Genomic DNA, 72,089 nt, shown 5'->3' on the forward strand with positions numbered 1-72,089 from the left:
CAGTATGTCACATAATTAGTTAGCAACTAAAGTCGATTAATTACTAAATTTTCATAATTTTCTAGATTCGCATGCAGTTGGTTTACGTCGTCTTAATTTTGGACCTTACAATTCCTCCTCCCCTTAAATAGAATTCGGTCCTCGAAATTTAGAACTTACCGAATAGTTCTGGATAGCGGCTCTTCAAGTCTCTCTCGGTTTCCCAAGTAGCTTCTTCTTCCGAGTGATTCAGCCACTTGACCTTGACCATTGGAATGACTTTGTTCCTCAATCGTCTTTCTTGTCTTGCTAATATCTGGACGGGTCTTTCTTCATATGTCATATTTGGAGTTAGTTGAAGAGGTTCATAATTAAGCACATGTGACGGATTCGACATGTACTTCCGCAGCATCGAAATGTGGAAGACATTGTGAACTCCTGCAAGCGCTGGTGGCAATGCCACTCTATATGCTAGTGTCCCAATCCTCTCCAAAATCTCGAACGGACCTATAAATCTTGGACTAAGCTTGCCCTTCTTGCCAAAGCGCATAACACCCTTCATGGGTGCTATTTTCACAAATACGTGATCGCCTACTGCAAACTCTAAGTCTCTTCGTCTTTTATCTGCATAACTCTTTTGTCAGATTTTTGCAGTCTTCATTCTATCACGAATTTTGACCACAAGCTCAGCTGTCTCTTCAATCACATCTGGACCAATATCTCTTTTTTCTCCAACCTCGTCCCAATGAATAGGAGATCTACACTTCCTTCCATAGAGTGCCTCAAAAAGAGCCGTCCCTATTGATGATTGAAAACAGTTATTGTAAGTGAACTCCACTAGAGGTAACTTTGATTCCCAACTGTCTTGGAAATCAATGACGCATGCTCGCAGTAGATCTTCCAAAATCTGTATAACCTTTTCTGACTGACCATCGGTTTGAGGATGAAATGCTGTACTGAATAATAACTTGGTCCCCATCGCCGCATGCAGTCTTTTCCAAAAAGAAGACGTGAATCTCGGATCTCTGTCAGAAATAATAGACACTGGAATCCCATGCAGACGAACTATCTCTCGAATGTATAACCCTGCATACTGAGTCATGGTGAATGTCGTCTTAATAGGTAGAAAATGCGCTGATTTCGTAAGACGATCAACTATCACCCAAATGGAATTCAGTCCCTTAACAGTCTTAGGCAATCCCACAACAAAGTCCATGGTGATATTTTCCCATTTCCACTCAGGGATAGGGAGTGGCTTCAATTTTCCTACTGGCCTTTGATGCTCTACTTTGACTTGCTGACAAGTCAAACACTCGGATACATACCTCAGAATGTCCCTCTTCATGCCTGGCCACCAATATATCAACTGTAAATCTCTATACATCTTCGTACTGCCCGGATGAATGGAATATGGCGTGTCATGGGCTTTCTTCATAATAAGATCTCTCAAAGAATCGTCACTAGGAACCCATAGACGGTCTCGATAACGGACTAAACCATCCATCACTGAATATAAATTCCGGCCCTTGGCTTCATCTCTTGCTCTCCACTTTTGCAACTGCTCGTCAGTAGACTGCCCATCACGAATTCTGTCCCTCAAAGTCGACTGCACTGATAATGTAGCAAGATTAGGGGCCTCGCCCCTAGCATACACTGTAAGCTCAAACCGCTGTATCTCGGACTGCAACGGTCTTTGGAGTGATAAATGAGTGATAACCGCTGCTTTTCTACTCAATGCGTCTGCCACTACATTAGCTTTCTCCGGATGGTAGCTAATGTCACAATCATAGTCCTTTACCAATTCAAGCCATCTGCGTTGTCTCATATTCAACTCCTTTTGGGTGAAGAAGTATTTCAAGCTTTTATGATCAGTGAATATTTTGCACTTCTCCCCATAAAGGTAGTGTCTCCAAATCTTTAGTGCAAAGACTACTGCTGCAAGCTCAAGATCATGAGTAGGGTAGTTCTTTTCATGAATTTTCAACTGTCTTGACGCATAGGCGATAACTCGGTCGTTTTGCATCAGAACTGCACCTAAACCAAGCTTAGAAGCGTCGGTATAAAGAACATTTTGTCTTGAACTGTGCCCAAGTGAGTGTAGCAAGGTCAACACCATGCTCGGCTCCTTCCCACCATAAAGAAGCGTCATCTCGAAACAGATAAATTGTACACCTCACACGGTCAGCATCCCCCATGTCTAGATAGCGAAAATGTACCTCGAGTGAACGAATCCAACTCTCAGCGGCAAAGGGATCAGTAGTTCCAGAAAATTTCTTCGGCCCTAGCCTTCGGAACTGGTCATAAATATCATGTTGTGGCCTAGGTGGCTGCTGTGGCTGCTGCTGCTGCATCTGCTGTAACTGCTGCTGCTGTAAATGTTGCTCGAAGAGACGAGCCATACCCTCTAATGCACGAGTAGCAGGATCCCCTGGAGGAGGGGGTGGTGGTGGTGGTGCATTTCTTTGACTATTCCCTCGGCGATTAACACTGTTCTCTCCCTGATTCTCGATAACGGGTACACGTCTAGGAGGCATTTTATCTGAATGTTTTCCCAAATTCTAACGTAAACAATATGCAATTAAATCTAAGTTTTCTAATCATGTAACACATCCTAACTTAATTAGCATTTTAAGCATGCAAGGCAATACTACTCAAAAAGCTAATACACATGTATCATAAACACATTATCCATAACGTCATGCAGGTTAAATCATATAGAATCACAAGAAGCAAGTAAAACTTACAACTTGAGGCTTGACGACTGATCTTCCCGGCGCTGATGGTGGCACAACCCTTTACAGGACCTTTGCTCTGATACCAACTGAAACGTCTCCTCTTTTTTGTTTTCTTAAAAAGTACTAGAAATTTTATTTTTTTTTCCTCGTAATTAAATATACTTATATACAAACGTTTTAAAATACCTTGTCACCATTTTTAAAATAAAACATCCTAATAGTGCTTGAAAATCCAAAGAGAGAAGTCAAACATGAAATCGTAAATCGTTTACCAAACCTAAAAAGCAATAATTATTTGAAAAGTGTAGCGCATACTACCTCTCAAAAATCTCTCAAAATCATAAAGTAAAATGTCGTAGAAATCTTTAACTTAAAGTGATAAACTTAAATGCGGAAATAGAAGCGTTGGTCCTCGGGTTATGTGCACCGACAGTCCAGCAAGTCACCCGTCAAGACCTCCAATATCATTGCCATTAATCCCACCTGCAGCAACACACCTAGTGAGTCTAAAGACTCAACACGTCCTATCTTTGTTAACAAGTAATACGTAATACAGTTAACATATAACAGTGAAAAATACTTGTGCTTAAAATATCATTTTCATGAGGATGCATAAACTTAAACTTAAATATTTTCGTAAATATTTTCATGATGCATAAAAACATTTTCAAAAGAAATAAACATATCACTTAAACATATTCTTATTCATGTCCATATTCGTATTCATACTCATGTTCGTGTTCATGTTCGTGTTTGTTGAATTCAGATCGTTGATTGTGACTTTCATATACGTGTTAGGCGATGGATCCATCTACATGTAACCATAGTACTGGGCGGCGGGGGACACCAGCAACACTCTCATCGGTCAACTGGGCCCTGGCCTTACGTATTATCATATCATCATATACATATACATATACATATCCGTATCCAAGGAAATACGATCGTCGGGCTCCCACTGAGACCATAACCCTCACGATATCTCCAACATATCATCGTGTTAGTCACAATCCTTCACATCCTTCAACATATTATCATCACTTAATAAAAATCATGCATATAACATTTTCATTTTAAACCAAGCATGCAACATGTCTTTTAATGTTATTGTTTCATCATGAAAATCCATAGGCATTTAAAATTAACATTTTAACATTTTAAATCATAAACATATAAAATAATCATTTTATCCTGTAAACATTCATAAACATTAAAAATAATCATATTAGCATATAAAATAGCAAATAGGGCACTGCCATGACGTTTACTAATTTCCCGGTGTAAAAAGACTGTTTTACCCCCGGACGTGACGTTTTACGTTTTTGATGTTTTCTTGATTTTCTTGACTCTAACATGTCCCAAATAATTATTTAAGCTTAAATTAAAATTTCCATAATTTTATGTAGCTTAAAAACGAGACTTTTTAATTAATTCGTATTTGGACGTGTTTGAAGGCGTTTTAATTCCGCAAAATCCCAAACTTTAATATAAAATTCCTAAATTCTAAGTTTAGCCTTTTTATATTATTTTAGTCCCCATGAACCACGAATCGACCCCCCATGAACCATTTTTCAATTTTAATGATTCCAAACCCTAAATTGACACAAAATCTTCGACCCCGAGCCAACTTTCGATTTCACGAGTTACCCCGAACCATGTCGATTCAAAACTTGAAAAACGTCCTAAAGTACCATACTGGACCCAAATATCCCAAGGAAAACGCCCCAAACATGAAAAACGAGCTCCTATTCCTCTACCCTAAGCTGGCCGAGAAGTGTTTCAATGGACAAGGACTCTTCATACTATCTTAGGACTTAGCCAACCAACCTAGGCTCTGAACCAGCCTCTCGTGTACTAACCTAGGACCCAACGGCATCACTCTAGCCCTGCCTCAAGCCCCCCGGCCGAGCTACATCCCGTGCACAAGCTGCGCATCTCCTGCGCGCTCTTGAAAGGGCTATCGGGTAGGAGTCCTTGCTGTCAAGGACTCCACCCAGCCCCTTAGTTCGAGTCCTAGCATGGCTAGGACTCTTCCATGGACTCCCTCGTGACCTTGGCTAGCCCTGGATAGGAGCCATGGCCAAGCCAAGTTGCGAAAATAAAAACCGAAGCCCTTTATCCCATATGACATCAACTCGTGTTCAGCTTGCTTCCAGGTTCGCGTGTGGTGTTTAGGTGATTATCTAGGACTTTAATACCGTGTAAAATCATGCCCAAACATAACCTATATCATGGTAGTCCTTATATACATGTAAACAACAAAAGTTTGACTCAAAATCATGCTTGAAATTTCATGAATAGCATAAAAACGAAAATAATTCAAAGTGTCAGTTGTTTTTCCAAACTTTTCATGCGTAAAAATATAATATGATGTGATGATGGTTTTGAAAGGAAGAATAGGCGTGCCTTTGCGTAATTAACGCACGATTTTACGTTGACGATTGCGAAGAACGGAGCAAGACCTTGGCTAGACTCTTCCTCGCAAAAATCTCGATTTTTCTCCTTCAAATTGGTGATGGTGTGTGCCGTGTGATTTGAGGTCTTTGGGAAAAAATATTTCAGAAAAGAGCGTGTACAAGTGTGATGGGGAGAAGGGTTTTAACATATTATATATTAAATCATTCTACTAATAGGGCTTAGGCCTATTAAGCCTCTAAATTAAGCACATTAATTTTAATTAGGATTAAATAAAATAATAACAAAGTTTTTCTTTAATTAAATATGTGAATTTATTAGCCGGGTTGCCAAAAAGCTTGTATTTTAGTTGAAAAACCAACACCTGATAAACTCTACGTCCCGGCGTATAAAATCACCTCAAAACCCTTATTTTCAAAAATACTAACAAGCATCGATCATATTTTAAATAATTAAAATAATCATAAAAATATTTTACATTTTTCAGCCCTCGGTCCCCGTTCCTCGATCGTCACTTGAATATTCCTAAAAATACAATTTTTATGCATGATGACAATAAAATCTCATTTAGCGTATAAACCAGTATGTCACATAATTAGTTAGCAACTTAAATTCGATTAATTACTAAATTTTCATAATTTCCTAGATTCGCATGCAGTTGGTTTACGTCGTCTTAATTTTGGACCTTACATAGACCATCCAGAAAGTGCCTAAGTTTCTCCGCAACATCTCTAGCAATGAAGGGCACAAAGTGACAGCCCTTATCAAACTTCCTCACAAACTCGGCCACAGATGTGTCCCCCTGACGAAGACTCATGAACCCTCTCTTCAAGCATCCTCGGACGTCATCAGTGCAGTATTTCTCATTTAATATCTCCTTGAATCGAACCCAAGTGAGTGTAGCCAAGTCAATCCCATGCTCCGCCCCTTCCCTCCAAAGGGAATCATCATCTCTAAACATATAAGTATCACACCTAACTCTGTCAGCGTCCTCCATATTCAAATAGCAAAAATGCACCTCAAGAGATCGTATCCAACCATCAACAGAAAAGAGATCGGTGGTACCAGAAAACTCTTTCGGACCGAGGCTCAGAAACTGATCATAAACGTCGTGATGAGGCCTCGGAGCATGCTGAAACTGCTGCTCAAATAAACGTGTCATGCCCTCTAGTGCACGAATAGCAGCATCCTCATTAGGAGGTGAGGATGCATTCCCTTGACGATCATAAACATTTTCGGCTTGCCTATGTGTACTAGGTGCGCGTCTAGGAGGCATTATATATGAACAATTTCAAAATTCTAAACGTAACAAATATTCATTTAAATCTAAGTTTCCTAATCATGAAGCATATAATAATCACCTTTTGAGCAACTTTAAGCATATATAACATTTAATCTCAAAAAAACTATTAAACATGTAACGTAAACATATAATCCATGAAATCATGCAGGTATCATCATAAAAAATCATGTAAGGAAATTAAGCTTTCAGATTGAGAATTGACGACTGAGCTTCCCGACACTGACGTTGGCACAACCCTTTGCAGGAACAATGGTCTGATACCAACTGAAACGTTCACTACTCGTTTTTCTTAAAAAGTACTAGGAAATTTTTCTTCTAATTAATCAGCCGAAAATGACCATGCATATATGTATACATTTTAAAATAAATTTTTCCCCATTTTAAAAATAAAACAACCAACTATATTTAAAATCCAAAGGAAAATAATTCGAAACATAAAATCACCAATCGTTTACCAAACCTAACTTAGAAATATTTTAAAATCAACCTAACTCTAAAATCTTCTCAAAACCTCTCAAAAGAAATTATAAAAGTCGTAAAAATCTTTAACGTAAACTTAAATCATAAACTTAATTTAAATGCGGAAAACTAGCACTAGTCCTCATGTTCTGTGCACCTTAAGTCTAACAAGATCAAGCATCAAGTCCAGTCCCTCAACAACGTCAATATCATGCTCACCTGCATCGATCACACCTAGTGAGTCTATTGACTCAGCAAACCATAACCATAATATAAGTAATACATATACATTCGCAAGCAACTATGAAATACTTTTACTTGAAATAACATATCATGAACATGCATAAACTTAAATATTTTTCCTTTCATCATAAACATTTTCCTTTTCATCATATACATATACGTTTATTTTTTCGTTTAATTCAGATCGTTAATTGTGACTTCGGTATTAGGTGAAGGTCGATGGATCCATCTACGTATTACTACAGTACTGAGCGGCGGGGACATCAGCGACACTCTTACCCGTCATATGAGCCTTGGCGTTACATACCATCGTATTAGTCACAATTACTTCACTTCCTTCAATTTTTCATATTTTCATCACTTTATAAAAATTAACACATGCATAAATCATTTTTTTAAAACCAATCATGAAACGTATCTTTTAGCATTAATGTTTCATCATAAAATTCCATAAATATTTAAAATAAACATATTAACATATTTTACAGCATTCATGGAACAACCAGGACGTTTACTATTTTTCAGCTGTAAAATGATCGTTTTACCCCTAGACATAAAATTTCTTGATTTTGACTTTTTCTTACTTTCGTTTACTCTAGACCATCCCAAATAATTATTTAAGCTTAAATAAATTTTTTATATTTTATTTAGCTTAAATTCAAGGATTTTCTATTTATTTCATAATTATTAATTCGTAGAGAGTTTAATTCCTGAATTAACTTCAACTTTATTTTTAAATTATCAAATTTTAAACATAGACTTTTTATTGCTTAAATTACCTTTTTGAGCCATGAGCCACCTCTATGGACCCACGGTTTAACCCTTTAACCAAATAAACTCAAAATTGAACCCTAACTTGACCCTTCGAGCCATCTCGCGGTTTCCATCGAGCCAAGCCCAAACCACCTTGAGCGAAACTCTACTTAGACCACCTATGGACCCTAGTGACCACCCGTGACCCCTAGAACCAGCCCCAAGCCCATGCCTTTAGTACCTGCATGAGTTGTGGCCGTAGCTTGCTTTCCTAGGACTCTAGTTCAACAAGGACTCTTTGCCCGAGCCACCACCAGAGCCCCAACCCTCTGAACCAACACTGGAAAATCCTCAGACCTAGACTAGACCACCCTGCCTATGCATGGATCCTCAATTCAATCGCCTCTCGGGGCCGCTCCCTATTCACGTGGGAAGAGTCCATGCAATCATGGGCTCTTCCCTAGCGACCAACCTGCTAGGACCCTTCCAGCCCCTTAACCATAACCCTCACCGAGCCCCATCCCAGACTTGGCCAAGCCCTCGGTGCAAAACCCCTTAACCGAACCCTTGTGAACCATACATTCAATAATTTTCGCTCATGCCCTCTCTTACGCGTGTGCAGTTTATGGTTGGGCACTTATGGACCCTTATTGTGTTGGAGAAACATCCCTCTATGTTACCTTACCATGGCAATCCCTTTATGCATCATTAGGAAGAATTTTAAATCAACAAAACAAAAGTTATATGCATGTATGATCAATAAAACGAATACACAACTTGTGCATCATATTTTTCATGCAAATTTGAACAAATATACATAATATGGTGTGAAAGTTGTTTGAAATAAATTTAAGGTGTGACTTTACGTAAATTACTCTCGAAACAAATTGACGATGCGAAGAACGGCGACGTAGAACTCCTAGGCTGAATTTCTATGAAAACCGATGCTTTCCCTCGAAGAATTTCGTGCGTGCTAGTGTTGAGGGGGAGGGGAGAGTCCTTGTAAATTTTGAGGGAAGGGGCCATGTGATGTATGGGGTTTTGGGGTAGGGTTTAGGCTTTTATTGTTAATTAAACCATGTGTACAAGCCTAGGCCTATTAACATGGTTTAATAGGACCATTAAGCCTATTAGTGAATATTTAAAATATTTCGTTTAAGAAAATTTGTGCAAATATTAGCCGAGTTCTCAAAAAGTTCATATTTTCGTTGAAAATTGAATACCGTTAAAAATTACGACTCGGTGTATAAAATCACATTAAAACACTTTATCTTCAAAAATATCATATAGCATAAACCTTGTTTTAAATAATTAAGAACAATTATTTAATAAAAATATTTTCCTTTATTCAGCCATCGGTCTTTGTTCCTTGATCGCGTCTCGAATAACTTTTAAAAATACATATTTATGAATTCTAACAATAAACCCTATTTTTAAATATATAATCATGCATATCATAATTATTTCATGCCATTGAAACCATTTAATTATTTATTTTCTATTTTTCCTAGATTTGCATGCAGTTGGATTACGTCATCTTATTTTTGAACGTTACATAATATCTCATATAATCATATTAGTCACAAACAACTCATATCCTTCAAAACGTGTCATCATATTTATCACTCAATAAAATCATGCATATATGTACATTTTCCTAAAAATCAAGCATTGAACGTATTTTCATAATTTCATAAAGATCATGTTTGTGATACAAACGTTTAAATATAACATGTCAAATTGTGCTAAGGACGCTGCCAGGACAAAAAACTCAACCCGGGTGCAAAATGATCATTTTTTTCTAGAAAACCCTAAATGATCATTTTACCCCTGGAGCATAAAATTCGACTCGAAACTTACGAAACTCCTTAAAACACCTCCAAACATATTTAAAAATATTTCTTAAACGTAAACTCGAGCATGTATCAAATTTAATATATTCATTTTAACACTTGGATTGGGGTCACGGTTTTAACCCGAATCAACCCAAAATTTAAACAAATTTTTCAAACTCAAACCATGACTTAACCCTACTTGACCAGCCCCTAAACCAATTATTTCAGACCCCTTATGACCCCCAAACAAAAACCGAAAGTTGCTGGAATTTAGTTGCACAAACAAGCCTTAACCCTAGTCGCGATTTTGGACCGAACCAACGACCCTACACCTAACCAGCTTGGACCAGCCCTGAACCAGCCCCTCCTAGACCATACTAGGACCTTTCTGGACTGAACCATCTCAAGGAATCAGCCTCATGCATGCCCCAAACGCACTCACACCCGAGGTTCAACGAAGGCGCTCAACCCGCGACCAATCTCCCCTCATCACGATCGACCGGCTTCATGGTTGGTTCCAGCAATGGTCGAGCCTTCCTATGCCGTGTCTCAGACTCATCAGGGACTGGTCCATAGCTTGGTTTAGCCCTTGCACCTCCAGCTCAGTCCATTGCCCGATCTACGACCGAGACGAGCTAATCTCTTCGATACAACACCCCTCGGCCCTTAGCTTAACACAACTAACCCTCGACTCCAGCCTCATGACCACAACTTACTACCTTTAATCCCCTTAGCATAAAAACTTGGCAGCCCCTTGCACCAATACATGAAAGCGTGAGTATGAGTCATGAAGAAATGCAATTTTCATGTCAAACTCGTATAAAAACGTGATCACAAGGTAGATCAAAATATTTCATGCATTTACACAAACTTCGGCATAATATTGGCATGAATGAAGAGAAGAAGAAGATATGTGCGTGACTTAATGTTTTTACACTTGAAAACTCGAAGAACTACGCGCGAGACGTGAACCAGAGAGGCGGGGAGGAAGCTTTTCTTGAAAAATTATATGGAGCCAAAGCTTGCTGCTGAAAGGAAGAGGAAAATTTGTTGTTTACGTGAGGGTGCTACTGGAAAAGTGAAGTGGGCGGCCAAACTAGGTTTAGGGTTTAGTTTAGATTGTAATTAGGTTAAATAATGTGTACTAATGGGCCCTAATTAAAAGTTAAGTGGGTAAAAAGGTTTTAAGCCCTTTAATAATTAAAATAAACCCATCAAGCCCAAAACCACTCTCGAAAAATATATCGTTTAGGTACGTTTTAGAAAATATTGCCCGAACCCTCAAAAAGTCCTCTGAATCGCCAAAATTTGCATACAGGTTAAAAATATACTCCGACGAGTAAAAATTCTCAACCAAAGCTCATATTCAAAAATCACACTTAAAAATACCTCATATTAAATAAATAAAATTAATTATTCAATAAAAATATTTTTCTTGATTATCCCCGGTCTCCGTTACCCGTTCGAGCGCGAAATGCAACTTAAAACCGTAATACATGAAACTTTAAAATACCCAAGCAACAACACCTAACCATGCAATATCCATGCATTAAATGCATAAAAATCATTAAAAAAATATTTTTATAAAATCCTAGATTGCATGCAGTCGAGTTATGTAGTTCGAATTTCCTAGACCTTATAAGGAGATTCACAACTGGTACTCAAACAACTGTCAAGGGAGTTCAAGTGCACGAGTTTATCATTGGCATCATACTATACCGTTTCATTAGTACATGTTCCAAGGCAAGAAATTGGGAGGCAGACGAGTTAGCACAAGTTGCATTGGGATTGAAGATGTCTCCTGAACTTACACACAGGATGGTGTTGACTCAAAAGAGAAACCACCTCTCAATTCAGCAAAGAGGGATTCAAGTAGACACTCTCAACTTGGATATAAACTTAGCTGGTGATTGGAGAGATGATATAAAACAAGTGCTAGAATCTCCCGGGAGAGATATTCCACAGGGTTCAAAAATGAAAGCTCTTAACTACGTCTTAGTGGAAGGAGATTTGTACAAGAAATGGTTAGATGGTTTGCTCCTCAGATGCATAGGTTCCCAGAATCATTGGAGATCATGAATCAAGTTCACGAGGGAGTGTGCGGAGCGCATCAATCGGGAGTGAAGATGATATGGTTGATAAGAAGGTATGGATATTATTGGCCATCTGTTGGAACATTTCATGTTCGCAATCTTGATTTTGATGTTAACAAAACTTATTAATGTGTTTATAACATATTTACTCAAGTGTGAAGTTATTAACACAAGAAGCAAACTGAAATTGAATTCTGCACAAACTGAATTTCTAGCAAGCTTTGGTATTTTAATGATATCTCTCAACTGGATGATTCAAATGACAATCCACAAACTTGAATAATCATAAAACTCAATTTGGAACATGTCGTATTTCACTTCAGTTGGGTAAATTCGGATGTTATCAAGGTCTAGCTGATCCGCTGAATTACCGAACTGATTGCATGAAAACAGCAATCAGTTGAGTAAGGGCAGATTGTGGTATTTTGGTCATATTTCACAACTCGTTTATTGGAATGAAGCGATTAAGTATGCGTTAAAAAGATAAGACGATGATCTACAAATAATCTTTCAGAAGTCAAAGTCTGAATTGAAGCTTAAGATGCTAATAAATGACTATGAAACTATTGGTTTTGTACAAACTGAAATCAGCTAGGCTGATTTCAGCACACCAACTGAACTGAATCGAACCAATATCCGACCAACTGAACCGAACTAGTTCAACTGAACAAACTGAACCTAGACCAGTTGAACTGAACCAACTGTAGCTGAACCTAGCTGAACTAAACTAGACCAGCTGGAACTGAGCCAGTTCAACTGGACCACACCAGTTGAACTGAATCAGCTGAAACTGAACCATACCTGCTGAACTGAACAAGACAAGTTGAACTGAACCAGTTGACCAGAGTTGACCACTCGGGAAAATTTTCAGCAAGACGAATTTGACTGTTGCAATTTCAGAAACAGTACAAAAACTTTCCAAACGGTCATATTATTGTATCTAACATATATATCATGGTTGGGACTTATAAATACAACAGCTTGAAGATCAAACAAGAGCTTTTGAAGAGGATTCAAAGCATTGGCAGTTAGCATGAAAAAATCAGCTAGTTGAGAGCACAAGCCCTTGTGTGAGGATACATTTGAGATGTACATTGTAAAAGATAAATTCCTCACACACAATCATTCACACATATACAAGAGAGTTGAACTTCAAATATTAGTTGAGTGAGTCTTCACACAAAGACGTAAAATAATGTGTTTGTAGCCTTGGCATATGAGACATTAAACAATATGTTGATTGTGAGATGCTGCCTGCAATCTTGAGTGCTAGGAGTTCTAGTTGGGTGATGTCCTTCCGGAGTGGGTTTGTACAAAGAGTTGTATAAATCAAAGACTTCTAGTGATTCCTTTCCCAAGGTGGAAGAAGGGGTGACGTAGGAGCATTTGAAGTTTTCGAACATCCATAAACAAATTCATGTCTATTTGTTTATTGCATTTACTTATCATTTCTATTGTTTTAAGGATGCATTGTTGAAGCATTTTACGTGTTCTTCAAATACAAAATTATTGTATACCAAGTGTTTGATAAAATGCTTCAATCAAAATATTTTTTACTCATTCAACTTGCATATATTTTAAATACTTTACAAAATGTTTGAACAGTATCTACGAAGGATTATTTCGATTGACTTCCGCTTGGTTTGAAAACCAAACTCAATTTAATTCATAGGTGTTCAATATTTCAAGAACCAAGCTATTTTAGCTCAACGATTTACTCCCTAACCGATCCTAACACCATCCATTTTGAAAGATTGCATAAAATATGCTAAGGGATGCCAACCATGTCAGAGACACGGAAACATCCAAAGAATTCCCGCGGATGAGCTCCACAGCGTTGTCAAACCATGGTCATTCAAAGGCTGGGCCATGGGCTTAATAGGAAAAATTTACCCAGCATCATCTAAAGGCCACTCGTTTATTATTGTGGCCACAGATTTTTTCACTAAATGGGTAGAAGCATTGCCTTTGAAGAAAGCGGAACAAGGGAATGTCATTAACTTTGTGAAAGAGAATATCATTAATAGATTTGGAATTCCAGAGATGTTAACTACAGATCAGGGAACTATGTTCACGGGTTCAGATATGAGGGAATTTGCGGAACACTATGGAATCAAATTGAGAAATTCATCCCGTGATTACTCACAATCCAACGGGCAGGCCGAAGAATCGAAAAAAAATTTATAAATATTTTACAAAAAATGATGGAAGAGAATCCCCTGGATTGGCCACGAATATTATCAGAAACTTTGTGGGCATATAAAACATCAAGGAGGACCAGCATTGGAGTGAACCCTTTTTTCCTTTACCTTTGGCCACGATGTAGTGCTCCAATTGGAAATTATGGTGCCATCAATATGAGTGGCAAGGCAAAATGAACTTTCCCTTGAACATTATAATGAAGCAATGATCATGTTGTTAGAAGAATTGGATGAGTTGAGAATCCAAGCATACAATGCTCTACTATTACAAAAACAGAGAGTTGCGAGAATCTACAACAAGAGAGTTAGCAACAAAAGTTTCCATGCAGGGGAAATGGTGTGGAAGGCTATACTGCCTTTAGGAACAAAGGATAGGAAGCTGGACAAATGGTCTCCCAATTGGGAGGGGCCATTTAAGGTGCACAAGATCCTAGACAGGAATCCATATTGGCTATCAAGTTTAGATGACCAACCACACAAAAGATTCACAAATGGCAAGTATCTTAAGCCGTATTTTCCAAGTATGAGGGAAGCAATATAAAAAATGAGTGAGTAAAGCAAATAGAAAGGCTGATATCCAGCGGGGAGTTGGCCTTAGGGGCAACTTTGGTATTGGTTTGAATAATGAAAATTCAAGTCTATAGTAGCTTTCGGGCTACTTGAAAGGAAACTACGTGGGATGGGATTTTAGGCCACCAAAACATGACTGGAAAGGGTTTTGGAGAATGGGAAGTTAAAGCTCACCAAACCAGACAACAACAAAGAATGAAGAAATAGCATAGCTGAATGAGAACACTGTGCAAAGAGCAGAAGGGCGTGGGAGTTTTGTTTTGATATAAGAGTAGGCTTACTGGTCACTTTTGTATTTGTTTAATTCTTTATTTTGAGACTTCATGTGATGTAGGCCTTAGGGCCACTGATATAAATATCTGTTGTTTATGATTCAGTAATGAGACTGAACAAATGAAGTGGGCCAATAGACCACTTTAATCATTTTGGCGGTATCTTGTTTCATTAGGGAGTGAGGTGAGGAAATAATCGCGAGCAGGAAGTTTTAAGCCAACTTATGGTTTTGCTTGAAACTATTGAAATGAGTTGGGTTAATTGGACTAAGAACAAATAGAAAACTCCTTCACAGCATCCAATACACAACATCATATACAAACCCATTTTCATTCCACATCCATCATCCAACAACCACAACACGAAACCAATAGTCAACAAATATAAAGCGGAGCAATCGCATGTAAGAACAACAAAGTAAACTTGTATGCGGGAAAGGAGTCCAACTGAAGTGCAAATGCATATACGTGTATGCGGGAAAGGGGTCTGAATGAAGTGCAAATGCATATACGTGTATGCAAAAAATGGGTCCCACTGAAGTGCAATGCATAAATACTAGGGACGAGGGAGTCGTCTTGAGTGGATGCAGCATGTAAGAGCACGTAAGAGTTGAGAGTTACCCGTGTCTCAAGAATCCCCAAATGACACCAAGGCTTAAGTGTCGAATGCACCGGAGAACTGAGACCAACCCATGGCCAATTCTCAATCCAATATTACCTATGAATAGCAAACATGCGAACCTCACATACAACAAGAGATAGTACATACCTATTCATTTCACCACCTATGGAAATGGCACCAGAGGTAAATGTAGAGTCAGTAGATGGGTCTGGATTAAAAACCACTGCACACATATATTATGCAAGACGTCGGTCTCCGCTGATGCACAAAATATAGCCAAGCAATGGTAACCTCAGCACATCCACAAGACAAAGGCTAGTGTATGGCCAAGCAGCCCCAAATTCGTAACTCCCACAAAAGTACAGCAGAAATGAGTATAGAGGGACAACTCAAATTGGCCGTACAAATAAGCACAATCATCTATCCTTACAACTCTCGGAGAACATTCAAGAAAAAACAAGACCCTTTGTACAAGAATTCATACTCATTCCTCGCACACCTCAAAACTTCACACATCTCAAGATTAATCATGCAAAGCGGGAAGAATGAAATGAAACTCCAACCAAGGCAATAATCAATTATCAGAATACTGAGATGGACACCAGTGTGGCTTTAGGAAGCGCAGACTGCATTTTAACGAGACTTTATACATGGGGAAAAGCTGCAGATAGACTTCTTGGATTCACATTGAAGCAATCTCAAAATGCATGCATAATGAACTTTCTTGGTCTCTTGGGGTCCCAAAAGTCATTCAGATCAATAAAAATAACCATGATAATTCTAAATCCGAGGAAGGTTGGAAGCAAAGCAGAGTAACCATCAAATCATGCTTGAGAAATGGATATACCAAGTATTTTGATTTTACGGTTATTGGAAGTGGACTGGCTGGCCTTAGTTATGCTCTTGAAGTTGCAAAACATGGAACCGTTGAAGTGATAACCAAGGCTGAGCCCCACAAAAGCAACACCAACTATGCATAGAGAGGTGTGAATGTTGTGATGTGTTGTGCCCATCAGATTCATTGAAAGTCACATGCAATATACAATTGTTGCAGGCACATATCTATGTGATGAGGAGACTGTTTGAGTGGTGTGTACTGAAGGACCTGAGAGAATCAGGGACTTGATTGCAATGGGTGCTTCATTCGATTACGGGGAGGATGGAAATTTGCACCTGGCAAGGGAAGGGGGCCATTCTCATTGTAGAATCGTACATGTTGCTGATATGACTGGTCGGGAGATAGAGAGTATAAGGTCTAGGAAATTCGAACTACGTAACTTAACTGCATGCAATCTATGGTTTTATTTAAAATATGTGTTTAATGATTGTTATGCATTTATTGTATGAGTATTGCAAGGAGAGGTGTTATTTCTTGGTTATATTAAAAGTTTCAAGCATTAGGGTTTAAAGTGCATTTCGCGCCCGCACGAGTAACGAAGATCGGGGATAAGAAGGAAAAAATGTTTTTATTAAATAATTATTTTTAATATATGGTGTATTTAAGGGATAATTTTGGAAATGGACCTTGGTTGAATATTTTTACTCGTCGGGTCGTATTTAAAACCAGTATGCACATTTTTTAATGATTCAGAAGACTTTTTGAGGATTCGGCCAATATTTTCAAAAAAATACAAAAACAAAATATTTTTTCGGGAGTGCTGAGCTTGATGAGTTTATTTTAGTGCTTAATGGGCCCAAAACTTCTTTTAACCATTTTAAATTATAATTAAGGGCCCATTAATGTATTAATTTTCTACTTAAACTCTACCCCATCAAACCCTAACCCTAAACCTACCACAGCCGCCCCCTCCCTCTCATTCAGCAGCTTTTCAAAAGAAAAACCAGCAGCCTCCTTCAAGTTCTCCATAGATTTTCAAGAAAGCTTCTTTCCTGCCTCTCCGGTGCAAGTCCTACGCGCATACCTTCGTGTTTTCTAGCACACAAACGTTAAGGCACGCCATGTATCTTTTTTTCTCATCATTTACACCATTTATAGGGTGATGTATATGTAATTGCATGGATAATGCTTTTATTTTCTTGTGGTATCGTTTTTGCAAAGGTTTGACACGAAATATGCTTTCTCTTGATTTATACTCACGTTTTTTGTTACCTTGGTGCAAGGGGATGCCAAGTAAGGACCCTAGGGGGCTGTTTATGTTGATAATGAAGGCGTCTAGGTGCTGGAGTCAAGATCTGGTTGAGATTTTGTGAGGGGAGATCTGTATTTGTGGTGGTTTGGCTCGGGGTTGGCGAGATCGAGGGTTTTGTGTGTGCAGCTGTGCATGGATCGATTCCAACCAAGAAGCTGACCCTCTTAGGCCCGTGACAGGGCTGGGAGAGGGCTGTGAACAGCTGGTCATGGCATTGGAGTAGGTCGAGTCGCAAGAAACAAGTGGGCGTAGGTTTTTGGCATTCACCGAGGGTGTCACATAGGGTTGAGTGCATGGGGCTGTAGGCGCAGGTTGAGGGGTCCAGGAGGGGAGTCCTTGGCTTGGTCTTAGCCTAGGGTATCGGGTTGAGGGCTGGACACATCGGAATTTATGCTAGGATCGATTTAACGCGGTTTGGTGCAACTATAGTTACGGTTTGTGCGCGCTGGAAATTTCCAGCAACTTTCAGGCATGGTTCATAGGTCCTAAGGGGTCTGGAATGAGTGTTTTAGAGGCTGGTTGTATAGGTTCAAGTCACGGTTTAAGTTGGGAAAATTTGGTTAAGTTTCAGGTTGATTCGGGTTAAAACCGGGACCCCGGTCCATGTTTTTAAACGAATCATATAATTTTTTGAATGGACTAAATTTTACGTCTAGGAAATAATTAATAATATGTTTTGAAGTGTTTTAAGATGTTTGGTTGGCTTCGGGTCGAAATTTTGAGGTTCAGGGGTAAAACAGTCAATTAGGGTTTCCATGGGCAAAATAGTCATTTTACACGCGAGTCGAGCTTTTAGTCCTGGCAGTACCCTAAACATGATTTTTTTACTTTTTAAATGTTTATTTTATCATGAATATGACTTTTTATGAAATTATAAAAAATACGTTGCATGCTTGATTTTAAGGAAAATTACGCATATGCGTGGTTTTTATAAGTGATGAAAATGACAACACGTTTTGAAGGAAGGGAGTATGTTGTGACTAATATGAATATGTATACGATGAGATATAAGGCCAAGGTTCAGTGGATGGGCAATACTGTCGCTATTGTCCCCTGCTTCGGGTACCACAGTTATACGTAGATGGATCCATCAAATAGAACTGATACGATAGAGCTTATATGAAAGTCACAACTAATGAACGGAATTCAGTTAAAGAAAATGAACACGTATATGATGAGATGTTGAGACATGTTTGAGATGTTTGCTTTATTATGTTTACATTTACACTTTAAAGATCATGCAATGTATTTTTATTACAGTACTTTTCACTGTTTCCTGCTATGTATATGTACTTGCTATAACATTACAGGTGTGTTTAGTTTTTAAACTCACTAGGTCTGAATGATGCAGGTAAGCATATTGATCAGGAGATTGGAGGTGCCGAAGACTGAGTAGGCATAGTTGGTTGTGCGCACACGAACCCGAGGACCGTATTTTCCGCACATCATGTTTTTTAGATGGAGTGATTTTTGGATATTTTCATACTATGTCTTTTTATTATGTTGATGCTTGATAGGATTTTCACACGTGTCGTATTTGCATTTTATTTTAAAACGTAAGACTAGGGTTGATGATTTGTCTATTTTTAACTGCAGCGTTTTTACTGATAGTTGAATACTTTGATTTTTAAAATATGAAATTTTCATCTTGTATCGCATGCAAGATTAAAGATGTATATTTTCGAAAATGTGTTTACAAAAAAAAATTTCTAGTAGTATTTTAAGTAGTAGACATTTCAGAGAGGATGCTGTTGGAGGCAGTCAGAAAAGATCCTAATATTTATGTTTTCAAACACCATTTTCCAACAGATTTGCTGACTTCTCAGTTGGCTTTCAGGATGGCTTTGATGCAGTTTGTCATGGTGTTGATACTTCGAATACTGAGACTTATGAGGAGGGGCTGGACATATCTATCCCAGCACTACTGTAAGGCCCGAGATGTTATCATTTTAATCCGAGATTATTTAATTTCTGAATTTCGGAATGATGAATTAGATTCCACGGTTTTTGTAATTAATTAGGATTGAAATTGAATTAAAAAGAGTTGTGAGGACCAAATTGCAAATAGTGAAGATTTCAGGGGCTAAAGTGCAATTAATGGGATTGAGTGGGACACTTAACTTCACCATGAATTTGATATATAAATAAGTTTCATTTCTTTGGGACTTTCAGAAGGAAAACCGAGAGTTGCCATTACAATTTCCCTCAAGCTTCACTTTACACTAGATTGTGATTTTATGCAATCCGGTTATCAGGATTTGAATCCGAACACAGTTCTGTGATCCTCTCTTCAAGAGCTACTCAAGGATGTAAGTTTCATCGAATTCTGACGTGTTTCAAAATTCATGTATTGGAGGAATTATTATTTGATCATTATATGGTGTTCTGGATATGTTAGACATCATAGAATCGAAGTCAGATCGAAGAACAGATTGATTATGGAATTGTTATGATTTTCTGATTATATTAATTGGAAATTGAACAGATTTGGATTATTGACTGATTCTGGATTGTATCAGATATTGGTTATGATTTGTAATTGATATCTGTTGATATTGTATTGACGGGGATATCGGGATTGTGCCGTTATGCTGTTAATTTTGAATTATATTCAGATTGATCGGATTTAGTGTGAAATTGGGAATGGAATGTTGATATTACTATTCTCAATATGTCATTTCAGATTGACAGAGACAGTCTTGAATTCAGAATTTCCAATTCTTCAGACCGAGACTACGAACGAAAGGTATAAGTCGATGTTAACCGGGAGATTAACTTGAGTCAGATTGGACTCTAGTTTCCCTAAAACCACATACTTTATTTTATTGCTATTGTTTGACATTGATATGATTAATCTATTGATTTATAGAAAGTAGAGAATAGCCGATAGCTATTGAGCGAGAATCATTGACAGAAGGGCCAGACAGTGATAGAGTGATCATTGGCCCATTGCACATTGTCATAGAATAGCTTTGGCAGATATGCCAAGTATGTGGCGGATATGCCAAGACACTGAATTATTGACTTATATCGATATTGCTTAGGGGCGGATCGACTCCTATCGCTGAGATTCGATATATATGTTAATGTCCAGGAATCGGGATCCCTAGATTAGAGATGAGTCGAGTCGAAGATGACGAGTTAGAGAGTTTTATCTATATTCACTAATGTGTCATAAATTATGATTCATGTTTTTAATACATAGTTTATGCTTTTGTATATGATTTTATGCATCACATGTATACATTGCTTATACTGGGATTTTATTCTCACCGGAGTTATCCGGCTGTAGTCGTGTTTGTATGTGTGCATGGCAACAGGTGGGACAGGATCAGGGTCGAGGAGATGATGAGAGATCGTGATTAGAGTGGAGACTACTGGACTTTGACGTTGCTGTAGATAGGATTCAGCACTTGACATTTAGTTGTTGAACCTTAGTTTGAGTTGAGTTTGATGTTTGTTGTACAAGACTTGTACTTTTATACTGATATGTATATTAGATTGAATTACATTACATTCCGTAATTTTTTTTAAAAAAAATTAGACCCAGATTAATTAATTGATCCATTTATCCCAATGACGATTAAGAAGATGATTAGCGTCCGGGTTCCCCACAACTACAAATCCCCCGGTTGCCACCGGCGATGGAATGGCAATGGCTTACCGAGCTGAGGCTATAATTTCCAATATGGAGTTTTTGCATTTCCATCCTGCTGCTCTGGCTGATGAAGGCCTTCCTCTTAAACCATAAACTCAAGAAAATGCCTTTTCGGATAACTGAAGCTGTGAGTGGAGACGTAGGAATCCTCTACAACTTAGACATGGAAAGATTCATGCCCTTGTATGACAAGAGGGCATAACTCATCCCTAGGGATGTTGTAGCAAGAAGTATAGACGATCAACTCAAGAAACGCAATGAAAAGTATGTGCTTCTCGATATAACTCACAAACCCAAACACCAAATTCTCTCCATTCCCAAACGTTGTTGTTAATTGACTCCGACACGGTTTAGACATAACAAAACAACAGATTCCCGTGGTTCCAGCTGCTCACTACATGTACGGTGGAGTTCGTGCTGGACCCGATGGAGAAACAAATGTCAAAGGTATATACATGGAAGGTGAAGTGCCTGGCTGTGGAGGAGGACAAGGAATCTACCAACTCTAGAGATAAGAAGCGAGGATGAGTGAGCAGATAGAGAGTCGGTGATGACAATTATTGAAGATTAGGGCCTGCATTAGAAGAAGAACGTGAAGGAGCTTGAAGAAGAGCGGGATGAGTTATTTCTCTGTGATTTGAAATCTTACAGGAGGAGCTTGAAGGAGCTTGAAGGAGAGCGGGATGAGTTATTTCATCAAGTTCTATTGTCTTTTCTTTCGGTTTAGCGTTGTATTTGTCTAGGAGATTAAAACGAACGGTCAAATTTAGTGTCCATAATCGTCGTGAGTTTTTGAAGTTATATTTTTATCATTTTTACACATACAAGTTCACCTTTGCACCTGGCATGCCCACAAATCAAATATTGTGCAAACATTCACATGTGGAACGAAATTGAAATTTCTAAGCACAAATACTTTATGTAATATTAGTGTTATTTAAAAACTTTAACCAAAGTTGTTTTAATAGAAAATACTTTTTAAAAAAGATGATGTATAATGAGTAAATTTTAAATTATGTAAAGTTCTAATAATTTAATATTATAATATGATTTAATGAAATAATTTAAAGAGAGATTTTCTTAATTAAACTTCACATAATTACTATAATCAATTTTAGTCTTCAGTTAAATTAATTTACCAAAATAATCTTTTTATTATATCAAATTACGAAGATATCTCAAATCCTTTAACCCTATTTACCATCAATTTCTTCATCTCAAACTCTGTATTTTATTAACTAATCAATTTCGTGCGTACAGAGGCGGCCGTGAAACACATCAATCCTATTTTTTTAAACAAGTATGAATTTTTTTTTCCACTTAACTTTTACGCAAAAAATTGATTTTATATTGAGGATTATAAAGATGTGATTTATGTGATATCGTATAACGTTTTTCACAAAATTGTGCAGGTATGGTTAGTCAAAAGACTCGTTATTTCTTATTTTTCAAAATTTACAAAAAATGGGACTGATAGTTGGGTTTGGAATGGAAAAGATACAAAGTCTTTCCTGATAACAACTACAATTTCATATAAAAAGTTGTACGATAAGATTCAAGATTTTCTGAATGTTAATTGTTTGATTCATACGATAATGATGCAATTTGTTGTCCTGGGTGAAATATCTTGTATGCGTCATTGCTCTACATGTGATTCCACTAGACATAATAAGAAAAGTTGTGAAAATTCTGCTCCTATTTTGACTTGACTTGAATATGTTTAGAATTTTTTTCGAATAAGATTATTGCTTCACTTGGATTTGGTTTGTTTTTATTTGATTTTCGTAATTTCTCGAATAATCTTATGAATTTCATGTATTTGGACATAGAGTGGTGATAATTTGAGATAATTCTTTTGCCGAGTTGCATTTTTATGCATTTTATTTTTTGAAGGTTTGTTGTGCATACTTATAAACTGCTGTTAGTATGGAATAAGGTAGAGACTTCAATTAAGACCATCGGAGTTTTTGTTTATATTTGTGTAAAATCACATTGATATAATTATTACGTTTCATAACCATGGTGATTGATGATTTTGTTTATATTATTTTGCACGAGATACAGTAGTAATTAGAATAGTATAACTTTGGTGGTATCGTATGCACTAATTCAAACTAACAATTCATAATTCTATTAAAAAATGTTTATTGATATAAGTAGTATTTAAAAAATTAATATATTAAAAACTAAATAAAACAGGAACAAACGTTAAATTAACTTTTAAGAGAAATAATAGATAATTAAACAACTAAATCATTAAAATGAAACATGTGTCTTCATAGAAAAATGGAATTTAATATTTTTTTAATTATATACGACATAATGCAAAATATATAATAAAAAATGTCATTTTTAAAATTATAACTTTGAAATAGACTAGAATAATCAATTTCCCTAATTTAAATGATCAACTTCGAAAATTTTGTAATGAGCCCGACACAATTCTTTAATATTACCAAAATTTTGTAATGAGCCCATTTCAATACACAATTCTTTAATATTACTCAGTTTCCAAAAGAAAAAAATGTTAATGTTACTTAAATGCATTTTTGCGGCCTTCATAAGAAATAAAAGTAAACCAAAGGCATGAAATAAAAAATGAATCCATAAGGAAGTATCTGCTGCATTCAATAAAAGACCGTCATCCATTCTTTCCTTGCGCCTGTTTTCGACTAATCCTATAAGTTTTACTGGTACAAAAGAACCAATTTTAAGGGATTATGACTTGTAAATCATGTCAAGCTCATATCATATAGGGGCTAGGTGGCCATTTGCCTTCGCCGAAAGGCTGTTGCTCTGCATCCACCTTCGAAGCATTTCTACAGATGTTTTCGGTTGATCCATTGGGACCATATGACCCGCATCGTGCACTTTTAGGAATGTAAGTGGTCCATGACCTTTCTGTAAACCGGCCTCAACACCATCGACTGTGAATGGGACTGTTCGAGCTGCTACAAATTCCTTCTGTCCACTCCATTCCATGGCATGAACCCATCTTGAATTCCCTATCCATATCAAAAACAAAAAGATGAATCTTTATATGATGAATCAAGTATTTTGATTAGGGGCATGTTGCGCTGTTTAGAAAAATTCAGACCTAGCCAGTTGCATATGAGATCATATTCACCAGCATAAACCAGTAATTTGATTCCATCCTCCAGAAGAGCAGGAATTCCAACTTCAAGATTTCTCATCCAGTCATTCACCATAGCTTCATATACCGTTGAACTACATGACACAAAATCTATTTCGCCGACACCGAGATCGTCTCTAACCGATTGCAGATTAAGAAAATTCTCCATATTCGAGAAATCGTAGCACAAGTCACCCACACATTTCTTTCTTATATCATAGTACTGCATTCCAAACAAGGGAAATGTTAATTTCTTGTGGTTATCGTAGCACAAATCACCCACACAAATCTTTCTTATATCATAGTTCAGCATTATTCCAAATAAGGAAAATGTTATTTCTTGTGGTTATATGTCATTTCTTGAATTTTCATTCTTTGTGCTATGACACAAAGTAACTGTTAGTAAATGCATTTTACTACTTACATTTCTACCGCCAGAAATGCTTACAATTCTGTTGAAAATGTTGTTGCAAGCCATGTAGGCTGACACACACGAAGAGCCATCGTCAGCACCTACAAGAAGTAGAACAAAATGAAAAAAAGAAACTGAAGGCTATATCATATAATTTTTAGCAGACTAAAATCTAATTTGAACTGTTGTATGAAGAATTACCACAAAGTTTTATTGCTTGTACGCATCGTAAAACGGAATTGCTCATGCTTTTGTAATCAGACTGTGTGATCAATTTCATGTCCAAAGCATAATCAGGGTAAGCTTTGTATTGTATCTCTGGGTTTGTAAGCCCATTTCCAATGGCAAATCCCTGAAACACACGAGGAAATTTCTCATGAAGCAGGACAAAAAATGCAATCTGAAGACAAGAAGAGGCAGGAACATATCCAGCAAAATACCTTTAAGTTAATACGAAGTCCTTCTTTGTTTTTGTTTCCTTGATGAACCCGAGCTGCAAAAGCAGGAATATAATGTCCAGCATATGATTCTCCAGTAATGTAAAAGTCGTTCTCTGCATACTGAGGATGTTCCTTGAAGAAGGCCTAACAGAGATACAAACTGCGATTATCATAATCTGGAGACCACATTGATGAATTGTTGTTATGATATATGGAATTATAGATGTTAATATACCTGCAAGAAATCATATAAATCATTACTAACACCTTCCTCATCGTGCCTAAGGTCATCATCGTCGGAACTATAGCTAAAACCTGTTCCCGTTGGCTGGTCCACATATATAAGATTTGATACCTGCATTGAAATATGCTTACAAATATGAATCAGCAATCAGCCGACAAGAAGTTGTACCGTAAAACTTGAAACTCGTACTGTTTAAAAAATTATACAGCGTATGGACATGCTTTAAGTTGTGAAACTTAAAAGGGTGGGGGGATGATTTGGTTAGATAAATTTTCGTCAAAAGTACCCTTCGACAGCAAACGTATTGCCATTTGAAAAAAATAGCATTAGTTTACCGTATCCCATCCAAAATCATTCCATGCCAAGGACAAGTTCCTTGTAATGTGGAAAGGGCCATTTTCATAAAACAAAGCCAGTTCACTACTGCAACCTGGTCCCCCAGTAAGCCATATAACTACAGGATCCTTTCTATTATTCCTTGATTCGAAGAAAAAGTAGAACATCCTGCGAACGACATTTCAAGAATCTAAGCAAAAGTATCACATAACAATCAAATGAGAAAAGAAGATCCAAACAAACTTGTGCACACATAGATATCCAATTTTCAAACATGATCCCAACGAGTATTTTGTTCGAACTTGTGCGGGCACGCATGACCAGAAGGCCTTCTGCTCCCTAATACTATTACGTTAATGCGTTATTTTTTGGCATTTATTGCAACAAACCGTACGATGTAGTAAACATATGAATACATGCATGTAAAAGATCAATATCAATAATGATAGATAGGCGTGGTCCTCTTCTTCATGGGTGTACAAGATTTTATCAGCAAACTTGTGAAGTCTGTTCACCGTTATTGCAGCATGCTTATTTGGAATATAGTTTCCATGGGAATTTCGAACACATTTGTTAATGATTTGGCATTTAAATACACTTTTATTAATTTTTAATTAATTAAAACACAAAACGTATCAGTTAAATTTGCATTAACACCCAAGAAAATGCTCTAATAATTTAAAATTCGAAATTATGACTCTCGATTACTTCATTTCATAAGACCATTAAATCAAATTACAAAACTTTCCCAACCCATGCATGAAAACTTTAGTGGCCACAATTTTCTAAAATGTAAACTCCAAATGGACTAAATTTATGACTCACATACATGGAAACTGAACAAAATTAAATTCAGTTGTTCAAGAAAATAATCTCATCATACCTCGCATCCTTAGTGTGTGGAAGCCTATAATAACCAGCATGATGGCCCAAATCCTTCACAGAAGCCCCGGAATCCCCAACAAACGGGAACTTAATCTCTCTCTCAATAATTCTCGATTCACCAAATCTAAACTCTTCCGCGACATGCCGATTCACGCCACGCTTCGGAGACAATCCGAAGGATTTAATAAGCATCTCCGCCTCAGTACTTGGGAATCTCAGACTGGAAACATGACTGCCATCATCAATTTCTGCTAAAGAAACCGTTGCAGCGAAGAGCAAAACAAGAAATGAAACTCCAAAAGAGGAAGTCGGGGCCATTTTTTTCTCTGATTCCTACTTGCTGTTGGTGAGGAATGGAAAAGGGCGAAGGGGTTATTTATACAGACATGAGGATGAAGATTCGTGGGCGACGATTCGGGTGGAGTAAGGAATGTGCATTGTATGCGTGTTCCTCTGTTCTCTCTCTCTCACACCAACCGGCGTTTGGGACAAAATGGGAAGCTTCAACGGTCTCTTTCTCTTATAAAAAGATTTCAAACCGAAGTATAAATAGTTTTAACTATATAAAATAAACTGAAATTTTACAGGCTTCGATTGATTGAATTTTTACCAAACATCAATTTCGCATGAAAAATATGGAATTTTGGTTTTAAAAAAACAGAAAAAAAACTATGTAATAATTTATATAATTTAGCGCAAAAAAGTGAGATGAAATAACTGAGATACAGATGAATTCCGCATCATTAAAACTACATTTGTGTTCATCATCTCTAATATCATGAATTAGTCTTCCACTTTCATTATTAGAGTGTATTTATTTGTTGCACATAATTTTGAAATTACCTTTTCGAGTAGTTCCATAACTTTGGCTTGATTACTCTCCCTCTCTCAAATTCAAATGTCGCGTTTCTTTTCTTTTTTCTTTTTCATATATATGTAATTTATTTTCCAATATTAGTTTATCTACATTTTTTTTATCAATTTATCATCTCCTTAAATATTTTAACTACTTCCAACAATTTTTTCATGAGTAGGTCTCTTGTGAAACGGTCTCACAAATTTCTATATGTGAGACGGGTTAAACCTACCGATATTCATAATAAAAAAGTAATACTCTTAGCATAAAAAGTAATACTCTTTTCATGGATGATCCAAATAAGAGATATGTCTCACAAAATACGATTCGTGAGACCATCACACACAAATTTTTGTCTTTTTTATCCTATTAAAACATTCATTCAATAAAGGCAAAACGATAAATTTCTTTGTAAAATTTATTTTATCGATAATTTTCTTAGTCTATGTGAAAACACGTACAAGTCTAAATACATGGGACGAATGGAGTATTATATTCGCTCTTTTTTACATAAATTTGTTCATTTCGAGCCAAATTATAGATAATATATTGTATTTTTTGTTCTCTGTTTAACTTATTTTGGTTTGTCATATTGTTAAAATTGAATTTTAGTTTTATATTTTTTATTTATGGACACTTTTTTATTATTATTTTCTACATAATTGTATTTTTTTTTCATGTGAATACTTACATGGCACATGTGGTCAGCTCCATGTGAGAAAAATAAAGATTGAAATTGAAAAAATATTGATAATAATAATAAAGATAATTGACTAAAATTGGAATTTAACAGAATATATAAACACGATAAACTTTATGTAAGATGCATAAATAGATGAGCCAAAACTTTTTTTCCATTGGAAAATGTTCAAATTGTTTAAAACATTAATTCAAAATAAATAAATTTAAATTTTTTTAATTTTAAATTAAAATATTTAAATTCTTGTAATATTAATATTGTAAACAAAGTACCCACGGCTTTGGTCTCTTGTTTCAATTTTTCCTAAACAAAGTACCCATTTTTATATTATATAATATAATTGAAGTAAAATATTTTCATCAAAATTATTGGAATAGCTACTTATATTTAAAGTAAGAAAAAATTATGATTAAAAGTAAAAATTTTGCTTCCTAGTTTTGCTAAGATTTTAACCATTAATTAAGGACCTAACTCCGAAATTCTTGTATAATATGATAAAAGGTTCGTTGAAAGATAGTAAAAAAAGGATTAAAATTGTTGTGTTTCTTCAACGCAAAATACATGTGAAGTTGTTTCTCGTAAGTTACAAGGCATGATGGAAGATATATTACAAATTTATAATAGCGTGGAAGCAAGTTTTTCTTTTTTCTTGTTTTGCAGTGGTAAAGCAATAGAAACATCAGATTTAAGATTTGTATATTATTTTTTATTAAAAAGGGGTATTATGTGCTTTAAAATCGAAAGAAAGAACTTGTACGTTTTCTGGGCTCGAGTATCAAACCTAATAAAATATAAAGGTAATGTCAAAACGTCGACCTACGTAAACCACGTGTATGCAAATGAACTAAATTGCTTGATTATTTTATGTAATTGATTTTAAATGATTTCATGATGCGTGTTATATGATTAAAAGTCTAATTGCATGATTTTATGAAAACTGTAGATTTTATCTGAATATTAGATAATAGGTTGAGGAAATGAAACCGATGACGATCAAGATAAAATAAATATTTTTCAATAAATATTTTCAAAGCTTATTAATATGATTAAATATGATTAAATTTTTCTAAAAATAGTAGAGTTTAACAAGGAGTCTTCGTCGCCCGTTTGTTCTTTTTCGCACCCCATGCCGACGATCGTATATTCGAGCGTTCTAAAATGCAAAAACAAGTTTTTAAATTCCTTTGACACATCATTCAATCTCTAGTATGCATATTTTGTTTATTTGTGCATGAAAAATATTGGAGTTCGAATTGCTTATCATTTTGACGCTTATTTTTAAAGTTTTGAAGCTTTTTACGTGTATTTGAACGAGATATGAATTCCAACGAGTACGCTGCCAACATAGGATGTTTATGGAATGAACAAGTGTCGTTTAGGCATGAGACGAGGGCTGGACAAGAGCTAGAAGGGGCAGTGCATGGCTGATGGTTAGAGGCTAGGGTTTTCCTTGCATTATGGCTTGCAAGGGTTAAGTCATGAGGAGGGCTGCATCAGGGCTCGACCAGGCTTTGCCTCAGCCCTGTGCAGGTGGCGTTCGAGGGCTAGGAAGAGTCCTAGCCAAGGGCTGCTATAAGGAAGAGTCCACAACCGCATGGACTCTTTCCATGCACACTAGGTGCGAATCGCGGAGGGGGCGGCTCATGGCTTGGTTGGGATGGTCTAGGCTGGTCCAGTAGGGTCTAGGGATGATGGCTCAGGGTTAGGACAGGGCCTGGTGTAGCCAGGGTTCATGATGGCTCGGGTTGGTGAGAGCCGCGACGTGAAGGCTTAAGGGAAAGGAGCAAGTGGCTTGGCTTTGGGCTAAGGGGATGGTGCGCTGGTCTAGGCTAGGTCAAGAAGGGTCCAGGAGGTACTGGTGAGGGTCTAGCCCTAGGTTGCTCGAGGGTGGCTCAGGTATAGGGTGAAACCTGTGGCTTGATCTAAGGTGTAGGGTTCGAGAATGACTAGGAATGGAGAATTGATTTGAACCATGGTCCACGGGGGTCGATTCATGGTTCACGAGGGTAGTTTAGGTAGAGAAAATTTATGTTTAAAGTTTGGAAGAAATTATTTAAGTTAGAATTAATTCAGGAATTAAAACGCTTTACGAATTATTAATGAAGGAATTAAATCAAAAAAGCTCGAGTTTACATTACATAAAAATATTAAAAATTTAATTTAAGCTTAAATAATTATTTGGGATAGTCTCGAGTCAATAAAAGTGAGAAAAAGTCAAAATCGAGAATTTTAGGGTGTAAGGGCAAAACGATCATTTTACACCTAGTTAGTGCGAAAAGGATTGTCAGTGTCCCGAGTGATCATAACGCATGTTAAATGTTATTTTTATAACGTTTATGATGAAAATATGAGATTTTATGATTTATGGTAAAGTTGTGCAATTTTTACTGTTAAAATGTTAATTTTCAAATGTAAAAAGGACACGATATTTTTTGATTAAAAAGAAAAGGAAAATTTTTTGAAAGATGTGAATTGATTGTGTCATCAAAGATATGATATACGATTTTTGGGAATATCATGAGGGAGAAGGCCCCAGAGGGAGCTTGTTTACGGGAGAAGGCCCAGAGGGAGTCCAATGATCGTATTTTTATTTTACGTCGATGCCTAGCGAAACGTACCATGCTTTTAAACATACATAAAATTTGCGAAAAATAAAAAAAGGTTCTTAAATAAGAAATAAACTCTCGAAAATGAAATACAAATAAAATACTTGTCTAAATATTTGAAATATAAGAGTACAACTATTTTCGTGACATCAAGTCACAACTAAAACTAGGTTTCACAAGTACTTGTTTAAACAATGACATAAAGTAGTTTCATTAAAATCAGAGTAAATGAGTTCAACATGCATAAAATTTTTTGAAAACTTAAGCGATCCTTGGGTTAGTCCTCCGCCCAGTCCGAGCCATCTCACTGGTCTCCGCCTCTCGTCTCTTCAAACTCGTCATCACCTGCATCGATCAAGTCTAGTGAGTCTAAAGATTCAACATGAATAAATTGAGAATAACGAGTAATACATAATAAATCCACATGTTTTTTAAAGTAATCCATACATACTTAAAACTTGATCATACATACATAACATAGACGTGCCTCATTTCATAAAAAATTTCATAAACGTGCTTGCATCATACATACTTAAACGTGCATAAACATGATCATTTTGCGTAGAGATATGTTTCAAAGCAAGTGACCCATACATATCGCGCCTGATCAGACTAAACCAGAGTACTGGGCTTTACCCGGGTGGAGAGGTCCCCGGACATGTTCTCCGGCTTCCAAACCCGTTCATAATTGGTCACAAGACAATTCACATACCTCAAAAATAAAACATTTTCTCTTTCTGCACGTCGAACATACTTACATAGCGTTGAGGGCTTTTTTGGATTTTGCTCGGGCTACTGCTGCACATACATATTAATACATTATTACAAAAACTTAAAATTCCATAACTTAATCATACCAATCAAACTCACCACCGAAGTAATTAAATAACTTATGACTTTCTAAACCACTCGAGACCTGACCACATTTAATCAACTTACTAAACCATGATCTCGAACCCCAAAACAATCTTGACATGGAGTATGAGCATTTCCCAAGCAATGGAAGACACGGACCTCACTTAAACCATAGTTCTACGTTCCCTATTCAAACTTCAAAACGCCTAATCTAACCCCCACTAAGCTTGGACATAACTACGTATTAATACCCAAATGAAGCAATAACACCTAAACTTGAAGCTCGAAATGTAGAACTCGTAAATCAGACTACGTATAAGTCATGCATAATTACTATTATTTAAATTAAAATGATTTTTATGCATGAGAATTTAATTTCATTCCTTTAAAATTTGTTAAGTTATTTTACGCAGTAGTTTAGTCATTATCTTTTAAGTTAATTAAGTGAGGACCGGACTGGAATTGGAGTATGAAGATAAAATTTAATATTAATAAAACGTTCCTAGAATTTATTTAAGATAAATAATAAGTTAATTCAATGTAAAAGAATGTTTAAGTAATTATTTAAGTAATTGGAGGTAAGTAGTAAATAAGTTCATTTAGGTTCAATAATTAATTTATTAACTCACTAAAATATTTAATGGGTAGATAAAACACTAAAGATTTAAAATTTAATAATTAAGAAATATTTTCCCTCCATTTATCATGCAAAAATCGGCCACCTTATAAGATTTGATATAAGTTTGTCAACTCACCATTTTTAAATCCTTTCCATATCCACTCTTGGTAGATAATTCCCTAAATTTTATTCACCAATAATTAATTATTAAGCAGTATTCCTACCCTCATTTCTTTTTAGAAAATCGGCCCCCCTCCTTTCTAGATTCAAAAACTTTTGACAACTCACTTCCTTTGATATCTTTCATTACCCTTTTTCTTCATAGATAATTCCCTCACCATTTAATTTTCAATAATTAACAATTAAGCAATTTTTCTACCTTATTTGACATGATAAAATCGGCCCTCACCCTAGCAAATCAACCTCAAATCTCTTGATATCAAACCATTTCCATTATCTCCCAACTAAGGATAGAAAAGTTTATATCTTGTCTTTCTATCTCCCATTTATTTTGCAACTTCCTCATTCACCTCCTAGACTTTTTCTCTCCCCATTTTTGAAAACTTGAGAGCATTTTCAGTAGAGAAAATCGTGAGTCTACTAGGAGAATTAAGAAAGAAAACAAGAGAAGAACACTCCGTCTCCGCCGCGCCGTATCGTCGTATCATTTTTGTTTTCTTCAAAACAATTTCCAAGGCATGTTTATATTATCCCTTGCTCTTCAATCAAGTCATATACATATTTTTAAACCATATTTGTTCTTAAATTTTGAAGCAAAACCGAAATCATGTCAAGGAATTTTCGAAAATATGGTGCAGAATTTTTCGGTTTCCGCCTATGCTCTCACGGTTTTGATGTTTTTGTGGTTTCAGGTTTGGCTCGATTTCCAGGGGCTCAAGACTGCTTATAGACATGATATATGGTGTGTTAGGAAGGGATTTGTCCATTGGTTAAAGCCTTCCCCCCCCCCCCCCCCCCAGCAACACGAATGGACAGCAACTCGTCCATGGTGCATTTTGGTGTCTCGAAATTCTGGTTTTCGGTTTGTACAGGGAGGTTCGAATCTTGGTTGGCTTTTGGGCATGTAACCATGGTTGGAACCCTTTCTTGACATGCCTAGGACGTGACCAAGATGCCCTATCATGGCTTGGTTCAAGTTCCCATCGGTTTTAAAAAAAATAAAGCAAGAACAGCGCCCCATCGGTATTCATTTTCTGGTTTTGGTTGTGTGTGTTGAGTTTCGAATTTATGGTGTCAAATGGGTTGTGGTTGGCTTCTAGCCCTTAGCCATGACTCATGCAACACCTTATCATGTCTAGCATGGACCATGGTTAACCTCATAGCCATTGGATCCTTCATTTGACAGCAAAACAAGCAACACCCCCACGCGTGCCATGTGTGTATTCTCGAGTGAAGCTTGTATTGTCGTAGGTGTTGGCTGGAATTGTGGTTGGCCTAGGGCCCTTAGCCATGGTTCAAACCATACCTTAGGATATTGGAATGAGGCTTTGGTCAGTGGTTCAAGCCCCAATGGCCATTAGCCTTGCAAACGACGCAAGGAAGCGCAACAGCTGCTGCTGTAATTTTCATGACAGCAACTTTGTGCTTTGGTCCAGAGGCTCGTTTGAGTTCTTGGTTGGCTTTTAGGCTATGGTCTTGGACTGGACAGTGCCTTATTGAGTTAGGAAGGTCATGATTTTGTCCAGTTTGTGATTTGGTTAAGTTTAGAGGTCGTACGAGAATTTACGGTGCGATGTGCCAAAGTGACTCTCGAAAGAGCATTTCATGATTTTGGCCTCCATGCACAATTTTCGTTTATTACAGCCCTTGGTAATTATTTTCCAGTATTTTTAGGTGTATTTTAATCATGACTAAATGATGGTTCGATGTTGGTTCGGGTTGGTACGTTGTCATGGTAAAATATTAAGTTTGTTGGGCGTAATAGTCTCGTTTTTAGTTCGATTTTGAAGCGTTGGTCAAGATAAGTTATTTGCATGGTCAAGTCAAGTTATTTGCATGTTTTTCATGTTAGAACTAGGTCGCAGCGAGCCTGGAAACGATCCAACCCAATTGGTAAAATAACTCAGGAATTTAATTATATTACGTGCATAAATATAAAAGTTTATTTTTGAGATATATGCGATATGTCTTGTGGCCACTTCACACTCATGGGATTGCAGCTTATCATGGGATTATTACTTCATCCGGTGGCTACTGACCGTTTCATGTTCATGTATGGGTACGGATATCCAGTCCAAGGGCTGTGATGATCTCTACCGCCCAGTATACTGTGGTTTAGTCTGATCAGACGATTCAATTCATGTTATGGGCCACTTGCGTAGAACATATTCTCAACAGAAAATTATGATATGCTATTTCATGACAGGGCTCTATCGAGCAAACATTTCACTTACGATTTTCAGTTCAGTTATGCACGTATTTATAATTATTCATGGCACGACATTTCACGTTACGCTCTATGATATGATATTTTACGTTACGCCAGATTTTACGATATTTTTACTTGTTATCCATGATATATGCATGCTGAGTCTTTAGAATCACTAGAATTGATTGTTGTAGGTACTGATGAGGTCGGGGCCGAGGGCAGGGACCAGTGAGCCATCTTGGGTCGGCAGTAATAGGAACCCGAGGACCTCATTTATAAGTTTATTTATTATTTTATGAAAATTCATTTTATCACGATGAATTATTTTAAGTTGTTGCTTTGAAACAAATATTTACTTCCACTGCTATTTTAAACATTGAACCTTTTTATCAGTATATTTTATGAATGAGGCATTTTATTTATTTAAAAAGAAAAATTTAAATTTTTCCGCAAATTTTCAAGTACGAATTTCGGGCCTCTACAGTTGGTATCAGAGACTTTGTTCTTGTAAAGGGTTGTACTACTATTGATCTCGAGAAGCTCACGAAGTCACGTCTTCGGTCTGTAAGTTTTACGTTTAAGCATTTCGTTTAAAGCATGAATTATTTTAACATCATGTTTTCATGAAATGATTTATGTCCAGATTATGATTATGCAGTATTTATTTAAATTTAAAGAAATAATAGAGATTATGCATGTTAGTTACATATGGGTTATGTATGGAACAGTATGCCTTCTAGACGCATTCTTGAGCACACGAGAGATGATGAGCATCGTCATGAGGACGGTGAGGACCTTAGACAAGAGAGAGATTTACCTCCACCCCCTCCACCGGACATGAACGACCAGATGCTAGCTGGAATGACGCAGTTCTTCGCACAGTTTGCGGGGAATAATACTGGGGTAGCCAGGCAGACTGGGCCTGAGGCTACCTATGAGCGGTTCATGAAGATGAGACCGAAGGAGTTCACAGGGACGACAGATCCCATGATTGCCGAGGGTTGGATTAAGTCCCTCGAGGTTATCTTCGAGTTCATGGAGCTTAGAGACGAGGATAGGGTCCGTTGTGCGACCTATCTATTTGGAGGAGATGCCCGCTTATGGTGGGAAGGAGCATCCGTAGCCCTGAACTTGGCTACTCTGAGCTGGACGCGCTTCACCGATGTATTCTACTCGAAATATTTCACTGACGAGGTGCATGCCAGGTTGACCAGGGAGTTCATGACCCTGAGGCAGGGAGATATGACTGTTACAGAGTTCATCCGTAAGTTTGAGAGGGGTTGCCATTTTGTGCCCCTGATTGCTAACGATGCCGGGGCAAAGCTGAGACACTTTCTGGATGGTCTATGGGCGATCTTGCGCCGTGATGTTAGGGTGGCTAGCCCTACTACTTATGACGTCGCTGTCTCCAGAGCTCTAGCTGCAGAGCAGGACCTGATTGATATAGAGAGAGACCGCCAGGGCAAGCGACCAACCCAAGTGCCACACCGCCCTCCTCCTCAGCAGCAACCCCAGAGTAAGAGGCCTTTCCACAGCCCACCCAGGAACAGAGGACAGCAGCAGCAGCGGGGACGCGCAGTCCCGAGGACTTTTGAGCACCCAGTTCGTCCTAAGTGCACATGCCGCCACGCTGGAGCGTGTATGTATGGTTCAGGGAAGTGTTACAAGTGTGGTAGTCCATGCCACTTGCTGCAGCAGCACCCACAGGGGAGTATGCCTACCCAAGGCAGAGTTTTTGCTCTCCATGCAGCGGATACGAACCCAGACACCATGCTCATGACATGTATCTTAAAGCTTTAAGTTAATATTTGAAATTCAATGTTGTGAGAATCTGGATTAAGATTTTGAACTTAGAATTGTGATAGGATTGCATGCTCTAATCAATGATACTTTCGGGAATTAGGTTAGAAGAACTTTGACCTTCGCATGTCATAAGTTAGTTCTTGTATCTATTGGGTTCAGCTTGATGTTCCAACCTTTCAGGGAGAATTTTTATAGCCGGTTTAGCTACGAATGCCTTGATAGATTCAGGGGCTACTCATTCGTTCATTTCAGAGGTCTTTGCTAATTTTCTCAAGGTCAAAACCATTGGGCTAGATGTGGCGTATTCAGTAGTACTGCCTTCTGGAGAGGAGCTGACAGCCACTAATGTGATCCGAGACATAGACCTCGAGCTTCATGTCAATCTTGTTTATGCGGATCTTATTGTATTGCCGATGCCAGAGTTTGACATCATTCTGGGGATGGACTGACTATTACGGAACAGAGTTTTGATTGACTTCCAGCGGAGATCTGTGCTAGTCCGACTGCCAGGGAGAGAGCAGTTCTTATTCGAGCTAGATAGGTATTTCCCTTTACCGCGCATTATCCCTTGTGTCTAGGCTAGGAAGCTCATTCATAGAGGGTGTCGGGCATTTTTAGCGACTTTTATATCCGTTCCCGAGGCACCCAGTCAGTCAGCCTCCAATGTCCTAATTGTTAGAGATTTTCTAGACGTTTTTCCTGAGGACATCTCTGGTATGCCATCCGAGCGAGAGGTGGAGTTTTCTATTGAGCTTATGACATGTATGGCTCCGATCTCCAAAGCACCGTACCGATTAGCACCGATAGAGATGGCAGAACTTAAGAAGCAGATTCAGGAACTTCTTGAAAAGGAGTTCATTCGCCCGAGTTTTTCACCATGGGGCGCGCCAGTCTTGTTTGTGAAGAAGAAGGATGGCACGATGAGACTTTGCATTGATTACCGGGAATTGAACAGGGTTACAGTGAAGAACAAAATACCCACTCCCGAGGATTGAAGATTTATTTGACCAGTTGCAGGGAGCCTCAGTACTTTCGAAGATCGATCTGCGTTCTGGCTGTCACCAGTTGAGGGTGAAAGACGCCGATATTCTCAAGACTGCTTTTAGGACTTGTTATGGCCATTATGAGTACCTTGTGTTGCCGTTCGGTTTGACGAATGCGCCAGCGATCTTCATGGATCTCATGAATCGCGTATTTCAGCCGTATCTTGATCTGTTTGTGATAGTATTCATAGACGACATTCTCGTCTACTCAAAGAATCAAGAGGATCACAGCAGACATCTGACCGCAGTTTTGCAGACCCTACAAAAGCACAAGTTATTCGCAAAGTTCAGTAAGTGCGAGTTCTGGTTAGAGAAGGTGGCGTTCTTAGGCCTCGTCGTTTCTAGCAGCGGTATTGAGGTAGACCCAGCGAAAGTTCCAGCAGTCAGAGATTGGGTTGTGCCGCAGAATGCATCAAAGATCCGTAGTTTCCTTGGGCTAGAAGGATATTATCGGAAGTTTATTCAGGGATTCTCCTCTATCGTAGTTCCACTCACGTCGTTGACAAAGAAGAATGTTAAATTCGTGTGGAGCGATGAGTGTCAGAAGAGCTTCGATACTTTGAGGCAAGCTCTTATCTCGCCACCAGTTTTCGCCATGCCGTCAGGGCCCGGAGACTTTGTTTTGTATACCGATGCTTCAAAGCTCGGTCTAGGCGCAGTGTTGATGCAGCATGGAAAGGTGATAGCGTATGCTTCTCGTCAGTTGAAGGCCCATGAGAAGAATTACCCTACCCACGATCTAGAGTTGGCAGCCGTAGTATTTGTCTTGAAGATTTGGAGGCATACATAGGGTGTTTGTTTTTGTATTTGCTACACAAAATGTGAGGTGGCCGAAAATTCCAAGCAAAATTTCGATTTTTTAAACTTCCGTTGCGCTTCCGGTCACCGTAACCGATCCCCTTTCAAGTGGTATCCGAGCTATGGTTACGATTTTGTGTAGCATTTACAAGATATTATATTGAGATTGATTTCTAACCGCATGAGAAAAAAATTTTGCAACAAAATCAAGGCCACCTTGGGGCACATTTCGGCAGCTTGTTGCTGCCCATTTCGGGCAGCCCAAGCTAACCGAGAGGCTGCCCGAAACGGGCAGCAACAAGCTGCCGAAATGTGCCCCAAGGTCGCCTTGATTTTGTTGCAAAATTTTGTTCTCATGCGGTTAGAAATCAATCTCAATATAATATCTTGTAAATGCTACACAAAATCGTAACCATAGCTCGGATACCACTTGAAAGGGGATCGGTTACGGTGACCGGAAGCGCAACGGAAGTTTAAAAAATCGAAATTTTGCTTGGAATTTTCGGCCACCCCACATTTTGTGTAGCAAATAAAAAAACAAACACATGTCATACATAGGGTGTTTGAGAGATATACCTATCAATCTTTAAAAGATTGATTGTGGCTCCAACTTTGTTGTTAAACAACAAAGCTCTTGTATGGCAAGAAAAATCTACAAGCTTTCCTCCTTTCCTTCAAGAATTAGGCCCACCACCAACTTTGTAGATCCACCTCACACTTGCACTAGAAAATGTAAGGCTTTTTCAAAGAGAAGTGACTTGTTTCTTCAACTATTGAAGAACACAAAATGAGAGAAAAATTGAGGGAAAAACACCTCACAATTTTTGGCCAACACCCTTGAATGAGGGAGGGGGAGAGTTGCCTTGGTTGTTGGAAAAGTGGAAAAGTTGTCTTGCATGCCATGCAATATTTTATTAAAAAGTATTCACAACTCTTCACCTCCCAAGCATGCAAACCCTAGTGGGCTTGTAACATTTACAAAGGGCCCATGGACTTTTTAATTGTCTCAAACATATTTGAGCCCAATTAGACTTTACTTGATTTTACTCAAGCCCACTAGTTAAATAATTATTTCCAATTTGGCTCTACAAGGCCCAGTGTTATTTAATTAATTCAACACTTGAATTAATTTAATTATTTGGACTCTACTAGGCCCACTAGTGTTTAATTAATTCAACACTTGAATTAATTTAATTTAGTCCATAATAATGTTTATGAAAATCACAATTTTCAAATACATTATTTATTTGGCTTACTTTTAATTTAGGAACACATTCATAAATTAAAAGTTATATTTCTCTCATAGAAGTCATACTTCTATTTTTCTTTACGCTTATAAACTAATTTATAAGTCGTTCAGCACATTGAACTATTTTAACTTCTCAACGGGATCTAGAAAGCAAGTACTTGTGTGGCCCTCAATGGTTCACGGATACAACTAGCCGTGGGTTCACATCTCCATGTGATTCGGACTAAACATGTCTTTATATGAGCATACCCCAATTGCTCCATTCTTATTTATCAACTCCTTGATAATAAGAACGTCAGAACTCAAGTCTGATAGTACCCAACCAATCATGTTAAACGCCTAGCAGCATCGTTTACATGATCCCCTAGGTATCAAATGATAGTGCCTGCAAGAACCATTCAATTATGATTAGCGTACAGTACGGTCCCTTCAACTCATATATCCCGACCGATTCGACAACCATTGGTTTATCGAGAGTTGTCAATGAATCGATACTATGTGTCATGTTGTAGTTGCATCGATGGTGTAATCTATGAAACCCCTTTCATAATTACCACCATACTCTAATAAGAGATTTCAAACTACATACACATAGGATATCCATACCCGAAGGTATGCAGTGAATCCCCGAAAACAATGCATCAACTCCTATATGTTTCGACATAATACCCAACCTTGCCCCCTGATGACCCCTAAAGAGTCGGTAAACAAGTCAAAGTGTAATTCTAGCACATAGAGTCTCAATGTTGTCCCGGGTCATAAGGACTAATGGTGTACAACCATAAACTAGGACTTTTCCACTCGAGAAGTGAGAACCACTTGGAAAGTCCTTTTTTGGAGGGTTGTTCAGTGCACTCTACAGGGAGCACCTATCTGCATACTCGGACATCACAATGTCCCCTACCAATGAAGCATGGTACTCACATCGCAGATACTAGTCTCGAACTCTAGCGGCCTATATCCTTCTTAGCGGCGGCTGAATCGACTAGGAACTGTTTAGAATATACAGTATTCCAAATATGAGTTTCATGATACTCATCATATGAGCATCGCATATTCTTTCTACTATTTGTATATGCAAGGGCTTTATCTATGCAACTAGCATGGGTATACAGATAAAGAAGTGCCAAAATAATAAATTCAAATATTATTAAAATAATGACTGTTTATACATAGAGTTTAATCATGAACCCTCGGCCAACACTTGGCTCGACGGGCACCTACTCTAACATTATTTGTACGGAGAGAAGTGCAAGATCTTTACCGACCATAAGAGCCTCAAGTACTTCTTTACGCAGAAAGAGCTGAATATGCGTCAGAGGTGTTGGTTGGAGCTAGTGAATGACTACGACTGTGACATTAGCTACCACCGTGTAAAGCTAATGTAGTTGCGGATGCATTGAGCAGGAAAGTCGCAGTGATGGCTCATCTAGCTATTTCGAGGCCCCTTCAGTTTGAGATGCAGAGGTTTGATCTAGAGACATATCCTCGAGGTAGAGTTTCCCGTCTATCTACTTTGACGATTCAGTCTTCTCTTCTAGACCGTATTCGCAGTGGACAGTCAGCAGATGAGCAGTTGGCAAAGTGGAAGCAGAGAGATGAGGCCAAGGGCAGTATCTTGTATACAGTTAGCGACAACATTGTGAGATATCGAGACAGAATGTGGGTTCCTAGCAATGATTCTATTCGTGCAGATATTTTATCCGAGGCCCACATGTCGCCGTACTCTATTCATCCTGGGAGTACGAAGATGTACAAAGATCTGCAGTTGTTGTATTGGTGGCCCGGAATGAAGAAGGATATCAGGCGTTTTGTATCCGAGTGTCTGACGTGCCAGCTAGTGAAAGCGGAGCATCAGAGACCAGCAGGCTTGATCAAGCCTCTTCCTATTCCCGAGTGGATGTGGGAGAATATTACCTTTTATGGAGGGTTGTTCAGTGCACTCTACAAGGAGTACCTATCTGCATGCTCGGACATCACAATGTCCCCTACCAATGAAACATGGTACTCACATCGCAGATACTAGTCTCGAACTCTAGCGGCCTATATCCTTCTTAGCGGCGGCTGAATCGACTAGGAACTGTTTAGAATATACAGTATTCCAAATATGAGTTTCATGATACTCATCATATGAGCATCTCATATTCTTTCTACTATTTGTATATTCAAGGGCTTTATCTATGCAACTAGCATGGGTATACAGATAAAGAAGTGCCAAAATAATAAATTCAAATATTATTAAAATAAAGACTGTTTATACATAGAGTTTAATCATGAACCCTCGACCAACACTTGGCTCGACGGGCACCTACTCTAACAATCTCCCACTTGCACTAGAGCCAACTACCCAAATGCTTCAAACCCATCGATTCGCGATGCTTCTCGAACAATGGTCCAGGTAAAGGCTTAGTTAGTGGATCAGCAACATTATCTGCGGAGCCGACTTTGTCAATCGTGATATCTCCTCTCTCCACGATCTCTCTGAGGATGTGGTACTTTCTCAATACGTGTTTGGACTTCTGATGAGACCTCGGCTCCTTTGCTTGAGCAATGGCTCCTGTCGGGACAGGAGCAACTCCATTAGGAATGACGCCCAACTCTTGGACAAAATTCCTTATCCAAACGGCCTCCTTTGCTGCAGCTGATGCAGCAATGTATTCTGCCTCAGTGGTGGAATCCGCTGTACTGTCTTGCTTGGAACTCTTCCAAGAGACAGCAGCACCATTGAGCCTGAATATGAATCCAGAGGTTGATTTCGAGTCATCGATATCGCTTTGGAAGCTAGAGTCGGTATTGCCTTCCAATTTCAGTTCTCCACCCCCATAGACCAAGAACAATTTATTGGTCCTTCTCAAATACTTGAGGATGTCTTTCACAGTTTTCCAGTGTGGAAGACCAGGGTTGGATTGATATCTACTCACTACACTTAGTGCAAAAGCCACGTCAGGACGTGTAGATATCATCCCATACATGATGCTACCAATCGCAGATGCATAAGGAATGCTGGTCATCGCCGCTATCTCTGCATCAGTCTTGGGAGACATAGACTTGGATAGGGACACGCCATGACATATTGGTAGATGTCCTCTCTTGGAATCATCCATCGAGAACCGCTTCACGATGGTATCAATGTATGTGGACTGGGTGAGACCAAGCAATCTTTTTGATCTATCTCTATAGATCTGTATTCCCAATACAAAAGATGCTTCACCCAAGTCCTGCATCGATAACTTACTCGCTAACCATATCTTCGTTGATTGCAACATTCCTACATCATTCCCAATGAGTAGAATGTCATCAACATACAACACCAGGAATGTCACAGCACTCCCACTGACCTTCTTATACACACAGGGTTCCTCAGGATTCTTTGCAAAACAAAACTCTTTGATTGTACTATCGAATCTGAGGTTCCAACTCCTAGATGCCTGCTTTAGACCATAAATAGATCTTTGAAGTTTGCATACCATATGCTCACTTCCGATAGATGTAAACCCTTCGGGTTGAGACACGTAAATCTCTTCCTTAATATCCCCATTAAGAAAGGCTGTCTTAACATCCATCTGCCATATCTCATAGTCATACCATGCAGCTATGGCTAGCAAAATCCTTATGGACTTGAACATTGCAACTGGAGAAAAGGTTTCCTCAATGTCAACTCCTTGTCTTTGAGTATATCCTTTTGCCACCAATCGCGCCTTGAAGGTCAATACCTTCCCATCCGCCCCAAGTTTCCTCTTGTAAATCCATTTACACCCTATGGGAACAATTCCCTCAGGTGGATCCACGAGATTCCACACTTGGTTCGAATGCATGGAATTCATCTCAGATTCCATCGCTTCAAGCCACTTGGATGATTCGGCATCAGATAATGCTTCCTTGAAAGTCCTTGGATCACATCCATGGTTAGGCTCATCATGGCCCTCTTCAAGAAGCAGACCATACCTCATAGGTGGTCTCGAGACTCTCTCGGATCTTCTAGGAGCTTGTATCTCCTCTCTTGGCTCTTCGGGTGTGGGTTCTACAATTGTGGGTGTCTCTCGAACCTCTTCGAGTTCTATCATCTCGCCTTTTCTATCTAATAGAAATTTTTTTCTAAAAATGTTGCATTCCTAGAAACAAACACCTTTGTTTCTTGGGGATGATAGAAGTAGTATCCAACCGAATTCTTTGGATATCCCACAAAGTAACATAAAATGGATCGACTATCCAATTTATCTCCCACTACCGGCTTCACATAAGCAGGGCACCCCCATATTCTAAGATAAGAATATTTGGGTGGCTTACCCATCCATATCTCATATGGTGTCTTATCAACTGCCTTTGTATGGACATTGTTCAACAACATTGCCGCTGTCTCATGCGCATATCCCCAAAAGGATGGTGGCAACTACGTGAACCCCAACATAGACCGAACCATGTCCATCAAAGTCCGGTTACGACGCTCCAAAACACCATTCAACTGTGGTGTAGCGGGTGGAGTCCACTGTGAGAGAATCTCATTCTCCCTAAGATACTCTTGGAACTCGGCACTCAAGTACTCACCACCTCGATCCGATCGAAGTGTCTTGATGCTTCGTCCCCATTGCTTCTCTACTTCACTTCTGAATTCTTTGAACCTTTCAAAGGCTTCAGACTTGTATTTCATCAAATACACATACCCATACCTCGAAAAATCATCGGTAAAGGTGATGAAGTAGGCATGTCCATGCTTAGTGGTGATGCAAAGCGGACCGCACACATCGGTATGGATCAAATCCAATAACCCTTTGGCTCGCTCCACATGGCCCTTAAAGGGAATCTTGGTCATCTTTCCTTTTAGACAGGATTCACAAGTCGTGAGAGCATTACTATCAGACATATCAAACATGCCTACTCCCACTAACTTGTTCATCCTTCTTAGGGAAATATGTCCTAATCGAGCATGCCATAATTGTGCCATATTAAGAGTATCTTGTTTGCGCTTGTTTGTTGTTGTTATAGCTTGGACATTGTTAAGTGGAATATCTTTCAATTTTAAGGTGTAGAGATCGTTTTCAAGTTCTCCAGTACCAATTAAACATTCATTCTTGTAAATATTGCAAACACCTTTGCTAAATAAACAAGAAAATCCATCTTTATCTAACATAGAAATGGAAATAATGTTTTTCACCAACTCAGGTACAAATAAAACGTCTCTTAACATTAACTTAAAATCATTGTTCAAAAGTAAAGTAACATCTCCAACAGCTTTGGCAGCAACCCTTGCCCCATTGCCCATCCTCAAGAAGGTCTCACCTTCCCTGAGCCTCCTACTTCTTCCCATCACCTGCAAATCATTACAGAGATGTGAGCCACAGCCGGTATCCAATAACCAAGAAGTAGAGTTAATTGAAATGTTTACTTCGATATAGAACATACCGTTTCCAGAACTCTTCTGGGCCAGATATTCCCTACAATTACGCCTCCAATGTCCAGGCTTCTTGCAGTGATGACAGAAGTCAACAGTCTTGTCAGCCTTAACTGGTGCGGCTGCCACAGCGGGAATCGGAGTCTGCCTCTTCAAGGGCGCGTTCTTCTTGGGACGTTGGAAAGAACGCTTCTTTCCCTTCCCAGGTGGACCGGTCTTCGTACCAGATGAAGAGCCCACAAAAAGAACCGGCTTCTCTTTCTTGATAGTGGACTCAAAGGTCACAAGCATATTCACCAACTCCTCAAGGGTCGGCTCCATCTTGTTCATGTTGAAGTTCACCACAAAAGGATCAAATGAGCTAGGCAGTGATAAGAGCAACACGTCGGTGGTCAACTCCGAAGGCAAGATCAGATCCATGCCAACGAGCTTGTCCACGAGCCCAATCATCTTCAGGCCATGCTCATGGACCGAGGCCCCATCTCGCATGCGCATAGTGATCAGCTCCTTGACGGTAGCATGCCTAAGAGGCCGAGTCTGCTCACCAAAGAGCTCCTTGAGGTGCATATGAATGTCAGCAGCATTCTTTGCATCCTCAAAACGCCTCTGCAGCTCATCGTTCCTAGAAGCCTGCATATAACACCTAGCCTTCAAGTCATGGTCACACCAATTCTTGTAGGTCTGCAATTCCTCAGGAGTGCAGCTAGTCGGAGCCTCAGCAGGGGTCGACTCAGTCAGTGTATATGCAATCTTTTCCGAGTTTAGGACGATTTTCAGATTTCTTAGCCAAGTGAGATAGTTAGGTCCGGTTAACACATGTTTTTCGAGTATGGCAGAAAGCGGATTGCGAATTGAAGACATTGTCAAATTTTGTACTGAATAGTAAAACAGATAAATGTTAATGACTATTTTAAAATATTTAATAAGATATAAAGTTTGGACTTTAACTTTATAAATTTTCGCTCCAACTGTTTTGACATTTCCACTACCCTCTAGTGAAAACGGGAAACTCTTTTCCTCAGTAGGTACGTAAGGTCCAATTAGCGAATTATGATCCCGAATAATATCAGCCAATCACAATTCCTAAAAGGTAGTTTCCAATTGCATCACAATGCAGCCCTTACGTAAACTTTTGTCTCACGTTTGATTAGGACCCAATAATATGACGTCGTTCATCTTTACGTGTCAAGCCTTACCCATCGATGTTGAACCTTAATGGACGGTCACCATGAGTTCCCTCAATAATATGAGCCGAAATCATGGGAGTTCCACGTAGTTCACATCACCATGTCAATGGATGTCACAGCTTTCCGGCACCCAGAGCTCCCCAATAATATGAGCCGAGCCCCGAGTACGGAAAGGGGATCGGTTACGGTGACCGGAAGCGCAACAGAAGTTTAAAAAATCGAAATTTTGCTTGGAATTTTCGGCCACCCCACATTTTGTGTAGCAAATACAAAAACAAACACATGTCATACGTAGGGTGTTTGAGAGATATACCTATCAATCTTTAAAAGATTGATTGTGGCTCCAACTTTGTTGTTAAACAACAAAGCTCTTGTATGGCAAGAAAAATCTACAAGCTTTCCTCCTTTCCTTCAAGAATTAGGCCCACCACCAACTTTGTAGATCCACCTCACACTTGCACTAGAAAATGTAAGGCTTTTTCAAAGAGAAGTGACTTGTTTATTCAACTATTGAAGAACACAAAATGAGAGAAAAATTGAGGGAAAAACACCTCACAATTTTCGGCCAACACCCTTGAATGAGGGAGGGGGAGAGTTGCCTTGGTTGTTGGAAAAGTGGAAAAGTTGTCTTGCATGCCATGCAATATTTTATTAAAAAGTATTCACAACTCTTCACCTCTCAAGCATGCAAACCCTAGTGGGCTTGTAACATTTACAAAGGGCCCATGGACTTTTTAATTGTCTCAAACATATTTGAGCCCAATTAGACTTTACTTGATTTTACTCAAGCCCACTAGTTAAATAATTATTTCCAATTGGGCTCTACAAGGCCCAATGTTATTTAATTAATTCAACACTTGAATTAATTTAATTATTTGGACTCTACTAGGCCCACTAGTGTTTAATTAATTCAACACTTGAATTAATTTAATTTAGTCCATAATAATGTTTATGAAAATCACAATTTTCAAATACATTATTTATTTGGCTTACTTTTAATTTAGGAACACATTCATAAATTAAAAGTTATATTTCTCTCATAGAAGTCATACTTCTATTTTTCTTTACGCTTATAAACTAATTTATAAGTCGTTCAGCACATTGAACTATTTTAACTTCTCAACGGGATCTAGAAAGCAAGTACTTGTGTGGCCCTCAATGGTTCACTGATACAACTAGCCGTGGGTTCACATCTCCATGTGATTCGGACTAAACATGTACTTATATGAGCATACCCCAATTGCTCCATTCTTATTTATCAACTCCTTGATAATAAGAACGTCAGAACTCAAGTCTGATAGTACCCAACCAATCATGTTAAACGCCTAGCAGCATCGCTTACATGATCCCCTAGGTATCAAATGATAGTGCCTGCAAGAACCATTCAATTATGGTTAGCGTACAGTACAGTCACTTCAACTCATATATCCCGACCGATTCGACAACTATTGGTTTATCGAGAGTTGTCAATGAATCGATACTATGTGTCATGTTGTAGTTGCATCGATGGTGTAATCTATGAAACCCCTTTCATAATTACCACCATACTCTGATCAGAGATTTCATACTACATACACATAGGATATCCATACCCGAAGGTAAGCGGTGAATCCCCGACTACAATGCATCGACTCCTATATGTTTCGACAAAATACCCAACCTTGCCCCCTGATGACCCCTAAAGAGTCGGTAAACAAGTCAAAGTGTGATTCTAGCACATAGAGTCTCAATGTTGTCCCGGGTCATAAGGACTAATGGTGTACAACCATAAACTAGGACTTTTCCACTCGATAAGTGAGAACCACTTGGAAAGTCCTTTTATGGAGGGTTGTTCAGTGCACTCTACAAGGAACACCTATCTGCATGCTCGGACATCACAATGTCCCATACCAATGAAACATGGTACTCACATCGCAGATACTAGTCTCGAACTCTAGCAGCCTATATCCTTCTTAGCGACGGCTGAATCGACTAGGAACTGTTTAGAATATACAGTATTCCAAATATGAGTTTCATGATACTCATCATATGAGCATCTCATATTCTTTCTACTATTTGTATATTCAAGGGCTTTATCTATGCAACTAGCATGGGTATACAGATAAAGAAGTGCCAAAATAATAAATTCAAATATTATTAAAATAATGACTGTTTATACATAGAGTTTAATCATGAACCCTCGGCCAACACTTGGCTCGACGGGCACCTACTCTAACATTATTTGTACGGAGAGAAGTGCAAGATCTTTACCGACCATAAGAGCCTCAAGTACTTCTTTACGCAGAAAGAGCTGAATATGCGTCTGAGGCGTTGGTTGGAGCTAGTGAATGACTACGACTGTGACATTAGCTACCACCGGGTAAAGCTAATGTAGTTGCGGATGCATTGAGCAGGAAAGTCGCAGTGATGGCTCATCTAGCGATTTCGAGGCCCCTTCAGTTTGAGATGTAGAGGTTTGATCTAGAGACATATCCTCGAGGTAGAGTTTCCCGTCTATCTACTTTGACGATTCAGTCTTCTCTTCTAGACCGTATTCGCAGTGGACAGTTAGCAGATGAGCAGTTGGCAAAGTGGAAGCAGAGAGATGAGGCCAAGGGCAGTATCTTGTATACAGTTAGCGACGGCATTGTGAGATATCGAGACAGAATGTGGGTTCCTAGCAATGATTCTATTCGAGCAGATATTTTATCCGAGGCCCAGATGTCGCCGTACTCTATTCATCCTAGGAGTACGAAGATGTACAAAGATCTGCAGTTGTTGTATTGGTGGCCCGGAATGAAGAAGGATATCAGACGTTTTGTATCCGAGTGTCTGACGTGCCAGCTAGTGAAAGCGGAGCATCAGAGACCAGCAGGCTTGATCAAGCCTCTTCCTATTCCCGAGTGGATGTGGGAGAATATTACCTTTTATGGAGGGTTGTTCAGTGCACTCTACAAGGAGTACCTATCTGCATGCTCGGACATCACAATGTCCCCTACCAATGAAACATGGTACTCACATCGCAGATACTAGTCTCGAACTCTAGCGGCCTATATCCTTCTTAGCGGCGGCTGAATCGACTAGGAACTGTTTAGAATATACAGTATTCCAAATATGAGTTTCATGATACTCATCATATGAGCATCTCATATTCTTTCTACTATTTGTATATTCAAGGACTTTATCTATGCAACTAGCATGGGTATACAGATAAAGAAGTGCCAAAACAATAATTTCAAATATTATTAAAATAAAGATTGTTTATACATAGAGTTTAAACATGAACCCTCGACCAACACTTGGCTCGACGGGCACCTACTCTAACAATATCTCACTTGCACTAGAACCAACAACCCATATGCTTCAAACCCATCGATTCGTGATGCTTCTCGAACAATGGTCCAGGTAAAGGCTTAGTTAGCGGATCAGCAACATTATCTGCGGAGCCGACTTTGTCAATCGAGACTTCTCCACTTTCCACAATCTCTCGGAGGATGTGGTCCTTTCTCAATACATGTTTGGACTTTTGATGAGACCTTGGCTCCTTTGCTTGAGCAATGGCTCCTGTCGGGACAGGAGCAACTCCATTAGGAATGACGCCCAACTCTTGGACGAAATTCCTTATCCAAACGGCCTCCTTTGCTGCAGCTGATGCAGCAATGTATTCTGCCTCAGTGGTGGAATCCGCTGTACTGTCTTGCTTGGAACTCTTCCAAGAGACAGCAGCACCATTGAGCAAGAATATGAACCCAGAGGTTGACTTCGAGTCATCAATATCGCTTTGGAAGCTAGAGTCGGTATAGCCTTTCCATTTCAGTTCTCGACCCCCATAGACCAAAAACAATTTATTGGTCCTTCTCAAATACTTGAGGATGTCTTTCTTAGCTTTCCAATGTGGAAGACCATGGTTCGATTGATATTTACTCACAACACTTAGTGCGAAAGCCACATCAGGACGTGTAGATATCATCCCATAGATGATGCTACCAATTGCAGATGCATACGGAATGCGTGTCTTCGCCTCTATCTCTGCATCAGTCTTGGGAGACATAGAATTGGATAGGGACACGTCATGACACATTGGTAGATGTCCTCTCTTGGACTCATCCATCGAGAACCTCTTAACGATGGTATCAATGTATGTGGACTGGGTGAGACCAAGCAATCTTCTTGATCTATCTCTATAGATCTGCATTCTCAATACAAAAAATGCATCACCCAAGTCCTGCATCGAGAACTTACTCGCTAATCGTATCTTAGTTGATTGCAACATTCCTACATCATTCCCAATGAGTAGAATTTCATCAACATAAAGCACTAGGAATGTCACAGCACTCCCACTGACCTTCTTATACACACAGGGTTCCTAAGGATTCTTAGTAAAACCAAACTCTTTGATTTTACTATCGAATCTAAGGTTCCAACTCCTAGATGCCTGCTTTAGACCATAAATAGATATCTGAAGTTTGCATATCATATGCTCACTTCCGACAGATGTAAACCCTTCAGGTTGAGACATGTAAATCTCTTCCATAATATCCCCATTAAGAAAGGCTATCTTGACATCCATCTGCCATATCTCATAGTCATACCATGCAGCTATGGCTAGCAATATCCTTATGGACTTGAACATTGCAACTGGAGAAAAGGTTTCCTCAAAGTCAACTCCTTGTCTTTGAGTATATCCTTTTGCCATCAATCGCGCCTTGAAGGTCAATACCTTCCCATCCGCCCCAAGTTTCCTCTTGTAAATCCATTTACACCCTATGGGAACAATTCCCTCAGGTGGATCCACGAGATTCCACACTTGGTTCGAATGCATGGAATTCATCTCAGATTCCATTGCTTCAAGCCACTTGGATGAATCGGCATTAGATAACGCTTCCTTGAAGGTCCTTGGATCACATCCATGGTTAGGCTCATCATGGCCCTCTTCAAGAAGCAGACCATACCTCATAGGTGGTCTCGAGACTCTCTCGGATCTTCTAGAAGCTTGTATCTCCTCTCTTGGCTCTTCGGGTGTGGGTTCTTCAATTGTGGGTGTCTCTTGAACCTCTTCGATTTCTATCATCTCCCTTTTCTATCCAATAGAAATTCCATTTCCAAAAAGGTTGCATTCCTAGAAACAAACACCTTTGTTTCTTGGGGATGATATAAATAATATCCAACTGAATTCCTTGGATATCCCACAAACTAACATAAAATGGATCGACTATCCAATTTATCTCCCACTACCGGCTTCACATAAGCAGAGCACCCCCATATTCTAAGATAAGAATATTTGGGAGGCTTACCCATCCATATCTCATATGGTATCTTATCAACTGCCTTTGAATGGACATTGTTCAACAACAGTGCCGCTGTCTCAAGCGCATATCCCCAAAAGGATGGCGGCAACTCCGTGAACCCCATCATAGACCGAATCATGTCCATCAAAGTCCGGTTACGACGCTCTGAAACACCATTCAACTATGGTGTAGCAGGCGGAGTCCACTGCAAGAGAATCCCATTCTCCCTAAGATACTCTTGGAAGTCGGCACTCAAGTACTCACAACCTCGATCCGATCAAAGTGTCTTGATACTTCGTCCCAACTATTTCTCTACTTCACTTCTGAATTTTTGAACATTTCAAAGGCTTCAGACATGTATTTCATCAAATACACATACCCATACCTCGAAAAGTCATCGGTAAAGGTGATGAAGTAGGCATGTCCATGTTCAGTGGTGATGCTAAGAGGACCGCACACATCGGTATGGATCAAATCCAATAACCCTTTGGCTCGCTCCACGTGGCCCTTAAAGGGAATTTTGGTCATCTTTCCTTTTAGACAGGATTCACAAGTCGTGAGAGCATTAATATCATACATATCAAACATGCCTACTCCCACTAGCTTGTTCATCATTCTTAGGGAAATATGTCCTAATCGAGCATGCCATAATTGTGCCATATTAAGAGTATCTTGTTTGCGCTTGTTTGTTGTTGTTATAGCTTGTACATTGTTAAGTGGAATATCTTTCAATTTTAAGGTGTAGAGATCGTTTTCAAGTTCTCTAGTACCAATTAAACATTCATTCTTGTAAATGTTGCAAACACATTTGCTAAACAAACAATAAAATCCATCTTTATCAAGCATAGAAATGGAAATAATGTTTTTCACCAATTCAGGTACAAACAAAACATCTCTTAACATTAACTTAAAATCATTGTTCAAATGCAAGCAAACATCTCCTTCGGCCTTGGCAGCAACTCTTGCTCCATTGCCCATCCTCAAGAAGGTCTCACCTTCCCTAAGCCTTCTACTTCTTCCCATCACCTGCAAATCATTACAGAGATGTGATCCACATCCGGTATCCAATACCCAAGAAGTAGAGTTAATTGAAATGTTTACTTCAATATAGAACATACCATTTCCACAACTCTTCTGGGCAAGATATTCCCTACAATTACACCTCCAATGTCCAGGCTTCTTGCAGTGATGAGAAATATCAGCAGTCTTGTCATTCTTCACTGGTATGGCTGCCACAGCGGGAATCGGAGTCTGCCTCTTCAAGGGCACGTTCTTCTTGGGACGTTGGAATGAATGCTTCTTTCCCTTCCCACGTGGATCGGTCTTCGTACTAGATGAAGAACCCACATAAAGAACCGGCTTCTCTTTCTTGATGGTGGACTCAAAGGTCACAAGCATGTTCACCAACTCCTCAAGGGTCGGCTCCATCTTGTTCATATTGAAATTCACCACAAAAGGATCAAATGAGCTAGGCAGTGACAAAAGCAACATGTTGGTGGTCAACTCCGAAGGCAACACCAGATCCATGCCAACGAGCTTGTCCACGAGCCCAATCATCTTCAGGCCATGCTCATGGACCGAGGCCCCATCTCGCATGGGCAAAGTGATCAGCTCTTTGACGGTAGCATGCCTAAGAGGCCGCGTCTGCTCACCAAAGAGCTCCTTGAGATGCAAATGAATGTCAGCAGCACTCTTTGCATCCTCAAAACGCCTCTGCAACTCATCGTTCATAGAAGCCTACATATAACACCTGGCTTTCAAGTCATGGTCACACCATTCCTTGTAAGTCTGCAATTCCTCAGGAGTGCAGTCAGTCGGAGCCTCAACAGGGGGCGACTCAGTCAGTGTATATGCTATCCTTTCCGAATTCAAGACGATCTTTAGGTTTCTTAGCCAAGTGAGGTAATTAGGTCTAGTTAAAATGTGTTTTTTGAGTATAGCAGATAACGGATTGCGAATCGAAGACATTGTCAAATTTGTACTGAAAAGTAAAACAGATAAATGTTAATGACTATTTTAAAATATTTAATAAGATATAAAGTATGAACTTTTACTTTATAAATGTTTACTCCCACTGTTTTGACATCTTTCACTACCCTCTAGTGAAAACGGGAAACTCCTTTCCTCAGTAGGTACGCAAAGTCCAATTAGCGAATTATGATCCCGAATAATATCAGCCAATCATAATTCCTAAAAGGTAGTTTCCAATTGCATCACTATGCAACCCTCTACGTAAACTTTTGTCTCACGTTTGATTAGGACCCAATAATATGACGTCGTTCATCTTTACGTGTCAAGCCTTACCCATCGATGTTGAACCTTAATGGACGGTCGCCATAAGTTCCCTCAATAATATGAGCCAAAATCATGGGAGTTCCACTTAGTTCACATCACCATGTCAATGGATGTCATAGATTTCCGGCACCCAGGGCCCCCCCAATAATATGAGCCGAGCCCCGAGCACGGGTAGCGTTCATCATGCACCCATTGTCGATGGAAGACATGGAAATTATAAACAACTTTATAATTCCCCTTTTTGGGCTTGATATTAATTTTGAATCTTATTCAAAATGAGGGTTTTTAATTTTGAAAGCTCTCATCATTAATTTTATTTAAAAACTCGCAATGTTTGATCGTATGTTTGCCGGATTCATGCAACATTGTTATTATCATAATAATAACGCACATACTCATTATTTATAACATATCATGCATATATTATAAACAGTAAACAAAACAAGGATGATCAATCGCCCCAAAACTAATGGCCCGTGTGAGCTAAGCACGGGCCTAGGTCCAATCCTAGGAAAATGCATGGGATGCAAATGCAACTATTACATAAGCTTCCAATATTTACATGTCTTCGATCTTCATAATCATCAAGGCCACCATCTTCCAATCTTGATCTTTCACTATTGTAATATTTACAAATAAATATCCATGGCAAATAGGGATACATTTCATTGGGTGGGAACGGGCCATAAACCAAGCCCACTTTATAAATTGATAATTATTACAATCATTCAACACAAAATATCCTAGCATACGCCTAGCAAATTGGCCTTGGGCTTTTGATCATCCTTCATGCATAATATCACATATCATACACCATCAATTAATTATCACAATAATTAATTGATCCAATATTATATATCTTGATCCAATCACTAACCGCCACGATTATAAACTAAATTAACAAAGTATACAAACTCCTTTGTCTACTTTCTAATTAATTTATTTATAACCAAATTTCTTATGTTGAAAACCAGACTCTAAATTCTGGAGTTTGACAAACTGATCAACCAACTGATACGCGCGATTATATTCAGCAACTGGACTTAACAACTGAAATCAGCTGATCTAATAAAGAAAACTGATCAGTTGGAAACCGATCAGTTGATACATTCATCCTTATGCTTTTAAACTGATCAACCAACTGATACGCGCAATTCAGCAACTGGACTTAACAACTGAAGTCATATGATCTAATAAAGAAAACTGATCAGTTGGAAACCGATCAGTTGATACATTCAGCCGTATGCTTTTAAGCTAAGCATCCTTCAACTGAACATGTCTCGGAAAAGAACACTCAACCGACAAAGAGACATAGAAGACTGTAACTGAATATGAAACGTCGCACTTCAATCAATACAGCTTAGAACAACGCATTTCGGCTAAAGAAGTTAAGACGTCGCATTACAATAAATGAAGCAAACAATGCCCAAGAAATAATGAAGTGGCAATCAACGGATACAAAGATTCAAATATATCTCAAGTTACCGTTGGAAGGGAAGCTTATAAATATGACAGAAGAACAGCTGAATAAAAAGATAAGATCATTCCATTTAAAGCTTGTTGTTATTCTGCCAAAATCTTAGCTCACTCTTACTTGATTTATTCGTAGCAGTCAAGGCTACAATTTGAGCTCAGTAGCACTTTGTAATATTCGTTAAATTCGATAGTGCCTAGATCAGTTACGCACTGAGAACATTTTGTGATACTAAGAGTTTCATCTTTTGGCAGTGATAAGTCCAAACTGAAGTGGATCAGTACAAATCTTGTATTCGATCAAAGTCTTTTAGTGAAAATCCTTTCCTTGAGATAGAAGGGGTGACGTAGGAGTAATTAAAATCTCCGAACATCCAGAAACAATCCTTGTGTATTTTATTTTCGTATTCTATCTTTCAGTCAGTTACTTTTCGCAACTACTTTAGTTTAACTGATTGTCATTGACGAACAAGATTCCGAGAATAAGTTTTTCACCAAACTGAACTCAAAATTCGAAAAGATCAGTTTTAATTGTGAGTGTTTATTCAACCCCCCATTCTAAACACTCTTGATACGTTAATCGATCCTATCAAGTGGTATCAGAGCGGTTGAATCTTGTTCTTGAATACTTTTGATCTATAAACTTGCTAGCATGACTTCATTCAACAAAATTCCTATGTTCTCCAGAGAAGAATTTGATGATTGAAAAATCAGAATGCAGGCTCATTTAGCTGCACAAGATGATGACATGTGGTATGTCATAACTGATGGACCCATGAAGATTCTAAAAACAAATACAGCAGTTGCCATAACAGAAGGGGCACCACAAAGAATAGAAAAGCCCAGAGATGAATGGACAACTGAAGATAAAAGAAAAGCAAATCTTGATAATGTGGCTAAAGACATTCTGTACAAAACGATGGACAAAGTAACCTTCAGCAAAATAAAGATGTGTAAGACAGCCAAAGAAATTTGGGAAAAACTGATCCAGCTGTGTGAAGGAAATGATCAAACAAAAGAAAATAAACTTTCTGTTACTGTTCAAAAGTTTGATAACATCAAAATGAAAGCAGGAGAATCAATGCACGAGTATGATGAAAGAGTAAGAAGTATCGTCAATGAGTTAAATGCACTTGGAAAAGTGTATTCCAACAAAGAGATTGCACTGAAAGTAATGAGAGGTCTTCCCAAGGAATGGGATGTCAAGACCATGGCAATGAAGGAGTCCAAAGATCTGAACCAGATTGAACTTCATGATCTATTTGCTGATTTAAAGGCTTTTGAATTTGAGCTGCAGACCAGAGAAGGAGAACCATCTACCCCTGCAGCCACAACTGCTCTAGCTGCTGTAAGAACAGAACCAATCAGTTCAGTCGAGAAATCTTCTGATCAGTAGAGCAGTGATGCTATGTCATTGTTCATCAAAAAATTTGGAAGGTTCATGAGAAAAAATCAAGGAAACTTCCAGAAGCCATACTAAAGAAACAGCTCCAAAGATGAATCAAATGCCTGCTACAACTGTGGCAAATCGGGTCACTTTATTGCTGATTGTCCTAAACCCAAGAAGGACAGCAAGGCTCAACTGATAGAAGAAAGAAATCATATGAGCACAAAAGAAGACCCAAGGAAGGTAAGAAGTCCTTCAGAAAGAAACATGAGGTACTCTTAGCTGAAGAAAACAAATCTAAATGGGCAGAAACTGACAGTGAAGAGTCAGAACCAGAAAGCTCATGCAGCTCTAGTGATGATGAGGAAGTCAAGTGCTTGATGGCCAATGATGCAGAAGAAGAATCATCTAGCCAACAGGTATTTGATTTCAGCTCAACTGATTTCACACGAGAAGAACTCATTCTAACACTACATGACATGGCAAATGAGTATCAAAAGCTTGCATCATCATTTGAAAAAATCAAATCAAAGCAAACTGATCCCACAGACAATAAAACCAAAACTGATGAATCAGTTGATGGGTTGAGTCTAAAAAGGGAAATTGCTGAGTTAAAAGCAGAAAGAGACAAAAATCAGTCATTAATCCAGAAGTTGAATCTTGAACACTCAAAACAGACTGAGCTCATTCAGTCTTGGAACAAGTCATCTACTGCACTGAATGAGATGCAGAATTCACAAAAATCAGTTTCTGATAAAACTGGTTTAGGGTTCAACACTCAAGGAGAAATGTATCCAAATGATACTCAACAAAAGCTAAAAACAGACAAAGGGAAATACATTCACTTTGTCAAAACAGCAGAGGTACAAGAACAAATTAAGCCCAGTAAGCTGATTGAGCAACCTACTGAGAATATGAACAAGGCTAGAAGATATGAGATTGGTTATAGTCAAAAATTCTCAACTGATTCACAAAGTCAGTCATCAAAGAGGTTTCACAAGAACTATTCGAATAGATATTTCAATTACTATAACTGCAAGCCAGTTCAGAAGAGATATAGACTGAACAATCAGTTGAATAAAGCTAAAACACATATTGTATCATCTGTACACTACACACCAAGCACACAAAAGCCGAGAAAAACCATTTGGAATACAGCTACTGGAAAGTCTGTTAGACTAATCCAAGTGTGGGTTCCTAAGGGACTAATCAGTTCAGGACCCAAATAGATATGGGTACCAAGTTATATTATGTTTGTGATTGCAGGTAACAGGTACAAACAAGAACTCAATATGGTATTTGGACAGTGGATGTTCGCGACATATGACAGGAGATGCAAGTGCGTTATCTCAACTGATCAAATACAATGGTCCAAACATCAGTTTTGGGGACAATTCCAAAGTTAGAACTGTGGGTAAGGGTAAGCTTATCCATGGTAACTTTACTTTTAAAGATGTTCTATTAGTAGAAACCTGAAGTATAACTTGATTAGCATCAGTCAGTTATGTGACAATGGATTCTCAGTACAATTTGACAAAAATTCATGTTCAGTCAAAACTTCAACTGATAAAATCATACTAACTGGCAAACGTTGTGGAAACACATATAAAGTCAGCTGGAATGATCAAACTTATGCACCAGTTTGTTTTATTGCTTTCAAATCGTCTAAAAACTGGTTGTGGCATAAGAGACTAAATCATTTAAACTTTAAAACCATTGCCTATCTGAGTAAACATGAACTTGTAATTGGTTTGCCCAAAATAGACTTTTCAAAAGAAAAACTTTGCACAACATGTCAGTATGGTAAACAAGTACGATCCTCTTTTAAAAACAAGGGCTGTAAATCTTCATCCCGATGCTTAGAACTGTTGCACATGGATCTCTTTGGTCCTATACCAGTCATGAGCTTAGGGGGAATGAAATACACCTTGGTAGTCGTAGATGATTTTTCAAGATTTACTTGGGTTATTTTTCTCAAATCTAAAGACCATACTGCTTCGCAACTAATAAAGCTCTTCAAAAGACTTTTAAATGAAAAATCAGTTGGAATTGATCGAATCAGATCTGATCGAGGAACTGGATTCATCAATCAAACTCTTTCAAACTTCCTAGAAAAATGCTGGAATTAAGCATGAGCTCTCAGCAGCCAGAACTCCTCAGCAAAATGGTGTAGCTGAGAGAAGAAATCGGACCCTTAAAGAAGCTGCTAGAACGATGCTTGCTGATTCTGGTATTTCTCAAAGATTTTGGGCAGAGGCAGTAAACACTGCGTGTTACACTCAGAACAGATCAATGATTAATAAAAATCATATGAAAATACCATATGAGATCTGGCATAGAAGAAAAAGTATAATTACTTATTTCAAAATATTCGGCTGCAGATGTTTTATTCTTGATAATGGTAAAAATTATTTAAAAACGTTTGATGCTAAATCTGCAGAAGGAATATTTCTTGGATACTCATCAGTTAGTATAGCTTATAAAGTCTTCAACAAGAAAAACCTAAATGTTGAAGAATCTGCTCATGTTGATTTCGATGAAACTGAACTAACTGATAAGCCAACTGATCAAGTTGAGCTAGTTGATCGATTTACAGATATCAGTTTGAAAGATGATGATAAAAATGAAAGTCATGGCAATCAAAACATACTTCAAACACCTGAACCAGAAGTACTGGACCAATCAGATGTGCAGGAAGTCGTTGCTGATGATCAGTTGATAGAGCATAATGATAACATTCAAATACCAGTTGACGAAGCACCAACTGAGACTGAAAACCGTGTTCAGTTACCAACTGAAGAAATTGCTTATACAACAAATACTGAGTACAGATGGAGAAAATCACATCCACCTGAACTGGTAATAGGAAATCCATCTGATCCAGTAAGAACTCGCAATCAAATGCTAAATTTATTTATCTATTCAGATTTTGTTTCACAACTAGAACCGGAGAAAATTGATGAAGCTCTTGCTGATCCTAACTGGGTAAATGCAATGCAAGAAGAGCTAAATCAGTTCACTAATAACAATGTCTGGAACTTAGTTCCAGGACCAATTTCAAAAACTATTATAGGTACAAAATGGGTGTACAGAAATAAACTGAACGAGGATGGTTCAGTTGAACGCAACAAAGCAAGAATAGTGGCACAAAGATATAGGCAAGAAGAAGGAATTGACTATGATGAGACGTATGCTCCAGTTGCAAGACTGGAAGCAATCAGAATTTTTCTTGCTTATGCATCACACAAGAACTTCAAGGTCTATCAGATGGATGTAAAGAGTGCATTCCTGAACGATCAACTACAAGAGGAGGTATATGTTGAACAACCCCCAGGTTTTGTAAATCACAACTTTCCTGATCATGTATATCATTTGAACAAAGCCTTATATGGTCTTAAACAAGCTCCCAGAGCTTGGTACAAAACTCTTTCAAAATTTCTAACTGATCATGATTTTTCTGTTGGATCAGTTGATAAGACCTTGTTCAAATTTGCTAAGAATGATCACATTTTATTAGTTCAAATTTATGTTGATGATATCATATTTGGGTCAACTAATCCCAAATTATGCGAAAAGTTTGCTAAGCTAATGCAGGATAAGTTTGAAATGAGCATGATGGGTGAATTGACATTCTTTCTTGGACTGCAAGTGAAGCAACTGGAGACTGGTATATTCATCAGTCAAACTAAATATACAAAGGTGCTGCTGAAGAAATTTGGCATGGAATCATGTTCAGTTATAAATACTCCCATGAGCTCATCAGTAAAATTGGACACTGATCAAGGGGGAATATCAGTTGAGGCGACATTATATCGAGGTTTAATAGGTTCATTGTTGTACCTAATTGCCAGTCATCCTGATATTGTATTTGTTGTATGTATGTGTGCTAGATTTCAAGTAAATCCTAAGCAATCACATTTCTCAGCTGCTAAAAGAATTTTGAAATATCTTAAGGGTACACAAAATGTTGGGTTATGGTATTCTAAAGACTCTACTTTCAATTTAGTTGGATATTCAGATGCAGATTATGCAGGATGTAAGCTTGATCGTAAAAGTACAAGTGGATCTTGTCAGTTTCTAGGAGACAGACTGATCTCTTGGTTCAGCAAAAAGCAGACATCCATAGCTATCTCAACAACTGAAGCAGAATACCTTGCTGCTGGTAGTTGTTGTGCACAACTGATTTGGATCCAGCAACAACTGAGAGATTATGGAGATTACAAATGAATCACTCATATTTTGTGACAATACGAGCACAATTGCCATCACCTATAATCCAGTTCTTCACACAAGGACCAAGCATATAGATGTCAGGCACCACTTCATTAGAGATCATGCTTTGAAGAAGAACGTTAGACTGGAGTATATTTCAACTGAGCAACAAGCAGCTGACATCTTCACCAAACCAATACCCAAGACTAAGTTTTCTCACTTTCGCAATATTCTTGATTTAATTGACTTGTCTTAAAATTATTATTGATCTTGTTTTACTAATAAAGTTCTTTGCAGAAAATAAGAACACAACAACAAATTGGAAATGATGCTTTATTAAGAATAAAATCGATTCCATCTTACAAAAGATAACTTAGAACCAACTGAATCTTGCCATTCTGTAATCCAATTATTCAACTCATAAATTCTGATTCTAGAAAATGATTCAGTTGTAGAAATCTTCTCAATCACGTCATTCCTTCCATAGCATTGCTTGTAACAGAACATTGTCATCAACCAGGTCTGTAACATGCCTGACTTCAAAACGATCAATGTATTTTCTTGCTGTTGCTGCTTGAGCACGAGAAGGAGCAGCACCACTACTACTTATCATCTGCAAATCATGAATTTTGAACCATGTTGACATCACTTTCGTCAAGACATATTCCTCCATCGTTTTCTTCAACTCTTCTAAATAAGGACTTAATTGTTCAGTAACTTGAATATGCGTACTGCTGCATGCATCAGAATTACTTGAATCCGACATATTGAACTGTTATTGTCTCACATTTTATCTCTCTCATCTTGTTTATGGACAGATGACATTAAATGTTGAAGAAACCAAAGAGTCTCAAGTCAACCGAAGCGTTTTTCTCATTTATCCAGGCTTCTTATTTATCAGTTGTTCATTATCAACTGATATCAGTTTGTCATTTATTATTTAATGCTTAACTTATTTCAGTTCGTAGTCAACTTATATAAGTTAGTCTTTCATCAGTTCATCTGCTTAAGTTCGCAATTCATATATAACAACTGATGAAATTTATCATTTGCAAGAAAGAGAAAAACAAAATTAAGCTTATATAAATACATCATTCAACCATAAACGTTTGCACGGATTACATCATCATATTTTTCATCTACAACAATTATCCACATTTTCAACCAAGTGGATAAAGGTGCGGTAGATGTCTTGACAAAGCTCTGAGAAACAGCTATGCGCTTAAGGATTTTCAGTTCCTTTCGAAGCATTAGCTGATAGATATGACCATCCTTAAAGATGTCCACCCACACAGCTGTGTTCAAGTGCTCCCGCACTTTTTTCAACTCTGCCACCAGTTCGGGAGTAGTAGCCTCTCCAGTATTATACAGGAACTCAAGCTTCTGTAACTTTTCCCAGTAGTTAAGACTCTTATAGAAGACTTCATCTTCAATAACAGCCTTCCTGGTCTCCAGAGCAAACGGCGAAGCACTCGAGCTACTCGTATATGCCATTCTTTTTGTCTTGAATATTTTCAATAATATGACTGAAAATAACCGTGTTACTTCTATTTATAGCCGAAAATCATGGAAGCTGAAGGGCCGACAACGTTTCAGCAAACGATAATCTTTCTGACCTTTAAATTTATTTTTATATCGTCACTTTAATTATTCTATGCACCGATTAAGGGGGAATATCAGTTTTTAAGAGGTTAACTGAGAAGACAAATGTTAGTAAACTCTCAACTGAAAGGACACAGTCTTACAACTGATCGTTCAGTTGAGAATTTCACTAATCTTCTCACATAAGTTAACTTATTAATCATATTATATTTCAAATCAACTGACGTGACTGCAGTTTCATAACGTGGCCTATTTTAAACCGCTCACTTTTTTTTTTTGTACACACGCTTACAGCACACGTACACATATTTTTATTCAAATTTTTTCATGGACTGACACGTGTCCCGAATTTGAACAGTCACGTACAAATGTACTATGCCCGCTTCAATTCAGTTTCTTTCTTACGCGTACATCATCTCTCAGAGCAAACTTTCACACTCAGAGCTTGAATTTCGCAAAATCTCAGGTTTCCTTACTCTCAGTAATGGCAAATCAGATCCCTGCTCATATATTGAATGCTATGGATATCAACTTTGAATCAGCTTTATCAGTCGAAGAAGTCAATGTGAAAAATGTATTTCTGAAGTTTGAATCAACTGGGCTGAGGATATTCTTGGGGCAATATTCGCAGGAGATTTACCCAAAAGAACTCCATGACCTCTACTAAAATGGATATATCAACTCTGATGGAAGCATCATTTCCACTATTAATGGTCAGTCGGTGACCATTTCTGAAGATTCTTTCGGAGAAATCTTTTCATTACCTTCTGATGGACTAGTACACCTTGCTGATGTTAAAGCATCAGATATTGAAGAAATGCAAATTGCACTCTCTGCTGATGGACGGAAAATCAAAGTTTCCGATCCTAAGAAGGAACTGAAGCATGAGGTTCAGTTGCTGTCTGATATCGTAGCCAAAGGGCTATTGGCTAAGGCAGGATCGTATGCCACCCTGACTTTGGAAAAGTTTCAAGTTATTACGGTTATTATGGCTGGAAGAAAATTCAACTGGATTTGCAGTGCCGCTGAGCTATTTGATGAAAGTCAAAGGGTTGGTGGCTGATGATTCGGAGCGATTATCTAAATTCAAAATTTTCAATGGGAAGAATGTTCTGCCACCCAAGACTAAATTAGATATCTCTCCTGATCAGTTCGTGAAGATAAAAAAGGAGATTGGAACACAACAGGCTGCTCCAAAATCAGTTAAACAGACCAAGACATTGGCTCAACTGAAGACAGTTAAAAGAAAACTGATTATCAGTGAATCCGATTACGAGAAGACGCTTTCTCCAAAAGTTGCCAAGAAACCACGAACACAAAGGACAAAATTACCAACCACAGTAGAATATATTCCTACTGAAAGGCTAAAATCTTCGGATGCCCAACAGCCTATCAAAGCAGTTCCTCTGAAGATCATCCCACCAGAAATCTCAGCTGGTGCAACAAAGGAAACAGTTAGGATCAAAGCTCCTCTAATCCATATCAATCGTCCTGCTGTTCTAGCACCTGCCAGACCCAAAGGTATAAAGATTATAGAACTGGTGGATACTACTCGTACTGGATTGGAAATTCCACACATCCTCAGTACTGAAAAAGGCAAGGGCAAATTGATTGAAGAGCCCAGGCCATCCAATTCATTCAAACTCATATTGACCTTGTTTGGGAACAGGTTAATAATTTTGCAGCATCAAAACTTCAATCCTATGATGCCTGGAAAGCTTACAGAACTCAGATTTTTGCTAAGCAGCTGAAAAAGAAATCTCAGCTGAACAAGTTTATCAAACTGGAAGCAATTGTTCTCAAGATGGTCAAAGCTGCCACAATTGTTCAGGCTTTGGAAAGGAAAACCTATTTTTTTTACCAAATTCGAGCTAAGAAGCTATCTCAACTGCTTGAGAAATTGAAGGCAAACTACATTCCCACCAATCCAACTGCTTATAATGATCGAGCTGTGATCACTCAGCTAGATACAGATCTTACTAGCTTGCAAGCTCAGATAAAAGTGTGGGAAATGGATCAGGAGTTAGTTCTTCCTGAGGAAGCCTCTGAAGAAGAAGAAGAAGAACCCTCCTCTCAACAGAAAGAGCCACCCTTAGAAGAAACTATTATTACAACTGAAGAAACAGTTTAGGATGTGCCACAATCATCTGCTGTGGAACATCAGCTGTACTCTGAAGCCGAGTTGAATTTTGCCAACATTGATGAAATTATTCAAGCAGTGGTGACAGAATCTGTTATTAATGAACCTTTATCAGTTGATCACTCCGCTGATCAAGCAGCTGAAGAGAATACCATCTTAACTGAAGAGCCAGTTAAGGCCGCCATTTCTGAACCAAATGATCCAAGAATGATGTATGCTCAATCACCAGATCACCAAATTACTGAGAATCTGGAGGCTCTGTTTCCCACTTCTGACAATCCTCCACCTAAAGAGTCAGCTCGAATCTCATATGACTATCCAGCAGAAGTATCAGTTCATGACTCACTAGCTGAAGATCCTGCAAACTCTCACATTCAGCAAGAAAGCTCAAATGCTGAACAACATCAGTCTTCACCTCATCTGGTCCAAGTGGCAGTAACTGAAACAGATGTTCCAGAACCGAATATTGCTGAAACAATGATATCTGAAAGAACCATGGTGGTTTTTGATCAAGTCTCACAGGAAGCTGGAGCGTTGGATCAGCCAAATCTTAACTCCGCCAAAGATATTGATTTTGTTCTTGCAGAAATTCAGGAAATTCAGCATGATATACATAGAGTAATTAATTATCTGTACAAGATTCAGCATACTCAATTAGAACATTCTCTGAAGCTAGAACATTCTGAGGCATTCAACTCAGAGAAACTGAAAGAAATTCAAGAAGCCTTAAACTCTCTGTTTCAATCAATGGAAGCAATTAAGAAGAACAAAGGTTTAGCTGAGAGTCTCTCCATCACTCAAGACGTTATCAGCAAACGAGTTGAGCGATTGGAAACTTCTGTTTCTAATAAAATGGAATTACTGCACTCTTTTACAATCTGCTGTCTCAAGTATCTCCTCAGATGTCAAAATTCTTTCCACTGACGTTCGAAGATTATCTGAGAAGATGGATTTGTTTGACAAAAACGGGGAAGAAATCAAAGAGCATCTTGAGAAACAGCAGAAGAAACCATCTTGTTAAAAAGCAGTTAATCAGATTATTAGATTCAGCTGTTATTGAATCAAGACCTCTATCAGTTCAAGAAATTCAGATCTTATTTTATCCCCATAAAGTTCAGCATTCAGTTATTATTATTTGCTAAGTTTTGTCAAACACCATAAAGGGGGAAATTGTTGAAAACCAGACTCTAGATTCTGGAGTTTGACAAACTGATCAACCAACTGATACGCGCGATTATATTCAGCAACTGGACTTAACAACTGAAATAAGCTGATCTAATAAAGAAAACTGATCAATTGGAAACCGATCAGTTGATACATTCAGCCGTATGCTTTTAAACTGATCAACCAACTGATACGCGCAATTCAGCAACTGGACTTAACAACTGAAGTCAGCTGATCTAATAAAGAAAACTGATCAGTTGGAAACTGATCAGTTGGAAACTGATCAGTTGATACATTCAGCCTTATGCTTTTAAGCTAAGCATCCTTCAACTGAACATGTCTCGGAAAAGAACACTCAACCGACAAAGAGACATAGAAGACTGCAACTGAATATGAAACGCCGCACTTCAATCATTACAGCTTAGAACAACGCATTTCGGCTAAAGAAGTTAAGACGCTGCATTACAATAAATGAAGCAAACAATGCCCAAGAAATAATGAAGTGGCAATCAACGGATACAAAGATTCAAATATATCTCAAGTTACTGTTGGAAGGGAACCTTATAAATATGACAGAAGAACAGCTGAATAAAAAGAGAAGATCATTCCATTTAAAGCTTGCTGTTATTCTGCCAAAATCTTAGCTCACTCTTACTTGATTTATTCGTAGCAGTCAATGATACAATTTGAGCTCACTAGCACTTTGTAATATTTGTTAAATTCGATAGTGCCTAGATCAGTTACGCACTGAGAACATTTTGTGATACTAATAGTTTCAGCTTTTAGCAAGGATAAGTCCAAACTGAAGTGGGTCAGTACAAATCTTGTATTCGATCAAAGTCTTTTAGTGGAAATCCTATCCTTGAGATAGAAAGGGTGACGTAGGAGTAATTGAAATCTCCGAACATCCAGAAACAATCCTTGTGTATTTTATTTTCGTATTCTATCTTTCAGTCAGTTACTTTCCACAACTACTTTAGTTTAAATGATTGTCATTGACCAACAAGATTCCGAGAATAAGTTTTTCACCAAACTGAACTCAAAATTCGAAAAGATCAGTTTTAATTGTGTGTGTTTATTCAACCCCCCCTTCTAAACACTCTTGATACGTTAATCGATCATATCATCTTATAAATCACAATTTACTATAAATAATTAAAGTCCAACTTCAATTATTTATTTCATTAGAAAATATGTACAGCTTTTGTGAATTTAAACTTAAGGGCCCAGAAAATCATTTTTCACCAAAAAACTTTTTGGCCCATTTAAATTCACAAATTGTATTAGCCATCTAATGGCCCAACAACTTCAAGGCCCATGACACTTTGATATTCCAAAACACTTTTGGAAAACCTAGTCGTCATCGCCGTCACCGGAGCTCCATCGCCGGATTTCGGCCAACTTAAAAAAAAATTTATTAAAATTTAAGGGGCTGCCCTTGATGCCCGAAACGGGCAGCCCGAGCTGCCAAAAATGGGCAGCAACATGCTGCCCAAAATCACCCCAAAAATCGGCCCTCGATTTGTTGTTTTGGTTGTCTCATGCGGTTAGAAAATGACCTCAACATAATATTATGTAAATGCTACACAAAATAGTATCCTTAGCTCTGATACCACTTGAAAGAGGATCGATTAAGGTGCCTGAAAGTTCAACGGAAGTTTCAAAAAAACGTTTTTCAACAAGAAAACCGAGCCTCTCAACCACTATAGTGTGTAGCAAATACGAAAAAACATGAAATGTCATACATAAAGTGTTTTAAGAAAATATACCTATCTGTCTTAAAAGATTGATGTTGGTTCCAACTTAGTTGATATACAACTAAGCTCTTGATGGCAAGACAATCTTCAAGCTCTCCTTGCTCCAAAATTAGGCCACCACCAACTAGCTAGAACTCCTCTTATTTTGTACTAGAAAAATAAGAGGATTTTTCAAAGAAAAGTGTAAGGATTCCTCAACAATTGAAGAAAGAAAAATTTGAGAGAATATGAACAAATTTCGGCCAACATGGTGTAGGAGAGAAGGACGGCGGGGCGGGGGGGGGGGGGGGGGGGGGGGGGGCTTTTCTTTGTCCTTGAAAAAGTAATAAAGATGCATGAGCATGCCATGCAATTTTTTAATGAAAAAGTAATCCCCAACTCTTCACCTCCCTAGTATACTTTTTAAGTGGGCTACTAACATTTACAAAGCCCATGGACTTTATTTAAATGTCTCAAACACATTTGAGTCCACTTAAAACTTTACTTGATTTTACTCAAGCCCACTAGTTTAATAATTATTTCTAATTGAGGTCAACAAGGCCCAATGTTATTTAATTAATTCCACACTTGAATTAATTTAATTATTTGGACTCTACTAGCCCCACTAGTGTTTAATTAATTCAACACTTGAATTAATTTAATTTAGTCCATAATAATGTTTATGAAAATCACAATTTTCAAATACATTATTTGTTTGGCCAACTTTCAATTTAGGAACACTTTCTCAAATTAAAAGTTACATTCTCCTTATAGAAGTCATACTTCTATTTTTCCTTACGCTTATAAACTCCTTCATAAGCCGTTCAACACATTGAACTATTTTACTTCTCAACGGGATCTAGAAAGCTAGCACTTGTGTGGCCCTCAATGGTTCATTGATACAACTAGCCGTGGGTTCACATCTCCATGTGATTCAGACTAAATATATCCTCATACGAGCATACCCCAATTGCTCCATTCTTAATTATCAACTCCTTGATAACAAGAACGTCAGAACTCAAGTCTGATAATACCCAACCAATCATGTTAAATGTCTAGCAGCATCGCTTACATGATTCCCTAGGTATCAAATGATAGTGCCTGCAAAAACCATTCTATTATGGTTAGCGTACAATACGGTCCCTTCATCTCATATATCCCGACCGATTCGACAACCATTGGTATATCGAGAGTTGTCAATGAATCGATACTATGTGTCATGTCGTAGTTGCATCGATGGTGTAATCTATGAAACCCCTTTCATAATTACCATCATACTCTGATCAGAGATTTCATACTACATACACATGATTTCACATAGGATATCCATACCCGAAGGTAAGTGGTGAATCCCCGACTACAATGCATCGACTCCTATATGTTTCGACAAAACACCCAACCTTGCCACCTGATAACCCCATGAGAGTCGGTAAACAAGTCAAAGTGCAATGCTAGCATATAGAGTCTCAATGTTGTCCCGGGTCATAAGGACTAATGGTGTACAACCATAAACTAGGACGTTTCCACTCGATAAGTGAGAACCACTTAGAAAGTCCTTTATGGAGGGTTGTTCAGTGCACTCTACAAGGAGCACCTATCTGCATGTTCGGACATCACAATGCCCCCTACCAATGAAACATGGTACTTGCATCGCAGATACTAGTCTCGAACTCGAGCGGCCTATATCCTTCTTAGCGGCGGCTGAATCGATTAGGAACTTTTTAGAATATACAGTATTCCAAATATGAGTTTCATGATACTCATCATATGAGCATCTCATATTCTTTCTACTATTTGTATATTCAAGGACTTTATCTATGCAACTAGCATGGGTATACAGATAAAGAAGTGCCAAAACAATAATTTCAAATATTATTAAAATAAAGATTGTTTATACATAGAGTTTAAACATGAACCCTCGACCAACACTTGGCTCGACGGGCACCTACTCTAACACCCTGCGCGAACCAAACCCAAAAATGTCACCTTCTACCCATTCTCCTCCCTATGACTTCTAATGCACTCACATCTTTACCGACCCGAAGCTACACACCAAATGTCATAGAATCACCACACTCGACACACCTACACGCAGCAAATACTACTCGGAGATTTCCAACAAAGCCTGTAATTAAATACACTCAAGAAACATGAAGAAAATATTTTTAAAACATCACAGTTTGAGCAGTCACACAAGAATGATCATAACTCACTCGTTTCTTATCATAAAATTACGAATTTACTTGCAAATCGAATGTATTAAAAAGTAATACATTTTATATATTGAAGGTTTCCCCAGAAAACCAAACGAAAAATTGGCAGGACTCGAAAAAACAGAAGATTCAGTTTTTGAGATCCAAAAACAGATTCAAAATCGTTTCAAACATTTTTTTGCCAAACTTTGCTTAACACAACGAATTTTTACGCACCTTACGCATCAAAATACTTACTACGATAAGATCGATGCAGAAATAAAAAAATATACATGCCTTTACGTTATAACGCACGAAGATAACGAATATCGATGCGGTGGATTACGGGAGATGACCGGGAGACGCTTGCTACATGATTCCCTTCTAAAAACCAACGTGAATCCACTGAAAACTCGAAGGGGAAGGGTGGCTGCTGGAAGAAACTTAGAACCCTAGCTATCTCCTCCAAAAAAAATAAAGGCAAGGTGTGTGTGTAACCGGTGGTGTGTGTGTATAAGTGTAACATGTGTGTGTTTGTGGGTGAGTGTAAGGTCCAAAATTAAGACGACGTAATTAAACTGCATGCAAATCTAGGAAGTATAAAAAATGGCTAATTAATTTATTTTAATTGCTTAATTGATTATGTGATATGCATGATTATATGTTAAATATGATTTTATTGTCATTATGCATAAAACTGTATTTTAAGGATTGCTCGAGTTGTGATTGAGGAACGGAGATCGAGGGCTGAAAAATAGAAAATATTTTTATTAAATAATTGTTTTTAATTATTTAAAATAGGGGTGATACTTTTTCATATTTTTGAAAATAAGGGGTTTTGAGGTGATTTTATACGCCGGGACATAAATTTTATCGGTGTTGGTATTTCAACAAAAACTCGAACGTTTTGGTAACCCGGCTAATAAATTCACAAACTTATATAAACAAATAAATTTTTATAAGTTAAATAAAGACTAATATGCCTAATTAAACCCATTATACGCCTAACCTTGTTAGTTGATTAATTAAGTATTTAAGTGCAAAACTCACCCCCAAACCCTACATGCTACACGCTCACATTCAGATTTCACATACACATTCTCTCCACCAGCTTATACACGACAAACACACATCAAAATTTGAGAAAAAAAGATTCGAAGCTTTCAAGGAAATTCAAACCTTGGCCCTCCTCGTCGTCAACGTAAAATCGTGTGTAAATTACGCAAAGACATGCGATACATATCTTTTTCTCGTCTATCACATCGTATGATGGTTTTAAATAACGTTTGTATAAAATGAATGAAGTTCTTATGATTATTTTCGTAATATTGCACATACATGCATTAAACTTATGAATCTTTGATCCAAAATCATGTTTTATGTTGATTCAAGGGGCTGCCATGATTAGGATATGATCAAGCCTTGTTCTACACGAGTTAAGGGTCCTAGAACACCACCTAAAACACAGCAATCCAGAACCAAATAAAGCTAGAATCAACTTATGTCCAAGGGAACTTAGGTGATCGGTTTTGGACTTGGGCGCTTGGCTGGGTCATGGCTTGGGGCCATGGCTTGGCCCAAGGTTTGGATGAGTCGAGGGTGGAGTCCTAGCCATGCTAGGGCTCGAGTTGAGAGGGCTGGGAGGACTCCTAGCATGGTAGGACTCCCATCCGAGAACTTCAAAAAATCGCTTATAGTTCAGCGGCTTGCGCAGGGAGGATGGCTCGGTCTGGGGACTTCGGGATGGGCTAGGGTATGTCCTTAGGGTCCTAGGTGGGTGCAAAACAGGCTGGTTCAAGGGTTGGGTGGATGGCTAGAGTTCTAAGTACGAAACAAGAGTCCTATATCTACGAGGGTCCTCGGCCGAGAGCGTTGTTGTTAGCATGGCTTCGGTTTTGAGTTGTGGTTCGATTCTTAAGGTCCTAGTGGTCCAGAGGGTACATGACGGTCCAGGGAAGGTGTGGACCGAAGATGGCTCGGGGTGGCTCGAGCATTGATGCGGTTCAAATGTGAGGGTGGCTCGGGTATGGCTTAGGGCGTGAAGTTATGGTTTTTCTTTGGGAAAAATAATTGAAACATTGATCACGGGTGTCGAGTCATGGTTCACCGCCAAATAATTATTAAAAGTCTATGTTTTAAGTTTAGGAATTTTATATCAAAGTTTGGGATTTTTGGGGATTAAAACGCCTTCAAAACGATTAATTAAATAATATTTAAAAAGTTTAGTATTTAAGCTAAATAAAATTATGGAAAATTAATTTAAGCTTAAATAATTATTTGGGACATGTTAAAGTCAATGAAATTAAGAAAAAGTAAAATTTTAAGAATTTTACATCAGGGGTAAAACGGTAATTTTACACCTAAAACTTAGTAAACGTCATGGCAGTAC

The 72,089-nt window shown here is 38.3% G+C and overlaps 2 protein-coding genes and 2 pseudogenes across 2 annotated transcripts; 3 read left to right on the plus strand and 1 right to left on the minus strand.

The window, feature by feature from the left end:
- Nucleotides 1-13,684: 13,684 nt before the first annotated feature.
- On the plus strand, nucleotides 13,685-14,557 carry LOC142541877 (uncharacterized). The gene is made up of 2 exons (XM_075648335.1): nucleotides 13,685-13,949; nucleotides 14,238-14,557. The coding sequence occupies exons 1-2, from the start codon at nucleotides 13,685-13,687 to the stop codon at nucleotides 14,555-14,557; spliced, it is 585 nt and encodes a 194-aa protein (XP_075504450.1).
- Nucleotides 14,558-16,074: 1,517 nt separating this feature from the next.
- Nucleotides 16,075-19,560, plus strand: LOC142541878 (L-aspartate oxidase 2-a, chloroplastic-like; annotated as a pseudogene).
- Nucleotides 19,561-20,273: 713 nt separating this feature from the next.
- LOC142541879 (L-aspartate oxidase 2-a, chloroplastic-like) lies at nucleotides 20,274-21,933 on the plus strand (annotated as a pseudogene).
- A 1,942-nt stretch (nucleotides 21,934-23,875) lies between these two features.
- Nucleotides 23,876-27,220, minus strand: LOC142543157 (serine carboxypeptidase-like). Its single transcript, XM_075650238.1, has 8 exons — nucleotides 26,737-27,220; nucleotides 25,853-26,021; nucleotides 25,509-25,628; nucleotides 25,274-25,417; nucleotides 25,035-25,185; nucleotides 24,846-24,934; nucleotides 24,386-24,644; nucleotides 23,876-24,293 (listed from the first exon to the last, which is right to left on the minus strand). The coding sequence occupies exons 1-8, from the start codon at nucleotides 27,054-27,056 to the stop codon at nucleotides 24,037-24,039; spliced, it is 1,509 nt and encodes a 502-aa protein (XP_075506353.1). The 5' UTR covers nucleotides 27,057-27,220; the 3' UTR covers nucleotides 23,876-24,036.
- Nucleotides 27,221-72,089: the final 44,869 nt, after the last annotated feature.

This window comes from Primulina tabacum, chromosome 4 (assembly GCF_025594145.1).
Source record: "Primulina tabacum isolate GXHZ01 chromosome 4, ASM2559414v2, whole genome shotgun sequence".
Classification (NCBI taxonomy): domain Eukaryota; kingdom Viridiplantae; phylum Streptophyta; class Magnoliopsida; order Lamiales; family Gesneriaceae; genus Primulina; species Primulina tabacum.

What these genes read in the sequence shown, in the direction of transcription:
- LOC142541877 (XM_075648335.1), top strand. Translation starts at nt 13,685, where the DNA reads ATGGGCTTAATAGGAAAAATTTACCCAGCATCATCTAAAGGCCACTCG. An exon ending in CAAATTGAGAAATTCATCCC is followed by an intron (nt 13,950 to 14,237) that starts GTGATTACTCAC and finishes TCATGTTGTTAG; the next exon opens with AAGAATTGGATGAGTTGAGA.
- LOC142543157 (XM_075650238.1), bottom strand. Translation starts at nt 27,056, where the DNA reads ATGGCCCCGACTTCCTCTTTTGGAGTTTCATTTCTTGTTTTGCTCTTC. An exon ending in ATGATTTTGGATGGGATACG is followed by an intron (nt 25,629 to 25,852) that starts GTAAACTAATGC and finishes ATTTCAATGCAG; the next exon opens with GTATCAAATCTTATATATGT. An exon ending in GACTTCGTATTAACTTAAAG is followed by an intron (nt 25,186 to 25,273) that starts GTATTTTGCTGG and finishes CGTGTGTTTCAG; the next exon opens with GGATTTGCCATTGGAAATGG.